The following is a 72,089-nucleotide window of genomic DNA, read 5'->3' on the forward strand; positions in this document are numbered from 1 at the left end:
TGTACTAACACTCTAGCCTTAGACAGAAAACTCAGGATACAGGCACCCACCCTTCCAGATTGCACGTGTTCACTTTAATAAGACCCAAACTTTGACGATATTTTGAAAACTTTGAAGGTTCAAAACCATATAACAAATCATCTAAGAGGAGACGATTAGTTTTCAAGTCAGGTTTGTAATCCGTGTTCTTGTTGTGGTTGTCATCTAAAGATAGGCAACGCTATTGTTTTAAGACTAAACACAAGATAACTTGTGTTAGGGTCCTAGGAAGGTCATAGTCTAGGTCAAAGCATTACTAATAACCTAATTCCCTATAACCATGAGCTCTGATACCAACTTTTCTGTCACACCCCGACCGCTTTAAAACAACAAAACGCGGCGGAAACGTCGGGGAATGTCGTAACAGAATCATTGTTTCACAACACATGGATTGAAGTTTCGTTTTATTGAATTAAGTTTATTACATTGTATTGAAATCAAAAGCAAAACATGAACAAATTGACTATCATTTTTATTGAGTCACTAAGTCCTCGTCCATTCCTATGTGAGTATGCATCATAATCATCATCAAACATCATCAAATTATGGTACCTGAAACATATGTGAAAATACGTCAGCATAAAAATGTTGGCGAGTACATAGGTTTTGTGAGTGTGTCAGATTCATGACTCGAGTTCATACTGCAATACCTCGTCCAACTACGAGAGTTGTCGAGTGAGTACCTTGAAAACAAAAGAGTTTGATGTTGCAGTATGTTTCTATCAACTTTTACAAGTTGGTATATGTGTAAACCAAAACTTTGTAGCCATGAATGTTAACCGAAAATATTTGTTTTTGTAAACCAAGTAGTAAATCGTCATTTGAAAGTAATCATTGTATGGTTTATATCTTTAAGTAAACCTTGTAGTGTAACTTTGTTTTGAAAACATTTGCCCAAGTGATCTAGATAACGCAACGACATGTAATGTGTTAAAAGCACTTATATATAGGAAATACCAGCAGCGTATCCACCATGCTTTTATCACATTACACATGTCCCGTTACCTAATCACATACCATAACCCAATCATTCAATAGATCAGATAGTTCCAATGGTTCAAAAGTTCAAAATAGTTCACACACTTCAGATAGTTCCAGTGGTTCAAATAGTTCAAATAGTTCAGATAGTTCCAGTGGTTCAAATAGTTCAGATAGTTCCAGTGGTTCAAATAGTTCAAATAGTTCAAATATTTCCAGTGGTTCAAATAGTTCCAATAGTTCCAGTGGTTCAAAATAGTTCAAATAGTTCACATAGTTTAATATAAACCATAACATTTGTTTTGAAAACTTGAAAATCGTTTAGCACATATGAATCACCCCAAAACATTCGAAAACGGTAAAAGTGGGGAACTATGTACTCACTTGATAATGCTGAGAAGTCTTGTAATATCAATTAAACAATGCTAGAAGGATCACGGAACCAATCGGCACCTAATATAGGTAACTACGCTAATAAACCGGACCAAAATTGGAGGACGGAATAAATGAGGTTTCGTAAACCAAATGAGTATAAGAACTCATGTAATATGGTTTAACAAAGCCTACATTCTAAAACGGAACCTATCCTAAGTGCTTACAACCCGTTACTGTTGGGTTTTTCACATGTTTATCAAAGCTATTTTATCGGTATAAAATAAAAATGCAGCGGAAAATATTATTTAAAACATGTTTACTTTCATGATATAAAACCCATTTTATATGTAAAACCCAATCCCGGATCCATATACGAATATGCATGCTATCAAAAATTAAAACACAACCATAAGTTGTTTAGAATAATACCTTCCAAGGAGTAAAGGATATGAAGAAGATGATGCTTCTTAAACGGTGACCTTCAAGTGTAGAAGACCTCAAGCTTGTATACCCCAAGCCTTCCAACAAACACTTTAAGTTTAGCTAGGATTTCTACACTTATGAACTCACTAAAATTCCATCTATATCAACCACCATGGCCGAAAATATGAGGGGAGGTTATGGAGTTCTTGCACTTGATTTATCAACTTGAAAAACCCCTCTTGATCAACCATACATGACCCGATTTTTAGAGAGTAAATCTAACTCTTACACTTGAAAATGATCTCCTAAAATTTGCACTATGTTCGCCAAAAATTGTGAGAGGTTTTTACAAGTTCTTGTCAAGTTTATCTAACACTTTTGTCATACAAAAGTATATTTAAAATATGAGAGAGAGAGCGAGAGAGAGAGAGAGAGAGAGAGAGAGAACTAGCCACCCCTTTTGGCCAATCAATGAACATCTAGCCATGAAAATGCATGTGATTTTATTGTACCAACATGAATCTTTGGGAAGACCCATGTGGGGGGCGGCCCACGTATTTTTTATTAAAAAAATTCAAATTTTTTCTTAAAATTAATTCAAGTCTTATTTATTTTATAACTTTTATAAAATATAACATCATATGTTATTAGACTTACACTACTTTTATTATGTTATTTAACCCATTAAATAACAAAATAAAATATTCTCTCAAAATAAATTATCCATATAATTTATTGGTTTCTCAAGTGCAATTATTTAGAAACCAATTCTAAATATTATAAGTGTTAATATTTATTTGTTTGATCATATAATAAATAAATATTATAAGTGTTTGTCTAGCTTGTATTTGGGTATGACTCGACTTGGATCATAACGTACTAGCCACATCAACTTAATATGTATCTTGGGCATACAGAGTCCAACAATCTCCCACTTGCATAAGATACATAGAAGATTGATGAAAGTAGTAAATAACGCCTAACTACGGTTTACTAACCCTAATACGTATGACTATATGTCCCATTCAATCAAATTATCCCCTTCAAGTCCCTTACTTGAAAATGATTTAGGTGAATCTATCATTTATCCTTTCGTTACAGATGTTATGTCAAATCCAGAGACACTGAGTGATCACTCCCTGTTGATTAACTTTAGTAGCCCTCAGACATCTTACTCTCAATGAATAAGAGGAACAAATCCCATCTTGACTACATACGTCTCTCACAATCACCTTGTACCACACCTGAGCTTAGCCTTATGTACTGCCATATTACTGACAAGGAAGAAATAAGTCAAGGCATAATATTTGGTGAATATCAAGACCCAATATGTATCTCAGGTTAGAGGATACTATGATATTCGCCTTTACTCAAATTTACTTATGATCAATCACAAACGATTCCATGCAGTAATATTCGAGAGCGAGTCAGTCCAATATTTGTATCCCACAAATATCTATGAACATTAGCAGCAACACTTTGCTCTATATTCATACCTAGTGAATATCCACCAATCCAAGTTCATAATAGTCTTACATTCATATTTGTTCCCACAAGTATTATCGAGTACGGACATTTAGAATAAGTAACTTATTCATGGATTTAAACATGCTAAAATGGAACATAACTCAAAATACCATAAAGAGTTATAATAACAGTTGTTCCAATATCCAAATACAAAATAGATCAAATCCAATCACTAGAATATCGAAGTCCTAAGGCACAAGTATGACCCTTCATGCTTTGCTCGTTCAAGGAGCTTCGTGAGTGGATCCGCAATATTTTGATCAGTGTTAACTTTGTGAATACATATCTTTCCGTTTTTCAACTTCATCCCTTATGTAGTTGAAACTCCGCTCAATGTGCCTAGTCTTTTGATGTACACGAGGTTCCTTGATTTGAGCAATCGCACCATCATTATCACAAAGATCTCTAGGGGTCTTGAATGGTAGGGACTACCCCTAGATCGACAATAATTCAAGTAGCAGATCCATATGAATTATCTCAATCAATGAAGCGATGATGTATTCTGATTCTGTAGAGGATAATGCTACCCTGATTTTGATCGAGAACTATCTTGATCAATTTGGAAACTCGTATCCATGTAACCCTTTAGAACGAATTCTGAAACTCGCATCCCTGTAACCCTTTACAACGAGTTCTTCTTCATCAGATCCATATATTAGAAATATATCCTTAGTCCTTCTAAGGTATTTCAATATATATATATATATATATATATATATATATATTTTAATAGTCACCCAATGACCGTTACTCGCTGGTATCTTCTCGTCATGCTTAAAGCGCATAACTTGTCTGATCTAGTGCATATCATTACATGCATAATGAATCCTATAGCTGACGCATATGGGATTCCTTTCATTCTTTCCCGCTCATCCTTTGAGCTTGGACATTGAAACATTTTCAATATTGTCCCCTTTTTGAACATGTACCAAACCTTTCATAAAGTTCTATATCTTGAACCTTTTCAAGATTTTGTCAATGTATACACTTTGGTATATACCTATCAAGCGCCTTGATCTATCCCTATAGATCTTTATTCCCAAAATATAGGCGGCTCCTCCAAGATCCTTAATGGAAAAACAACTTCCAAGCCAGGTTTTTACACCTTCCATGGTTGGAATGTCCTTTCCAAATAGTAGAATGTCATCGACATACAATACTAAGAAAGTAATAATGCTCCCACTAGCTTTCTTATACACACAAGCTTCATCGACATTCTTGATGAATCCATATTCCCTAATCTCTTCATCAAGACAGTGATTCTGACCTCTAGATACTTATTTCAATCCATAGATTGATATATTTAACTTGCATACTTTGTTAGGATGTTTTGGATCGACAAAACCTTCAGGCTAAACCATATAGACATCTTCCTCAAGATATCCATTTAGGAAAGCCGTTTTGACATCCATTTGCCAAATCTCATAATCATATTATGCAGGTATGGTAAATAATAACCTAATTGACTTTAGCATCGCCACAGGCGAGAAGGTCTCATTATAATCAACCCCTTGAGTTTGATTGAAACCTTTTGCTATAAGTCTCGCTTTACAAGTATCCAAGTTACCATGCGTATCGGTTTTCTTCCTGAAATCCCACTTACTTCCAACTACTTTGGAGTTAAGAGATGACACAACCAATTTCCATACTTGGTTGTCATACATGGATTGCATCTCTACATTCATGGCTTCAAGCCACTTGTCATAATCGGATTTTGACATTGCATCATGGTATGTGGTTGATTCACCTGAATCTACCATGTAGCATCCATCCATGAAAAATCAATATCTTTCAGGTGGACTACTAATTCTACCAGATCTGTGAACGTTTTGTGTGTATTGATCAACCACTCGATCATTTTCAACAACCTCTTGTTGAGTGCTAGTATTAACCAAACGTGTATCGGCTTGTGGTTCTCGGTCCTTATCAAGTTCCATTGTTCTACTAACTCCTTTCACAAGGAACTTAGCTTCCAAGAACTCATCCTTTAAAGCAACAAATACCTTTTGCTCTGTTGGATCGTAGAAATATCCTATACCATCTTTAGGATATTCTACAAAGATACACTTAGTGGATCGTGTTTCCATTTTATTTGGGGTGTATTGCTTCACATAAGCTTCACAACCCATACCTTTAAACATGATAATGATGGAGCCCTTCCATGTCATATTTCAAAAGGTGTCTTATCCACTTTCTTGGTTTGGGCCACATTGAATGTACGGCCCGCGGAGAGCAAAACGTAACCCCAAAATGATAGAGATAATGTGCTCCTAGCCATCATAGATCGAACCATATCCAAATAGAGTTCGATTCCTCCTCTATCGAAACAAAGAACTTTGATTGAGTTGATTTTGTACTTCACCTTTCGAAGGCTTTGAACATTTCAAAAAACTTCAACTTTGTGTCTCAGCAAGTACACATAACCATAACTACTATAGTTGTCAGTAAAAGTAATGAAGTATCTTTCACCATTCCTAGTCATTGGCTTAAAAGGATCACATATATCCAAACGTATGATACCTAATAAATATTTTACCCTTTCCCACTAAAGGGTTTCTTAGTCATTTTGCTTTGTAAACAAGATTCGCATGTATCAAATGAACCAATTTCATTTGTTTCCAAAAGACCATTCTTTTGAAGTGTTTGGATGCGATTCCTGTTTATATGACCAAGGAGATAATGCCAAAGATAGGTCTCACTCAAATCTATTTTGAGTTTCTTGGTGATTGCTTGGTACATTTAACTATCCAATGATGTATTATCATGAACCAATTCATAAATACCATTTGAAAGCATAACTTTAAAGTAAAACATGTCATTCATCGAAATATAAATGTCATTGTTTACAAACTTTAAATCAAAACCATATTGTCTTAAAAGGGAAACTTAAATAACGTTCCTAGTCAAACTAGGAGCATTCAAAACATTTTAAAACAATTTCCAAACCATTTGGAAGTTTCAAAACTTAGTCTCCTTTCTTGTAATGCTTATTTCTTTTGAACCTTTTGCAACAAATTGCAAACATGAGTTCCACATCCGGTATCTAATGCCCATGTGTTTGCAGAAATAACATTAAAGTCAATATGTATCATAAAGATTGTACCTGAGGTTTTGTTGGTGCATTCATCTTTCTGACTAATTTTACAAGTGGTAAAGAGGTTTCTGTAGATGTCTCATTCCTACAGTAAAACCTACAAGTGGTATTTTTGATCTACAAGTGGTATCAGAGCTCAGGAGGAAGAGTTCTATACAATTCAGCTGCATTTTCTGTTTCTACATCTTTCTTTTTCGAAAATTACAAGTTTTCACGGTTGAAATTGGCTGAAACTATCACAATATGTGCGTAATGGTGTTTTAACAAATCCTTGAGAATTTCAGTTCAAAAATCGAAGTAAAAGTGGGAAAAATGGCATGAAATATAGGTTCCGTTTGAACGTAACAGATGCTTTCCGTTTGAAATAGCTTCATATCGTTTGAAAAAAGGGTTCCTATCGTTTGAAATATAGTGACCGTTTGAACCAATCGTTTGAATCAGGATGTCATCGTTTGAAAGCACCCTCTGTTTGATCTTATCGTTTGAAATCAGATCCTGTCGTTTGAAAGTAGACATTGCCGTTTGAATTTAGCATCTGTCGTTTGAACCATATCATTACGTTTGAAAGTGTCCTGTCGTTTGAAAAGATCACCATCATTTGAAACTGTCCCGTTTGAAAGTCCACCATTTGAACCAACTACTGTTTGAATATTGTAAACTGTTAAAAAATGCATTTAATCAATTTGAATAGCTTAGTGGATATTGCGGCCCAATAGTTTTTCAACAACAATTGATATATGACGGTCAGTAATATGATTTGATATTGTCGGCCATTGTGAAGTGTTAGATCTAATCAAAGGATTCATGACATAGGTCAAATTATCATGGAATATTAAAAGTTGCATGTGTGTTTACTGAAAAAGGGCTTTGTCGGTCAAATTATATGTGATGAAATAGTAGATTTATTAGCCCAAGAATTGTGGTATTTGGTCAAATTGTCGGCTAGTGTTGTTAAAAAAGGAGGTCCAATCACAGTTCAGTTGTCAAGCCCATTTCACCGGCCCATGTGATCACTGTTTGTCAAAACATTTCATCAATTTGACTTGTGTTGTCAGTTCACAAGAAGTGGTTCAATCTGTTTGAATTCAAACTCATTCGAAGTCGTGTGGTTTAGCCAGGTCATTGGAAAAGCTTGTTTGAATTTGATCCTGGTCATAGCTGTCCGCATAGTGTGTCGATTTTCAGTCCGCACCGAATATTCAATAGTTCGAGTACCAGTTTTATTCTGTTAATTGATAAATCTTTAAACTGATTGTTTGTTTGTTTGTCAGGTATTCTTAGAAGGTGATAAAGTTGTGAAAATCCGGAAAAATGGACGAGGAATTCTACAACGCATTCGCTACTCCAGTGACACCGATGAGTATTACACAGAACACGATGTTGGAAAACGAAACAGGGACGATGCAAAAGCCTCCCAAACTAATGAACATCGAAGAATTTAAAGGTTGGGAAGGTCGGTTTGAGAATTGGGTGCAAGCTAACTATCTTGATGCTTAGGAATGCTTCGAGACAAAGTATGTTCGACCTTTGAATGATGATGAAGAGCCTGTTCCGATAAAAGATCTTACTGCTGATGCTAGGAAGAAGTATAAAGATAAGAAAATGATGCTAAGTCTTCTTCAACAAGCAGTGAAAGAAGATATTATGGTGCTTTTACAACACAATGGAACGTCATATTCGATTTGGAAAGCATTACGTTTAAAGTTTCGAGGAAGTGAAGAGATGGTTAAAAGCAAGAAATCGCTTCTAAAGAAAGAATTTGATTTGTTTCGAGGATTAAAGAATGAAAGTACACGAGAGTTTATTGAACGTTATTGTAATCTGCTTGCTAACATGAAAAGGTTGAGTATTGAGAAGAGCACTGATGAGTTGATAGAGAAACTTGCTGATGCGTTGCCCTATGAGACTTGGGGCACATACCTTATGATGCTCAGAAACAAGAAGGGTTTTAGCAATCGGACGCTCAGTAAGTTCATTGAAAAGATGGAAGCTCAAGAAATGGAACAACGGAAAGTTATCAGAATGAAAGATTTTGATGGTGAACAGGAAATTGGGTTGTATTATAATGCAGGAGTTAATGAAAAGAAATCTTCAAATCTATCTCTTAAAGTTGAGACTGCCTACATTGCCAAGAATTCATCTAGAAGTCCATCATCAGGGTCAAACAGCAAAACCAGCTTTACTTCATTTTCATCATATGATCCAAACATTTCTGCAACTAAAAACGGGAGAAAGTTACAATGCAACATTGTGTTAAATCTTGAAAATGATCAAGATTATTCTGAGGAAGTTGCCAAAAATCAAATGTCTTTATTAGGAATGGTTTTGGAATCTTATACTTGTTTTATTGCAGGTCGTATTAGAAATCCAATGTTAACAAAAGAAGACTACGACCAGATAGATGCTGAAGAGATGGAGCTGATGGACATAAAATGGTGTCTGGCTAGCGTGTTACGGAGAGCTGAGAAATTCAAACAAATCACGGGGAGAGATGATCTTCGTGATGCAAATGTTTCTACTTTAGGTTTTGACAAATCTAAAGTCACTTGTTTTCGGTGCAGGGAAAAAGGACACTTCAAGAGGGAGTGCACTAACCGTGAAGAAAGTGGAGCTCAAAATCCATTCAACAACAACAATGATTACTATCGTAAAGCCATCTATCACCAAGTTGGTCAACAATCATCTCAACAACATAAACATCAAGCTCAAACTGCACATGGAAGAGATGTGATTGAAGATTCTGAAAAAAGAGCTTGTGTGGGTAATAGTGATAGATTGTATGGAAAAATAAGGGATGGTAGTGCTTTGATAATTGATCAAGATGATGAGAGATTACCAGAGGGTTTTAGCTGGGCAAATTTTACCTGGGATGATTATATTCCTGATCAAACTACAGCTTACACTGCTTTTACGGCAAAAGTTGTAGATGATAGTGATGATGATACGGAATATTGGGCAAGAAAATATAAAGAAGATATGAAACTGCTTGCTGAAAGTGATAGTGAAGATGAAAAAGCCAAGAAAAAGAAGAAAAAGATCAAGACACCAGTGAGCAGTGATGATGAAGAGGTTCTGGTGGTGAGAAGACAAAAGGTGAAAGAAGTGCCTAAATTCAAGGTTGAGGAAGAAGTTGATGCGAAAAAGATTCCAGTGAAGTGTGAGAATTGTGAAGTTGTGAAGAAGCAAAATAGCACGTTGATTTACAACTTGAACAGTCTGAAGGAGTCTTATGATGTGCTGAACAAAACGATGAATCAGTACAATCAAACGAGTGAAGAACAAGCAACAGCAATGAAGACACTTCAGGGAGCCTTCATGACAAAGCAGAAAGTTGTAAACAATTACATTGAAAAATGTGCTGCTTTGGAACAAAAGCTTGAGCTGCAAAAGAATTGAAACTGAAAGAGTTAATCGTTTGTTAAAAAGTTACTCATGTACCTCCTATGTTATTGACAAGATTTTTCCGACGGTTGAAAGCATGAAGGTATGGGAAGACGATGAGGTAACTGAAGAGAAAGCAGCTGGAGTAGGTGTTGATGAAAAGATTGCTGATAAGAAGAAGAATGACAAGAAAAAAGACACTGAAAAGACGCCATCTGGTAAGAAGCAAGGTGTCAGTTATAACAAATGTCCACCCCCGCTGGGAAATGGATATTTGCCAAGATACCCAAACGATGAAAGAGTCAAAAAGGCAACAAATTTACAGTGGGAGTCAGAGTCGTCAGTCAATCTACCAGATAGTATTGATGTTGTGTTTACATAATCTGACACTGATCAACAGTCTCAATTAATGAAGAAAGTCGTGGATCATGTGTTAGAAAACAATGAGATAGAGGAGTCAAAGTCGGAGTCCGCGTCAGAGTCAAAGTCTGAGTCAAGCACTCCGGGTCAAACAGAAAAACAGGGAAAAATAGTCTATGACAAAGAATTCATGTTATCAAAATCTAATTTGGATGATGGGTTGTTTAAAGTTGCCTACACTTTGAATGATTCTGACAAATTATATTCTGATGAGGAATTTCCAATAAGAGGTGTCAAAACTGAATTGATAAACAAGGTTTTCAAACTCACAGAAATTAATATTTCTGAAATAAAAGGCTTATGTCTTAATGAAAAACCTAAAAAATACACCTCAAGAGTACAACAAAAATTAAACAAGAAAAAGGGTTACGGTTCTGGTTCTGGTTTCCAAAAGAAATCAAACCATAACGGTAATTTCAAAAAGAAAGGTTTAGGCTTTATTCCTACAGAAAAAACAGAAAAATGAAAAATATGTTCGTGATTTTAAATCCAAAATGTCATTTGTTTCAGGCACATCAACTGATGAAGAAGAAAAGACAAGTTTCTGGAGGGAATCACATAGTGAGTTCCTTGCAAAGAAGCAAGATGAACAGAAGAGAGATACAAGAACCTGTTTCCGATGCAACACTGTTGGACATATTGCAAAAGATTGTTCTAATGCAATACAATCAAAACAGGGAGTATTTTGTAAACTCAGAGAGAAAGTGCTTGCGTTCGAATCACCAATTGATAGAACAAAATTGTTTCAAGATTCTATATTTGAAATTGGTGAGAGTTCGAACAAGTTTTACAAGAAGAGAGCTAAATCTGATAACCAGAAATGGGTTGCTAAGAAAGTTGGTAAAAGCTCTAGCGATGAGTCTGATAGGTCGAAATCAGAGGAGCTAACTTCTGGCGATGAAATTGATTCCACAAAGTCAGTTGAGCCACAAGTTGTTTCAAAATGTGAAGCTGTTTTAAAAGATGAAAAACCAGTTCCGATTGTGAATGATGAGGAGTTTCCATCACTTCGGGCTAAAAATTATAAAAAGAAAATTGGTAAAACTGAAATTTCTAATCAATTTTATAATGATAAACAGGAATTTGATGCTGAGAAGGCCTTTAACCCCAAGGTAAAACATATCTTTGGAAAGATGATTGATCGAAAAGTCAAAGGGGTTAAAGAATTTTATGAGAAGAAAACAAAGAAAGAAAAGGTTGAACCATCCCTGGTTTGTGACTGGGATGGTACATATTATGAACAGTAAGTCTCAGGACTTGCCAGAGCTCCCAGGTTGGTAAGCGTGGAGCATGAATCGGCATCTTTCTTGAATTTTATTCGGTAACGTCAATCATACAAACGGTAAAGAGGTTTGTTTATGTTTGTTGGTTATAATTACAAGTGATTAGATGATTTGACTGCAAATGGTAAATCAAGGACATTAAGTTGTACTTGTATTTTCCTACTTCTAGTTGGAAGACAAGATGATGAACCACATCCCCGAACATTTGTTTGATAAATCTACAAGTGATAAAATCAATCAAACTTATTTTCCGGAAAAACCATTTTGATTAAAACAAAATTAAGTGTTTTGAAATCTAAATGGGAAAATAGTTTGTTGATAGGGGGAGTTCTGATTGTTTATGCCAAGCGAATGGCGAATTGAGGTGATTCGATATCGGTTGTCATGTTTCTGTATAGTTTGTTTTCATATTTTCGTTAATGTGTTTGCATTTTAGGGGGAGTAGAAAATTTCATAAAATCCAAAAACATTAGAAAATTTGAAAAAGCCAAAAACATGATAAAATCAAAAATGAGTTTTGTTGTATAAAAGAGGAAATGATAGTACATCAGCGGACTATCACAACATGCTAAAGAATTGGAAAGTTTAAAAGTGATAAACAATCTTACTGCCGATGTGTCAGTAGGTTTTTGCACATTTAGTAAATTGAAACGAGATTTAAACCTAATTCAAACTTGCTTGATTCGTGGGTAACTATTCTTGAATATATGGGTAACCCCCGAAATCTTGTTTGAAAGGTCCCGTATTCTGAGATACTAGGTCTTTATACTCAGTGATATCTGGGGTATTATCCCGGGACTTCTGCTAAATGGAAGTACTGACCTAGTCCCCGGATAATGCTTTTCGCAAAATGCTTGAAACATAGCATCGCCCTTAGCAAGCTGATGAAACAATAAAATTGATACTCGCTGCTGTTGTAATCAAAAGATCCTCTAAAGGGGACCCACCTAAAGTCGAAGCCGTCATCTCTCTGCGTATACGGAAGTATCGACCTGAGCTCTCATGGCCCTCGCACATAACCCCTTTACAGATATCATCTGTGGTATACTCACCTGTAAGACTGAATATTGGGATCTGGATACAGGAGTATATTCGAGTGGAGTGATACACAATTAAGTTTAAGTTTCTAAAACACTAATATCGTATCTCGAATCGATTGAAATTTGTGTGAAAATTTAAGGTGGACCAATATACTGACAATCTAGGTAAATTGTTTAGAACTGAATATGTTTAAAGCTTAATGGTGTTAGTGATTTGTCACAAAACTGATTTGATCCTCTTACACAAACTCACAAAAATATTGTTTGTAAATATTTTGTTTTCTCTGCATTTCATTTTTATACATTCAAAAATCCAAAAAGATTTTTAGTGTGTTTTAACATAAATTTTGAAAAATTCAAAAAGATTTTCGACAACTGGTGTTGGAGAGCTAATTTTCAAAATTCCGAGTGCTAAACATGATGAACAAATGGTTTGGGAGAGTGTGATGTTTTGAAAAATTAAAATATATCTTCAAGTGGTTTATCAAAGATTAACATTGTAAAATCATTCTTTGCTTGTATTATTCCTGCAAGAGGTTTATTAGCTGGTGAGATTGTTTTTACAAGTTATCATCAGAAAATTTATTTTTGGGTAGAGAATATGCAGGTTATCTGAAGATAGAGTGCCAGGTTCCGATACCTGAAGATTGTGTGATTTCAACAAGCCAGGCTACGATCCCAGCATATCGAAAGGGGGAGTCTGAAGACATCCGAGTAAAGATTGTTCGTGAAAAGTTTGTTGATGATGACGAAAAGAGAAGAGAAAGATTTGAGGATTCTTATAACGTCAAATACTTCAAAGAGTTCAAGAGGACTGATAAAGATTGAAGATGCAAAGACTCGACACTGAAGACTCCCTCAACATCTGAGGGGGAGTCTGTTGGTGCATTCATCTGTTGTCTACGTCTTTTATCGAGTCTCGGGTTACTATATTTGAACATGAAAGTTTGAAAGGGTTTAGTTTGAAGGGGTTTAGTTTGAAAGGGTTTAGTTTGAAGGGGGTTTAGTTTGAAATGTGTCCTGGCCGTTTGAAATAGTTTCAAACTAAAGGGTCCTGGCCGTTTGAAACAGTTTCAAACTAAAGGGTCATTTCAAACTAAAGGGCCCCTCCTATAAATAGGTTTCAAACTTTCACCATTTGTAACTTTCCGGCTAGAGCAACGAAGTGCTGCCGAAGTGTTGTCAGGTTGTAAAACGTTCTCAAATCAATAATACAACAGTTTATAGTGTGAATCTAGCTGAATTGAGCTCTACACGTCTGTTTCCGCCGTTCGTTTAGAGACAAACTCTTCTGATCGACTCGTTCGAGTCTAAAATCGATCCTACAGGTTTGTCCAGCATCCCTCTTGTTTTCAACTCTTTGAGATAGGATGGACAATTCCTTTTCAAATGCCCTATCTCACCACACTCAAAGCATGGATCGTTCATGGCAACCTTTGCCTTCTTTTCTTTTGGTTTGGGTGGTTCCGCATTAGTCTTTCTTTTCTTTTTCCCTTTGAATTTCCCGTTACCATTTGTAACATTTGCTTTGGTTTCGGGGTTGTGCCCTTTTATCCATATTAAGCCTTTTGAGGCGATCAATGTGGCTTTTCATCTTAAAGGCATAAGATGATATCAATTGGGTTTCCTCCATTTGACATGCATAAAGCGCCCGAAGCGTTCTACCCTTGCATATTGTAGGAACATTTCCTTCAATTAGGTAATCATGTCGTATGCCCATGATGTTCAAAATCCTTTTGAATCTAGGGAATCATAATTCCTAACATGAGGCAAGAGGCTTGCATAGTATCCTCGATATACTTAATCCAATCGTTATAGGCATCCTTATCTTCCATAAGAGGTTCATCGGGATTAGGATGGTTTTCAGTGATAGGTTACGGACGGTTTGGGTAATATTGTTAGCGGCCATCTACAAAATTTAACAAGGTTCAATTTTAGTATTTTCAATATTATTATATTTTAATCATTAATACCCTTTTATGTCTCATAGACAATTAATAACTAAAATCTAGAATCCAATGTTACAGTTAAATATTGGTTAGGTGACCTTTATCCCTCTATTTAAATTAACAAGGTAGTAAATGTTTGACAATTGCAACCCTTTGCAACTTCTAGCCATATGGGATCGGTTAAACATCTTTATGTATAGTTGGCATGTTTAATCCCATCAACACCTTTTGTTCGCCATGCTTCGGTGACCCTAAGTTCATGGTTTCCAAATCAAGTCGTCCAACTTACACACACATGTGAATTTATACACATAAGTGGTTAGGTGACCTTTATCCCACAAACATGGTAAACCCACCTCGAATATACAAGTTCCCTCAAATGTGGTTAGGTGACCTTTATCCCACAATAAGAGTTCCCAAGTGATTCGAGTGTTGTATAAAAGGATAGTGTTTGACTTGTTTTATAAAAGGGATTTTGAGTTTTCAAAATTCTAGTTTAGAAAACTTTATGTACCATACATTTGCATGCATTCAAATCCTTGGTACTTTTGTGAAAACAAATTTTCAAGGTTCTTTTAATAAAACCCATTTTATTATAAAAATCATTAATTTTTAATAACCTTTTATTAACAAAATTTAGGATTTTTAAGAACCCATTTTAAGCTTGTTGTTGATTATTAGTTTGTTAAGCATGCATATCAACATATCATCCAAACAACATAAATAAACAACCACACAAGCACAACACACATATCAATAGGTGCATAACCATAGCCAACTATTTTGACCACACTTGTTAGCCGAAACAAGTGTGTCAAAAGGTCCTTCCTAAAGGGTGAATATGGACACAAATAATGTGTCGTTGAACGCCCACTTGATCCCACATCCAAATGCTTCAAGTCTTCTTCTTGTGTTGTGATTTCTTCACATTCTTTGGTTTTCCAAATGTCTTTTATATTCAGCTCCAAAATCCTTTGAACTTCAAAAATGTGTTTTGGTTATCGGGCTAAAATCCCGTTAAGAACTATGAAGTCCTTTATGCCCGAAATTAGCCAAGACCAAAACCGCATTTTTGTATGCATCTTCTTTTACAAAAAAAATATCCTAATACATTTTTTCTAGTAAAATGAAATGCACCTAATCTATTTATTTTACATATCAAATGAAAATAAATAAATTACACAACTTTACAAATGGAAGAACAAAAATAATTAATTATTACAACCTTTGAAATAATTAAATATAAATCATAACACTATCATTCAACATATTCACACAAGGTCATGGCTAGGTTATGAACACCAAAATATATATCCATATATATATATCTATGCTAGTTTAATAAGCATATAGGAAGGGCAAGAATGGTCATTTGTCCATTTACAACACTTGGAAGCATATTGTACAATGCTGCAAAGCACAAATTAATTTCAACAAATTTCAAACATCCTGAAATCTCACTTGGGCGGGATTTAGATGAGCGGGCCTTTAAAATTCAAAATCAAAATACTTCAGATCTAAATTCTCTTTTGCAAACCCTAGATTCCCAGACTTTCTTTTTCCCCCTTTCATACACACACACCTTACAGAGTGAAAGAGAGATGACAGAGAGAGAGAGAGAGATACGGGAGCCATTCAATGGTTCTGACGGCCGACGATCTCTACAATTGCCGTTCATCACCAAGTTTTGGTTCAAAGTCACCCTTCTAACCTAAATCACAACCCCTGACCCTCATTTTCATCAAGCGCCGCTCTTCACCAAACCCTAACGTTCTTCACCAGAGCCACCGCCTCCCCCACCCCGCCGCACAATTCTCTCTGTTATCATCACGACCACCGCCTCTCTAACCACCAAACACGAAGACAGCGGTGATTCACACGACTAGGTTCTGATTGGAGTTTCAAGGGTAAGTTTTTTGAGTTTTCTTTAGCCCTGTATTGAGGATTATCAGCTATAGTTTGATGTTTGTTGTGATATTTGCTTAGACAACATATATTGAACCGATTTGGAGTTGCTAGGGTTTCGGTATGAAAAATCAAGAATCTCTTCTTAAATCAAATCTATAGAAGCAAGAAGCTTGATGATTTTGGTCGAGGTAAGCCATGAAGCTTGATCTTGTAAAAACAAGGGTTGTGGGATTTAATGTGCTTTTATGTTTTTTGTGGTCTATTGGGTTCTGGGTAGGTTTTGTTTGATGTTGTTATCTTTGTTTTTTTTTTAATATTTATGAATCTTTAATCTGCTGATGAACATATGGTTCATAGTTCTTTAGTTATTTTTTATCTTTTTTGAAAGGTAGTTAATGTCTCTGATTTTTGTTTATAAGTTGTTTCTTTATTTTCTTGGTTAATATTAACAATAGTTATGACTTTCACAATTGAGTAATTAACGATGTTTCTTGAATGGTAAGCTGATACTTTTTTTAGTCGTGTGCAATGAATCTCAAAATCACCTCTTGCTTGGTTTTATGTTTGTTGGAAAAGGTGAACATTGCAACCATGGAGAGGTTACGGTTTTTGGTGTCAAGAAAGCTCGACATACCGGATTATCGGTGTGTAAAGAACTATTAAGTATGGTATAGTTGACAATCTTATAATTTTTATTATTCTTAAATCTTAATGAATTTACCCATGTAGGTATCTTTAAAGTCAAAGACGAGGGCTCTGGTATTGAAGAAATTAGTTCCCCTGTGACGATTATTGTGGATAAATAATCAGTGCGACAGATATTCGATGATGACTTGACGGTGGGGCGCGGCTGCTACCAAAACGAAAATTTTAAAAGTTGTATATCTCAACAAGTTAACTGTTAGTTTCATCATATTTATTTTTAAAATTATAATTTTATTTTACAGTTTGGGAATTGAGATAATTTGCATGAAATAGTTAGCTAGATAGAAGCAAAAGTTTGTCTGTACCCAAATCAATTTTACAAGTAGTTACGGTAAAAACAGGTTAACATAACTTGTTTTTGATTTTATGTTGAATAATTTTTATTTGATTGTTTGTGCAGGGAGCCAAGGGGATTTGAAGTGGTAGAGAACTTAGAAGAGGGAGATACGATGATGATGAGGGTCGAAGTTGGTCTCCTAACAGGTACACCTACACACACTTATATATACACATTCATATTTGAGTGTATCTATGCATGTATCCTTCATTGATACTCTTAAGGATATAGTAATGTTTGGTTCCATTGTTTTCTCAAGGTTTTTTTGATTTAATTGAGTTGACTTAAATGAGTTCTAATTTTAAAGCTTTGTGAAGATAAAACTGTCTCATTAAAGAGAGATTTTCTTAGTAACTGCTTGATTTATTTCCTTTTACAAATTTTAGACCTGAGAGCTATCTATACTTTTTTTTAAACTATAGTATTAAGAATATAGTTTGGACAAACTTTGACCCGTTTCCTTTTAAGTTAATATCTTTATCAAATCCATAATTAGAACTTTTGACCCATTTAGTTTTAAACTAAATTTATTATCTGTCCTATTAGGATGAATGAATGATAAATAACCCAAAACGACCACTTCAAAACTAAACTGGTTGAAATGTATTCATGTGTTTGTTTTAATTATTTTTTTATGTTCTAGGCAGAGAGACTGTAGCAAAAATCAAGGCAGGGACAGGGACTGTTATAGCATATGAAGTAGCAGAGAACGTCGAAGAGGGAGATACGATGTTGATGAGGGTCGAAGTCGGGACAGGGACCTGCTAACCCGCAAACCCGACCCGTTTAGCACCCCTATTTTAAAGTGTGTATATTTTAGTCTTCCGCAAATCAAAATTTTTAAAGGGCGTATCTTAGTCTTCTTATCTTCCGTATATAACCAAACCTGATAACTTAAACTTTTAACACAATAATAATTGTTTTGATATTCAAGTTACATACACACACCATAACTCAACATTACCGAACATTTGAGTATTCATCCTACCACCAGCGGAACCACCCGATCATATCTATCTTCGTTAGGCGATAATATCTACACACTAACTCCAGAGAAAACCAATAAATCTTGGGAAAACTCTCCATGGTGAGAATCGAACCAAGAACCTAATGGTCCCTTAGTCTTATTCCAACCCTAAGATGCCACTAGCCTATTATTTAAATAAAATCTTAATGCATATCAATATTTATCTAAAAAATCATCTAATACAAAGAGTCAGTTTTGGAGATGCTACAAACGTGTAATTAATAAATTCATGATTATCTATGATTAACCTTTTGTAATCATAATGTCTAATCTAGACCATGTATACTTAAAACTGAATTTTTATTTTTAATTGACTATGTGTAATATTTTCTAATTCGTCTGTGTTGGGATTTTTATTTTTAAATTCCGATGTTTATAGTGATGTATTCTTATTTTTCTGTGTTACAAGGACAAATTTTGTAACTTAATTATTTGTAAGCAAGCAAACAGAATTTTATTCAGGTTAAAAGACACATGCTTATTTTTTTGAATATTATTGAAGAATGAGTACACTAAGGGGCACCGATTTCATTATTGTCATTCTTATGACTATTCATTTAATATATTTGTTTACTCTTTTGTGTTGTTTGACTTTTGAGGTCAATCCTACAAAATCTTTTTTTTCCATCATCCATTTAAATAAACAACATTAAGACCTTTATATATCTGTAAAGCAAATCTAACGGGTTGAGATTTAACTGTTTGATGTGTATACAGATACGACATGTGATTATAATTTTTAGCAGCAATATTCGGGATAGAAAGGAATTTGAACTCTCTTTTCTTGAAACATGTGATGTATGCATGAGAACGCGGGCAAAGGTAGGATCCAAGATGAGAGTATGCTCCACATGTGGTGGCATAGGTCAAATTATAAGAATATAGGAAAGGTCGTTTGGTATGTTCTCCAATGTTAAGAGGTTACTGTTTATTGTTGTGAGCATGCGGATTATGTTCTCCATGTTTGTTATTTTTTAAAAGCATGTAAGGCTCATGGTATACGCCACACACGGATGCTACGAATAAGAAACTTAACAAACGTATAACACAATGTATCACGAGAAAATTGATAAACTCACAGTAAACGAATACCGCGCTGTAAATTGCCGTCCCGCCGCATCACGCGGGTATACGTCTAGTATATATATATATATATACATATGTATATATATATATATACATATATATATATATACACACACTAGTCGTTTACCCGCGCGATGCGGCGGGAAACATATCACTTGGGTTGGTAAGTTTAGGGCTATGTATGGGGCGGTTCGGTTTTGAGCCATAATCAAAACCAAATTCGCGATGCAATGGAAAACACAACACTTGTTAGTAATTTTAAGAGTGTGCATGAGAAGGTTCAGTTTAGTTGGGTCATAACTAAAATCTAAATTTTTGGTTAAGGTACTCTCATAATCCAATATGTTACACTACAAAATAAATTTTTTTAAATTTCGGTAAAATTAACACTATAAAGAGAAAAGGGGATGCCCCTTTCCCCAATGAAGTTTTGCCATGATATTGTATAGCTCTTCTATATAGGAAACAAACAAAATCTTGTACAAACGCATCTATGATTTTATGATATAAAATAATTTCTATACAAACACATGTGAGTAATTTTATTACTTCTCATGTATGCCAAAATTTCGGTACCCGTATTACGGGAATTTTAGTACTAATTGGTACCGAGCTCATCCATACCGTCTTCAACCCACTTATCACAGTTCCATGAATCATTTTCTCTATGTATATGATTTTCTTCTATATCCAACTTATATTATTAGATTTAAAGTTTTGTATTTTTAATTAATTTATTATTAAAATTGTTATGTACATCTGCATATCAACCTAAACCATTCCCCACTCATCCAGTTATCACTAAAACCAAAAACAATTGTTCACCAAGGTACTAAATGTATAAGGGTGTAAGGGGCACTCCTCTAAGTGGGGAGTGACCTCTCTTACCCACAGCCAATCAGCACATGTCACGTCAACTCCCCACTTAACTCCCCCCACACCCTCAATTTGATGACGGCACTCCTCTCTTGGGGGACTTGTTTTTTTTTTTTATTTTTTTAAATATATTTATTATTAAAATTAAATCTTATGATGTAGGGTAGATTTGAAAACTTGTGCGGTGAATCCATACCACAGACATGTCCCCGCTTAGCCTCCCCGAGGGGTCGGCGGCGGTGTTCCCGAGCGGGGAACTCACTCACCGCACGCCACCCCGAGGGCGCCATGTTCACCCTTGTCATTGGCAGAGTGGACATATTACATCATTGTACTCGTTTTTTGTTAGATTTTCGATGGTGTCATTTTCCGTTGATTCTAATTAAATATATTTAATTTAATTTAATTTAAAACAATACTAATTGGGAAGACAATACAAAGATTGTAACGTTCCTTGTTTTCAAATGTGTGGTTTAGTTGGGTTACAAATGACTAACGTATAAAATTCTTCTGATTTTGAATATGCGGCTACTTACATAGATGATCTTGTAGAAGTTTTTAGTTGATGGTTCAAAAATGAAGTATAATAGGAAGGACCTGTAGTAGCAAGAGTAGACAGTAACCATCATAAAATTATGTGTCAACTAAGGTGGTTTAACTCTGTAGTAATGCGCCCAGGTTTTAGCGGGATATATATTGTGGGTCGGTTTTAGTGGAACCGCAAAACACTTTCTTGTGAAATCTTATGTAAATAATTAGTGTATTATATATGTGATTATAGAACACTCAATAAAAACAACTTGGGAAGGTTGAACGCATTATAAACAGACTTTGGCCGTTTTCCAACCCATATGACATAGACCCGTTTTAGCTATATTTCAGTTATTTGACCCGTTTGACCTGAAACCGAATCCAAATCAAACCGTATTCAGTAGTAATTGGGGTAAAAATGATGCCTCTTAGCTTAAAAGCTAAGTATATCAGTGTATGCAAGTGGTTATGCATATAAGTCCATTCAGACAACTGTAGATGAACAACTTAAATAGCAATTTGGTTCAATACACGAATGGGTCATTTCAGGTTATATTTTATCTCTAATGGGTCACCACTTACAACTAAAAAAAGAAATAGATTAAAAGGGAAACGGGTCAAAAGGATTAAAGACTCGTGTTTAAAGCTGGACAACTAAAAAATCGGACTTAAACACGCGTTTCAACCAATGAATAAAATACTTACCTAAATATTTAGCGGCACTCATTTAACCAATTATAAACTTGTAAAGACTTAGGAAATCCTATTTCGGAGATCTGAGGAAACAATTGGTAGTAAACATAATAAATTAATATACACATAAACAAATAGGTTGAAATTGCCACATGAGACACGCCCAAATATGGTCAACCAAACCAATGCTACCTTTGCAGCCGCAAAGAAAGTGGAGTAAAAGGAACTAAGAATACCATACTGAACAAAAAGATCTTGACCTTTAATTATAGTATTGAGTTTTAATTGGTTGAAGTTAAAAAAAACAAAATTCGCCAAATCTCAATTTCAACGTCTCAACCCAAACAACAAATCGAGTATGTTCAAAAACTCTTTCATGAATTAAAAGTCAAAACTCAACTGATACAAATCTAGTAGGTTTTAAGCACCAAAGAATTTAACACAGATACAAACAAAACAATTCAGTTTTTGAACCAAACAAAGTCTGAACCAAAATCCACCCTACAAAATGCAAGTTACGTATCCCCCAAAATTATAAAATTAGGAAAAAATTAAAATGGAAGCCCCAAGATTTCAAATAAAGTAAAATCTAAACATCTAAACAGAAGTTATATATATCATTGGGAAAAGGTAGAACGTCATACTCTGGTCACCTAAATACTTGCCGGAATCCTATTGCATCACGGCCGTCGATTTCCATATCCACCTCTGTTGCCTTCAGATCCACCATAACTTATGTGTCCCTTGTCATCAAATAACCTGAAAATCGCAATAGGATATTGAAATAAAAACCCTTGCCTTCAGATCCACCATAACTAATGTTCCACACATTTTGTGTCTCTTGTTTTTTTGACTGAACAGACCACCCAAAATCTGCTATCTTCAATCGACCCAGCCATCAGATCTCAAATTTTAAAATTACAGAAGAGACAAGTTTCATCTTTTCATTAATTTGATTTATAACACGACAGAAGAGACAAGTTTCATGTTGCGTAACTCACAGAAAGTTTAAGAGTTTCAAACGATTTTCTTTTTTAATATAGATTGCTCAGAATTATTTAAAAATAAAGCAAATGAAAATACACCATATTCAACAAGTGATTGTTATCTTAACTTACCTCGTAATCAAGCAACAAGTTCTCCGGCTTGATATCCCGATGGATAACATGCCTCTCATGACAGTATGCTAATGCATGATTAAGGCTGGCAATGTACTATGTCGGCAAGTTCAACTTTCACTCCACATCTTAGTCTAACCTGTCATATGTAGATAAAAGTCCAGATTGGCTGTTCAGAAATAAAATAAATATGATATGAGTTATGATAAACATAAAGGTCTTTTGACAATAATATGGTTTTTAACAATTGTGCGGATCGGGTAAAGTTGAGCCAGAGTAGAACACATTTAGTCCAAAACTTAATGATCCTACCCCACCATATTAATTTTTGTTTCTTAAAATTTATCTACCTTTTTTAGAAGAGCGATACGCCGATACCCTGCCAATTATTTCTGCACGCTCTTTGTTCTAACAAAACAAACACGTTCAAGATACACATACAAAGCGTTAAACCATTTTACGTACTGTAGGTGATTTAGTGAAATCCAGGTAAAAATGATGCACACACCTTGTAGATGCCTGATCTATGGAGCCAAACAATTTGGTCAAGGAACAAGAAAGTCGACAATAAAGCATTTTTCAACTGAAACAAAGCATTGTTGATCAGAAAATGTCAATGAAAAACTAAAATTGACTTACTAATCGAAGAAACGATTACCTTCCCCAGTAAAACAAGTGGAAGCGGAGTTCCTGGAGCAGTTGGACTGATAAGAGCATGCAAATCATTGACAAACTGCATAAAATTTGATAATTTTTACTAAAATCAGATTCATTCTATGCATAGAATCTGATGATTTTGACAAAAAAACGATACCTTAAAAAGACGGAAAACTTTCGTAGCCAAGCTAGTTGACTTGTCAACATTTTGGGCAGTTCCTGGCTTGCCATTACTTACAAAATTTGAACCGTATTGTATTGCCCTGCATATCTTGTCCCGGGCTTCAGCTTTGTTCAAATACAAAACACGTAGAGCAAGTTCCGTTCTCGCAACATCTAGCGTACTCATTTCTTATACCTTCAGAAGTTCCCCATAGAATTTCTTCTCTGCAACAAGTTAGGATTTCAGCAAATACAAAGGACTTCTTAAGGTCATTGAAATTTCCTTAAAACATCTTTAAAGCATGATATACAAGTCTTTTAAGCACCAGAAAACTTCACTTTCCACCTATACCCTTGCTAAAAAAAAAAGACACCGGATTAGATTAGGGTTTCAGGGTCTTTTCAAAACATTTCATATCCCGCCGCTTCACTGCTCTTATCTCTCTCTGGCGATTCAGGAACACCACTTCTCAAACCCTAATCCTAATTGCACCACTCATTTCCGTCACTTTATTCATTTCTCTTTATCTCTCTCTCTTGATTTCCTCTGGTTCCATCATATCTTCTTCAATATTCATTTCATTTAAGGTGGATTACTGTTAATATTTACACATATGATGGTGTGGTGGTGTTTTTGATGTCGAATGTTATTTTAAGGCAGGTCCTTTAGGGTTTGGGTTTGCTACGAAGTCGACTCAGAAGTTTAGAAAGATGGAGCCAAATGGGCTTATGGTTAGTCGCCAAGAAAAACCGGAGAATATTTGAGGAATCAGGACGAGATTTCATCTCGGGTAAGTAATCCGATATTTTTTTATTCACTCGTTAGAAACATTATTCAAGAGTCCAATCTGATTCGCAATACCCAGATCGGTGGATGGTTCAAAGAATCTAGGGTTTTGATGTCAGGACCACAAGGTGAAAAACGAAGATCAAAGTTGATTTGAGTCCCTTAACGATTTCAGATCTCTATTGACCCTCACCCTAGGTACTTCGCGTTTCAGTTGATTTATATTTGATTATTATTGTGAATGTGAATATGTTGTGAATTTCAGTTGATTTATTTATGTTTTTTTCGAAGAATCAAATCCATTTTTACTCGACCTCCATCAGGTAATGATGATTTGGAGGGTAAAAGTGAAGATGACTTCTCTGACCGTACTTAAAGCAAGTTGAAGTTTGCACCAGATAAGGTAGGTTATGTTTGAGATGCGGTTTTTGACCATTATTTAAACAGTTTAGTGTGGTTTGATGCCAATATTTGATTTATAATTACAGGTGATGCAAGTGTTGTTTAGATGGTTGGCTGGAAATCCTTCCCACAAATGGGATATAATGGCTCAGTATGGTTAATAGCAAGTCCTGCTGACCCTTGGTCTGAAGATTATGGATACTCAAAAGAGAGTATGCAGAAAATTGGTTCTCGTGATTGTTCCAGTGTAAATTACTGATTGGGTACACATATAACATCTGGTTGTTTGTTTGTTGTCTTGTTTATGCAAAAACTACAGAACCAAGTGAGTTCGGGTGAAGAGGCTTTGGCAAAGATCCCACAGTTGAAACTAGCTTTCTGCCAGACAGGTATAGTGTCTCTCTGCCCCTTTTACAAGTTGCTTCCCTCAAACGCACATATTACACTACATGTGAACACAGACCTTGTAAATAAAAGAGGCATTTTTTTATGTTTAAGCTGATTAATTTTCACCATGGTGGTGTGAAGCATACTCTTTCAATGAGAGAGAGGCAGAGGAGCAAAGTTGAGCATGAAAGGTTGCGGAAACAATGGCTACGTGAGCAAGAGTGCTAGGAGAGCATGAAAAGTTATATTTTGTAGGTATATGTTATGTTATGTTTAAGTTATCATTATTTTTTATATCTGCCACAAATAATCATGTATTCTCACCAACGACATACCATTTTTTACTGATTTGACTTTAAAGGTTCGAAAGGGAGATACTATTTGCGAGTTCCTACATGCTGTTTTGCAGCAACTTGCATCTGAATTTTGACTTTATGTTGTCCTCGTTTTACATTCGCACACTGGTAGAGTTGTTGAGAGGCACTGGTATGAGAAGAACAAGCACATATTTCCTGCTTCAAGATGGGAGGTCACATTCTGCCTATCACCTTTTCCCCATTTCTGTATTTTGTGCTGTAAATTTGTAATGTTCGGCGTATTAACAAGCACTTAATTTGCCAGGTAGATAATGGTTGCACCAGGCACTTAATTCCAACCTTGTATGATGATGATTGGGATGTTCTTATAGCATTTTCTTGGCTTGGTAAGTCTCTCAATTGCGAAAGAAGGTTTATTTAGTCTTTCAAAGTATGTGGCATACCCATATAGCATGATCTATAGACGGGCTAGCTAATCTTTTTTATAATGGTATGACAATAAGCATGGTGCTGACTTGTTTTGTTCACTCAAGATCATGCTGGTCATAAATTTGGTATTCAGTTCAAATGATTGATAAACTGCAATAGTATAATGAACAGTTAGAGGTATGTCTTATTGTCTACAAATATTACGTCTGCAAAGTTACATAAATTATAGACAATTGGAGCAAAAACTAAAGGAAAGTCCCAGAGGTTTAGTTTCTGGGCTTAAGGATATTTTATATCAATTTTACTTTTTAGAGTAAATTATGATTTTGGCCCCTAACACTAACCCTATCCATTAAATGTTAGGGGCCAAAAGGGTTAGCAAAAAAGACGTCAGGGGCCAAAAAGGTTAGAAAAAAGACGTTGGAGGCTCTGATGCTAAAAAAATTCTTTTTTGGGCTAAAAGGGTAAAACTGATATAACCACAGGGGCGAAAATCGTAATTTACTCTATTTTTTAAATGTTTATGAATTTATTTTCTACTATTTACAATTTTTGTTTAGGAACTTGGAATTTTTGTTTAGGGCATGAAAGTTCACGCTTAATGCAAAATACTAAGTACTTTCCTCTAATGTTCGCACTACTGTTTTTTAAAAAAGGGTAAAATATGTATAATGGTAATTAAAAAATACCTCATTAGGTACTTTATGAAAAAAATACTTCCTTGCGTAATGATACCACACTAATGTTAATTAACATAAAAAACTTTAAGAAAATAAACAAAAACATTATAAACTTTTGTATAATATTAAACAAATATGCATATTGGGTTTTGAGATCACCTCTAGCATATTTGATGTTAAAACTTATTTCGAGAAGCTTACATACTTGTACAAAATATTATTTACATAGTTGCCTTCGCCGCATCGCGCACATGTTAGTGTTTTCTTTTTTTAAATGTTATTTACATAGTTACTCTCCTGGGTCGAAAACGTCAAGCTTCGCCACTACTGATAGCCTCATTGTAACTAATGATATGATTCATCATTCAAAACCGTTGATTTACCCACATCTTTAAAACCCCTCATAACATAACTAGAATCATGCAATTTTCTTTGTTTTCTCCTGAAGCCGGTAACCGGCTGTCACACAACAACCACCAAACGCCATCACAAAACCACCAATCGCCGCACACCGCTGATTCTCCGCCGCTAAAGAAGGCCGCAACCGACCCTCACGTTCTGCTACACTGCCACCATCGTCGTCGCACGCCACATCGGAAACCACATCCCCGTACATAGCCTTAAACTCACCAACCTAAGTGATATGTTTCCCGCCGCATCGCGCGGGTAAACGACTAGTATATATATATAATTCAAGAAGCAAAAATGGTTTCCTTTTTACAACCTACTTTTCGGTCAAGAATGAAAAAACCGAAAAAGTGGGTTTTTTTGTCCAAACAAACAAATCATCCAAATGAGATAATTTTTCAAGATACTTTTATGCATGTATGAAAATAATCTTGTAAAACTAAAGGATAACCATATATAAAATTTCGGCCAAAGGGTTTTAACCAAACCCGAAACCCGAAAATTTCATATCCTATGAAGCATGCACTCCTATAAGCAGCTCTAGATGCCATTGTTGGGTTTTTCACATGTTTATCAAAGCTATTTTATCCGTATAAAATAAAAACGCAGCGGAAAATATTATTTAAAACATGTTTACTTTCAAGATATAAAACCCATTTTATATGTAAAACCCAATCCCGGATCCATATACGAATTTGCATGCTATCAAAAATTAAAACACAACCATAGGGTGTTTAGAATACTACCTTCCAAGGAGTAAAGGATATGAAGAAGATGATGCTTCTTGAACGGTTACCTTCAAGTGTAGAAGACCTCAAGCTTGTATACCCCAAGCCTTTCAACAAACACTTTAAGTTTAGCTAGGATTTCTACACTTATGAACTCACTAAAATTCCATCTATATCAACCACCATGGCCGAAAATATGAGGGGAGGTTATGGAGTTCTTGTAGGACCGGTTTTTACTCCGTTCGATTGCGTAACGAACGTTTCACGTGCGGAATCCGTGAACGTACGTGACCGAACACACACTAGCGTACTAGTAACGTAAATCTATTACAAGATGTGACAATTCTGGTACAAGATTCACATTTACAACACTTTCTCTCTCTAGACTTTCTCTCTCTAGAAGTCTTCCAAGTCTCTCTTCTCCTAACTCTCCCAAAAATCTAACTAACTCATGACATAAACTCCTATTTATAGGTCAAGGCATTTTAATGAGATTTCTCATTAATTACAAGTTTGCCACCTTGCCTTTTAACTAGTTATGATATTTATAAAGACTTGATTTCTTCGATATCTCGCTACGGCTCGGATTGACGAAGGCGATAGACAGTAAATGCATCAACAATCTCCCCCTTGGATATTGCCTTAGTCAATCCGTGGTAAAACTCGTAGTGACTTGTCTTTCTCTCTCTCTCTTGAATCTTCTTGCTTGAACAGAATCCCGGTGGATCTGTCTTCAGCTTCCGTTGCTTTCTTTTTTCAGACTCTTCAGGCTCCCCCTTTCGTCAAGCTTCCGTGCTTTTGGGATCGACGCCTGGCTTTCCGCATCAACAAATCAAAAACCTGCACATCTCAACCTCTCTATTACAAACCAACAATGTTGTGATTCAACTTAATGAATCAACTAAACATTTGAGACTCATTTACATTTAAAATTTATCAAAATTGAAACATTCCAAAATCTGATTCAAATTAATGAATCATCTTAAACATTTCAAACCATTTAACCAAACCATCTGTTCATCATGTTTAGCCTTTGAGATTTTGAATGTCAGCTTTTCAACATCAGTTGTCGAAAATCTTTTTGGATTTTTGAAAATAAGAAACATAAATGCAATAACAGAAATTAAATGCAGAAATGAAATATGTACAAACATATTTTTGTGAGTTTGTGTAAGAGGATCATATCAGTATTTGAGACACATCACAAGCACCGTTAAGCTTTTAATCGTTTTAAGTTCTGAACAATTCACGTTGATTGACGATATTGTTGTCCACTTAAGCTCAATCTAAAAACTTTTGAAATGCTTACCGATACGTTAAGGTATATTAATTATGCACTAAATTCTTATGGACCCCACGATCTCAGCATATCCCCTCATCATGCAATACACTAACTCAAGTAATGCCTTTAAACTTTCATCAACTGTAATATATGCCAAAACAAAGCAGAATGTTTAAACATTAACAATCAGGTTGATACTTCCGTATATGCAGAGAAAGTCCAATGTTTAAACAAAATAAGAAAATAAAACAAGTTGAAGTTGTTTAGGCTTTAACCACCAGGTCGATACTTCCGTATACACAGAGGAGGTCCAAAGCTTAAACGAAACACCAAAGAAAATAAAGTAGAACATTTAGGCAACAACATCCAGGTTGACACTCCCGTATACGCAGAGGATGTCCGATGCTTAAACAAAATAAAGAAATCAAACAAGTTTAAATCTTTGCAAAATGAAATGCACAATCACAACGACTTTTCAACAAAGTAGTGAAAGTTCACAAACTTAACCAGTTTTTATGCTTTTTGGCATTCAACGATTACTGAGTAGGCACAAATTCAAGAAGGGTAAAACTAAGTACTATGCTTTCAACCATGTTTCCCACTAGAACTAGGCTTTTTTATTTAAGTTTGTATCGTTATCGCAAATCTACTAGTCTAGCTGAGCCTATCGTCACATCTTTAGTGAGGCCGTTTATCACATTTGACATTACATTTCTTTAGCATGCTGTGATAGTCCACTGATTTACAATCATTTCCTCTTTTTCACAACAAAACTCATTTTTAAATTTCAATGTTTTTGACATTTTCAAATTTTCTGATTTTTTAAAATTTTTCTCCCCCAAAAATCAAAATATATTTCAATTTTGATTTTCTGAGAAAATTTGAAACAAACTGTATAAACTTGACAACTTGACGAGAATCACTTCAATTCTCCATCCACTTGGCGTAAACAATCAGAACTCCCCCTCACAACAAACTATTTTCCCATTATGATTTCAAAACACTTAAGTTTGTTTTAATCAAAATGGTTTTTCCGGAAAATTAGTTTTGTGTGTCATTTCATAAACTCGGGGTTTCATCACCTTGTTTTTCAAATTATCACTTGTAGGAAAGATGAATCAAGTACAACTTAATGTCCTTAATTTATCTTTTGAAAGACGAAAAATCACCAGAGTGAAATTTCTCAAGAAATGTGCCGATTCAAGTTCCACGCTTACCAACCTGGGAACTCCGGCAAGTCAGGTTTTTCTATTTGAAAAGTTTCACCCAAGTCTGACTGTCCTTGGGTGATTTTGAATTCTTGTTCAACAATGGTGGAAAGTTTGTATCATCCATTGTTAAACCTGAATTCTCAGTTTTTACCTCAACGACTGGCTCTTCTGGCTTTAACAAACCAGAATCATTGCCTGAATGTGGCTTCTCTGACTTTATTGAGTCAGATTCATCGCCGACATGTGGTTCCTTTGTTTCCGAAGAAACAGATTCATCACCACGAAATGTTACCTTCTTCTTTATCTCTTCTTTTGTCCTCAGATTTGCATCTGACGAATTCGGTTTACTTGACTTTGTAGTTGAGTGAAGTGATTCATCAGTACTCTTATTCGATCTGTCCGGTGAACCCGAGGACAAAATCTTCTCCAGATATTCTCTGGCCTTCTTCCTCTTCTTTCGCAGTTTGTCTTTTTGCCCCTGAGAAAGCTTCACTGTCTTTTCTTGAACTTTAGGTTGTTGGACCTTCTGTTCTTTGACTTTTTGGTCTGAAACTCTCAATTCCTTGGGCTTGACAGTGACTGGTTTCTTTGCCAATTTCTGAGAATTACCCCTCAATCTTTCATTTGATCTTCTTGGGCAATCCCTGGAAATGTGTCCTTTGATTTGACAGTTAAAGCATCTTCTCGTCTCAAATCTCTGTCTCTGGCAGTTAACAGCAATGTGTCCTTGATAGCCGCATCTGTAATACACTCTGTTATCGTACCAATCACCATTTTCATACCAAACGCTCAGATCAAAGCACTGTTTGGCTTGGTGATACTCTTTCCTCTTCTTGATTGTTGGATTTGTCTTTTGAGCACTGTGGTCAAACCTGCACCACTTATTAACAACAATTTTTGAATTTTCGTTTTTCAATTTTTGTACTTTTTGATTGCGATTGGATGATTGATCTGATGAGCTTTTATTTTTGTTTTGAACATTTTTCGATGTTTTAACAATTTGTTTTTGTTCAACAATCTTCTTAACAGGTTTTTGCTTTGAGCATTCGCCTATTTCAGTAGATCGCAAAACAGTATTTTTGAATTTTTCTTCTAATTCTAAAAACAATTTTTGTTTTTTCAATTTTTCCATTTACATCATCAGATTTCTCATCACAATCTTCAACTTTGACATTGTCAAAGTTTGTGACACTGTCACTTATTGGAACTGCATTGATCGGTTTTGGGCATGAAATATTCACATACGCTGAAGAAGTCACAAAACCTTTCAATTTATTTTCAAGCTCGTTAATTTTCTTTCGAGCTTGATCGCCTTCTTTTTCAAGTTGAATAATCTTCTGAAGATGAGAATTTATCATTTTTTGCTTTTCGATGTTATTTTTACTAAACACATCTCTCCCATCTTCAAGAATTTTTATTTGACTTTGAAAATATTTTTTCATTTTTGATTTTTCATTTTCAAAAACTTTTTCTTTTTCCTTCAAAATTTTGTTTTCCAATGTCAAACTGTCCAAATCACTTAACAGTTTGACATTGTCTGATTCAAATTTGTCACATTTTGAGCACTTCTCGGTCATCTTTGCATCCTCAGCTTTCTTCTCAACTTTGATAGCTGAAATGTTTTTAATGTTGGTGCACTTGTGTCTGTACTTTGTCTGTATTTTGTAATGTTATAAACGATGTCTTTTGTTAGTCTTGTTTACGTCTTGTGTTTGATTTGTATATGTGTTGGAATGTATGTTTGACCAAGTCAACCATCCTCCTGGTTTGACTTGGCCAAACAGTCAACACTTAGTGTGTAAGATTGTTATGCTTCGAAGGATGTCATCGAAGGATGGTTTGTATCCTTTGATGACCTCGAAAGACAAACCTTCGATGGATTCATATGGACCTCGAAGGATACATCATCCTTCGAGGTATGTCTGGATCTTTCGGAATCTTTCGGTAGATATTCTGGTCGATAGATGATCCTTCGACCAGAACTCCTTATCCTTCGAGCATATTATCTGTTTATGGTATATATATACCATGTTATGGGTTCAGTTCACAGAAGTCTTTCAAGTGTTGTTCATAGTGCATGTGAGTGAACCAAGGTCTTGTAGAGAGCATTTCAGTTTGTTCAAGGACTGTAACCGTGTCCACTGAAATACAAGAGAAAACTTTGATATATTGCGTGTCTACTCTTTCTCTTTGTAACTTGTGCTTTCATCTAAACTATCGGTTTGCACTCTAGCTTGGATTCCGCACTTGCTAGAGTGTTAAACATAACAAGGATTAGGTTTAACCTCAACCTCCGAGGGACCTACAAGTGGTATCAGAGCCGTGGCTCTTTTCCTTGTTAAAAACCGGGTTTGGACAAGACTTTGGAAGTGTTTGGACAAAACTCACTTGGTTTAGCACCCGTTTTTAGTGTGTTTCTTGCATTTTTAGCCTTAAAAACGTGTTCTAAACTAACCGGGTGTGTTAAGGAAAGGTTTGGGTAACTTAAAAATCTTGTTCTAAAAGTTTGGTTATTTCCGGCCAAGATTCCGGCTAAACTCCGGTACTGGTTCCGGATAAGAAGCCTTCCTTTTTGGGCAATATTTCAAAAGGTCAAATCTGAGTTGGTGAAAAGTTGGGTCTGAACATACCTTCTGCCGAAAGTTGTGCACCAACCCATCACCTTTCTCACCAACCTGTCAACTTTGTGTCAGTGTGTCAGATATCATCGAAAGATATCCTTCGAAGTCAAAAGATTATCTTTCGATCAAGGAGGTTCGACAGATACCCATCCTTCGAACATCTTTCGAAGTCAGTGAGTAATCTTTCGAGCCAAGGAATCTTTTCGAAAGATACATCGTTCGAGCTACTGTTACATTTCGAAAGATAAGGATCCTTCGTGTAGAAGAATCTTTCGAAGTTATTGTTCGAAACTCAACAGTGATCTTTCGAACACTGTCTTTCCTTCGAACAAGTGTCTATCTTTCGAACAAGTGTTTATCCTTCGATCCTTATTTGTTTAAGATTAACAGTTGTGTTTTTCAGTTGTGTTTTTCAGGTCTTTCGATTCTTGATCTTTCGGCTGTTTGTTTCTCTTCAACACTTTAACATAGTTTGTGAAAATTAATTTTTGAAATTTTTAAATCAATTTTCACTTAATATATTAATTTTTATAAAATGGGAACAAACGGTCAGTGGGATCCATCAGCTTGGACTACAACAACTTTGACTCCACAATCATCAGCTACGCAATCATTAGCCACGCAATCTGCGCCAGAGTTCAACAAAACTGCATGGATGCAGGCTAGTGCCCCACCTCAAGCTGCAATGATAACTGCAAATCAATGGGCATTGGTCACAAATCAAAGCAGCAGCATTCAAGCCATGATGCAGAACGACAGTGAAACTGGTACAAGCACAAAGCCGCCAAAACTAAATCACATCAATGATTGGGGATGGTGGAAAGAAAGGCTGAGAACTTATGTTCAGGGGCAAGGTCAAGATCTATGGATGTGTTTCTTCACTCCATTTGAATATGAGTTGGAAGTTGCAGGATCGAATCCAGAAACTTACAGCACAATGTCTGATGATGATAAGAAGAAATTTGAGTTGGAAAAGAAAGCATTCAAGATTCTCACGCAAGCTCTTCACAGAGACATATACCACCAGTTCGTTTACTGTACAACTACTAAAAGCTTGTGGGATCTGCTCACGTTACGGTGTGAAGGAAACGCTCAATCGAGGAAGATCAAGCAAGAGCTGCTGAAGAAAGAGTTTGAAGGTTTCACGTGTATGGAGAACGAGGGTTTGGCAGAATTATCTACAAGATTCCATCATCTGTTCAGTGAAATGTTTGCCTTCAGAGTCACTGCCACTCCACAAGAAATGGTGAAGAGATTTGCTGATGGCTTACCAGCAAAATGGAGTGGTTATCTTGAGATTCTCAAAGAAAACGGTGTTCTGGACACAATCACCGTTTATGAGCTAATTCAGAAATTGGAGAACAAAGATGTAGAAGAAAAGCTAAAGGCAAAAAGAACAATAACTCCTCAGAATCCAGAGATGTATTTTGGGATTGCAGGTGGCATTAGTGGAGAAAAGCCAGCCTCTCAGCATGCTAAGCTTCAAACAACTTTCATCTCTAACACCGGACCTTCCACAACGAATCAGTTTGATCCTTCAGCATACACGATGATGTATTCAAGACCAGATTCTTCTTCTCAACAACAACAACAACAGACAGCTCAACAATTCACACCACCGCCTTTCTTAGACCCAAGCAGAGCTCAGCAGCAACAACCGCAACAGCAAGGGTTTTATGGAAACTCTTCAAACTTTCAAGCCACTTCCAATCCGAACACAGTCAGATTAGACACTTCCAACTTTTCCAAAGTCACTGTTGAAATAGCCAAGGAGCATATGGAGATGTTGAATACCTTGGTTAGTGCTTATTGTGGATTAGTTGCAGGTCAGATTGGGAATATCAATCTAACCAATGAAGATCATCAGCAAGTGGATAAAGAAGAGTTTGAGACGATGGATATCAAATGGGCTCTTGCTAGTGCTATTCGAAGAGCAAAAGAGTTCATGGAAAGGACGGGGAGAACCAACTTGGAAAGCAACAACAACACCAAGTATGGTTTTGATAAGAATGCTGTCACCTGCTTCAACTGTGGTGAAAAGGGTCATTTCAAGCGGGAATGTCAGAAGCCATCTAAGCAAGGCAATCAGAATCCTTTCAGGAATCAAAGACAGCCTCAACAACAACAGAACAACAATTCTGACAGACAAATAGTTCCCGTGGGAGGAAATACATCTGGATCCACAAACACTAATCCCCACAGAGGGTTAGTGGTTCAAGCTGATGAGATTTGCAACTGGAATCTTCAGCTTGGAGAAGGAGGAAATGGTGGTGGAACAGCGTGTTATGCTAAAGTGGTTGAAAAGGTAGTTGAACCCGTGTCTGCTGGTGAATCTTCAGAAGATGAAGATAGCTCGGGTTATAGTGGGAGCATGGATGGGAAATCACTTGATGCTGGTGATTTATCAAGTGATGCTTTAGATTTGGAGGTTGATGAGCTCTTGGCTGACGCTGAAGCATTATGCAAGAGGAGATCTATTCTTTGCCAGAAATCTGCTGGAACTTCCGAGAAGCTTTCTCAATTTTTCTCTGAAGACGGATCTTTTTCTTTTCATACAGCCTTTATGGCTCATGTAGAAGGTCAAACATCTCAGGTATGTGATTCTAACTCTGACTCTATTTCTGCGTCTGTTGAATGTGCTAAATGTTTAGAATATGCAGAAAAGGAAAGTCTGTTTGAAATCACACACAAACACAATCAAGAATTGATTGCTGATCTTTCTAAAGCAACTGAAGCTAATTTGTTTTTAACCAGAAATGAAAAGGAGTTTAAAGCAACAATTGCGTCATTAAAACATGATGTTTCTGAACTACAAAAGGCTGTTTTGAGAAAACAACATGCAAACAATAATCTAATTGACACAATTGAAAAACAAATGGTAGAGTTAGCTACAGCTCGATGCGAATGTGAAACAATCAAGCAGAAATTGGAAAGCTATTCCAATTCCCGCTATGTTTTGGATCACATTATTGATGTTCAAAGGAAAAAGGGGAATGCAAAATGTATTGGTTACAAATCATGCCCTCCCCCGATGAATCACAATTACTCCAAGTTGCCTGATGATGAGGATATGCCCCGTTTTGAACCTACTGTGCCACTCGGTCTAGATGACTTTGTAGCAGGCCTCGGGTTCACAACTGGCACATCATCCTCGGGTCAATCAGAATCTGAGAATGTGACAGATTCATCATGTGTTAAGGAACAGAGTCCTCCCATTATTAAGGATGCTGATTCTTCGGATGATGAATCTGAAGAAATTGTGAAACAACAGTCTAACTCGGTTACAACAGATATTCCTATCGAGAATCACATTCTGTGTGATCCACCAGTAAAACCGAGTAAGACTGAAATGTCAAAAGCAATGGAATCCCCTGTAGTTAGCTCTGAAGGGAATAACTTGTTGTATACGCTCAAAGGAGATAGCAAAATTTATTCTAACAAAGATTTTCCAATTAAAAATGTAAATCAAGATTTAATTGAGCAAATTTTTGAAGGATGCACTGATAAGTTTTTGGGGAACAAAAGTGGCAAAGTGACAGTTACTCAATGTGATCCAATTCCGTGTGAACAAATTAGAAAACAATACGGAAACCAAAAACTACCAGTTGAGCGAAAACAACAAGTCAATTCAGGAAAGGGTAAAGGTCAGGTACAGGGAAAGAAAGCTCAGAACAAGAATGTTCATGCACCAAAAGTTCAGCAGCCTAAGACTGAACAACCAAAGGTTCAACAACCTAAAGTTGAGCAGTCTAAGGCTACTAAACCTAAGGCTGCACAACCTAAAATTCAACAATCTAAGGTTGAGCAACCTAAGGTTCAACAGCAAAAGGTGCAAAACAAAAGAGCTCCTGTTAAGAAAAGAGAACCGAAAGTGAACTTTGTTGGATCCAAGGGTATAGATAAACTTGAAACATTTCAGGATAAATCTAACATTGATTTTATAAAACAAGTTAGAATTTTAAAACGAAATGATCAGAATAATTACACCCAACACACAAACGGATGTGATTTAGGTCCAAGTACATCTAGATCACAAAGTTCATTGTCTGGTTCTCCGTCTGGTCATCAACATGTTTCTCCGAGGTTTGTAGAGCGGAGAATGTGTTTTGAATGTGGCACAGTTGGGCACATTGTAAGATACTACCCATACCTGCAAAAGTTGAAAGGAAAAACGAGTGCTCCCCAAGAAACCAATTACCAAAAACAACCGGTTTCCCCGAAACAAGACCCACGTATCTTGAAAGAAAGGGAAAAGAAGTTAAAACAAAAGAACCAAAAGGTAATTGAGAAGGCCTTAAAATCAGAGGTCAAAGAAGAAAAACCTGTACAAGCTAAATCCACAACTGTAAAACCAGTAAATGCAAAAACAATTAATTCAAATACTGGTAAGGGACAACAAGCTTGGAAACAAAAACAGGTAATTCAATCAGGGGGAGCACCACAAGTTCTTTTTCCTAATCATCAAGTGATTGAGATCACTTTCCTTGATGATCAAGGACGACCCAAGTCCACAAAGGCTTGGGTCCCCCTCTCAAACTGATAATTTAGTTGCATGTGCAGGCGGCTCCAGGATGAACTATTAATAGTCTTTGGATTGTTGATAGTGGGGCTTCCAGGCACATGACGGGCGACTATCGTCTTCTTTTCGATGTGCGAAGTATAAGAGGAGGATATGTTGCGTTTGCTGGAGACAAAGGAGGGTATATCACCGGCGAGGGAATGATCTCAAATGGAATTGTGAGTTTCGACAAAATCAATTATGTGCAACAGTTGGATCACAATCTCCTGAGTGTTTCTCAGATCTGCGACAAGAAGTTCACCGTGCATTTTGATGATGCCGGTTGTTATGTGCTGAAGCCAGGATTCAAGATTCCCGCTGAATGGATTCTCTTATCAGCACCAAGAGTTAATGATTTGTATGTCCTTTATATGAGCCAAGCAATAACTCGGTCAAAACAAGTTACTTGCTTTATTTCAAAAGCCACTGAAAAGGAGACGATCTCTTGGCACAGACGGATGGGTCATATTCACCTCAGAAAAATGAATCACCTTGTCAAAAACAACTTGGTGAGAGGTGTCAATGTGAAGAATTTTCAACTTCAAGATGTCTGTGTGCCGTGTCAGAAAGGGAAGCAGATCAAGAAATCACATCCATTGAAAAAGGTTAACACTGTCAACATGCCACTCGAACGTCTGCATATGGACCTTTTCGGCCCAGTCAAACACAAGAGTGTGCACGGGGAGGTTTTCTGCTTGGTAGTTACTGATGACTACTCAAGGTTTTCATGGGTTGACTTCATGGTTCACAAGAGTGAGACTCCAGAAATTCTAAAGAATTTGATCACCTTGTTGGAAAATCTTTATAATCTAAAGGTGAGGCGAATTCGAAGCGACAATGGAACCGAGTTCAAAAACAGGGTTATGGATGAATTTTGCACTGCAAAAGGAATCCTTCATGAATACAGCTCTCGGTACACGCCACAACAAAATGGAGTCGCTGAAAGAAAGAACAGAACCTTAATTGAGACTGCAAGAACCATGTTGGTTGAGTCTCAGCTTCCAGTTCGATTCTGGACTGAAGCTGTTGCCTCGGCCTGCTACACGTTAAACAGGGTTCTCACAGTGAAAAGACATGGCAAAACGTGCTTCGAACTCCTACACAAGAAGACTCCTGACTTGGAATATCTAGAACCTTTTGGAGCACCATGTACCATGATTGAGCCTGACGGGAAGTTTGGTGCCAAAGCTATCGAAGGTTACTTCCTTGGGTATGCTACTCCTAATCTGCGAGTATGGAACCTGACTACCAAAAGGATTGAAGAGTGGGGTGAAGTAAGAGTTCAAAGATATTCTAATCCTCCGAAGCCTTCTGGAGATCCATGGATGTTCGATTATGATGGTCTTTTCGACTCATTTAATCTACCGACATTTGATGATGACAATGCAATTGCTCAAATGTTGTCTGAAAGCGAGAATGCGACTGGCTCTCAGTTAGCTCGTCCAATCATTGTTGACTCACAAGCATCTTCTTCTGTCAACAATCACGTTTCAAATGAGGTGTTTAATGATGCTGTCGATTACAATTTGTCATCGGAAGATGAGGAGTATGTTGATGCAAATGATGGTGAAGCACTGCGTTCGGTTCATGGTACTTCAGAAGCAACGGATCCAGTGTCTGCGCCAATTATCCAAGAAGAAAATGCATCATCTTCTACAACTCAACAGCTTCAGAATGATATCGGGAATTTAAATATCAATAACTTGAGGTCAAATGTTGAAGTTCCTCCAGTTTCTGAAACCCGAATTCATAACATTCATCCTCAGCAAAATATTATAGGTGATGTTCTCAGTGGTGTAAGGACAAGGAATCAAATCAGAAATAACGAAAATGCTGGCTTGTATGCTGAGATACGAGAATCGGGACAACAAAATGAATGGTCTTTCGCCTGCTATGTTAGCCAAGAAGAGCCTAGATCTTGAAGGAGGCATTGAAAGATGATTCCTGGGTGGAAGCCATGCAAGAAGAACTTCAGCAGTTCGAGAAGTTGGGCGTATGGAAATTGGTTGATAGGCCCGACAACTACAAAAAGATCGGAACTCGCTGGGTGTTTAAGTGCAAAAAGGACGACCGTGGGATTGTTGTCCGAAACAAAGCAAGGTTAGTTGTTCAAGGCTTCAGTCAGATCGAAGGTATTGACTACAATGAAGTGTATGCTCCTGTTGCTCGTCTGGAGGCTATTAGAATCTTTCTAGCCTACGCATCCTTTAAGAAATTCAAGGTGTACCAGATGGATGTTAAAAGTGCTTTTCTACACGGAGTAGTCGAAGAGGAAGTATATGTCGAGCAACCACCGGGGTTTGAAGATCCATTACATCCTGACAAGGTTTTACTTCTTAACGAGGCGTTATATGGTCTTCATCAAGCACCTCTGGCTTGGTATGAAACGTTGTCTACCTACCTGCTGAGCAATGGTTTTAGACGGGGTTTGATCGACTGTACCCTCTTCATCAAAGAAAAAGGTGAAGATCTTCTGTTGGTACAAGTGTATGTCGATGACATTATCTTTGGTTCTACCGATGATAAGTTATGCAAGGAATTTGAAAAGGTGATGCAAGATCGATTCGAGATGAGTGCGATGGGTGAAATGACGTTCTTCTTGGGTTTGCAAGTTAATCAGTCCGAATCTGGAATTTTTATTCATCAAACCAAGTACGTCGGGGACATCTTGAGCCGGTTCCAGATGTCCGATTCGAAGCCAATTTCTACTCCTCTTCCGCAGAATCACGGGATTACTCCGGATGAAGAAGGGGATGCTGTGGATTCTTCACTTTATCGTGCTATGATTGGATCCTTAATGTATCTCACCGCATCAAGACCCGACATTATGTATCCAACTTGTCTTCTCGCTAGGTACCAAGCGAATCCGAAGGTCTCTCACTATGCTGCTGTCAAAAGGATTTTTCGTTATCTGAAGGGTTGCCCTGACACCGGGTTATGGTACCCTAAGGATGATAACTTCGATCTCAAGGCTTACAGTGATTCTGATTTCGGCGGTTGCAAGAAAGATGGAAAATCAACTACAGCAGGATGTCAGTTCTTAGGCAATCGCCTAGTCACTTGGCAATGCAAGAAGCAGACATGTGTGGCAACATCTACATGTGAAGCGGAATACATTGCTGCGTCTAGTTGCTGCTCCCAGGTTCTATGGATCCAACAACAGATGCGGGACTACGGTTTTGAATTCCTAACTACTCCTATTTTTGTTGATAATGAAGCTGCTTTACAGATCACTAGAAATCCTGTACAGCACTCAAAAACGAAGCACATCGATATTAAATATCACTTCATACGTGATTGCTTTGAAAAGAGACTTATCGATGTGGTTCACATTCATACCGATCACCAACGTGCCGACCTTTTTACCAAAGCATTTGATAAATCAAGATTTGATTATTTACTTTTGGTAAACGGCATAAAGGTGAAGCAAGAGTAACCGACATCAGGAAATCATCTTTGTAAATATTTTTCTAAAAACCAAAAATCCGAAAATATTTTTACTTTACTTTATTTTTGAATTTTAGGGGGAGTTTGTTGGTGCACTTGTGTCTGTACTTTGTCTGTATTTTGTAATGTTATAAACGATGTCTTTTGTTAGTCTTGTTTACGTCTTGTGTTTGATTTGTATATGTGTTGGAATGTATGTTTGACCAAGTCAACCATCCTCCTGGTTTGACTTGGCCAAACAGTCAACACTTAGTGTGTAAGATTGTTATGCTTCGAAGGATGTCATCGAAGGATGGTTTGTATCCTTCGATGACCTCGAAAGACAAACCTTCGATGGATTCATATGGACCTCGAAGGATACATCATCCTTCGAGGTATGTCTGGATCTTTCGAAATCTTTCGGTAGATATTCTGGTCGATAGATGATCCTTCGACCAGAACTCCTTATCCTTCGAGCATATTATCTGTTTATGGTATATATATACCATGTTATGGGTTCAGTTCACAGAAGTCTTTCAAGTGTTGTTCATAGTGCATGTGAGTGAACCAAGGTCTTGTAGAGAGCATTTCAGTTTGGTCAAGGGCTGTAACCGTGTCCACTGAAATACAAGAGAAAACTTTGATATATTGCGTGTCTACTCTTTCTCTTTGTAACTTGTGCTTTCATCTAAACTATCGGTTTGCACTTTAGCTTGGATTCCGCACTTGCTAGAGTGTTAAACATAACAAGGATTAGGTTTAACCTCAACCTCCGAGGGACCTACAAGTGGTATCAGAGCCGTGGCTCTTTTCCTTGTTAAAAACCGGGTTTGTACAAGACTTTGGAAGTGTTTGGACAAAACTCACTTGGTTTAGCATCCGTTTTTAGTGTGTTTCTTGCATTTTTAGCCTTAAAAACGTGTTCTAAACTAACCGGGTGTGTTAAGGGAAGGTTTGGGTAACTTAAAAATCTTGTTCTAAAAGTTTGGTTATTTCCGGCCAAGATTCCGGCTAAACTCCGGTACTGGTTCTGGATAAGAAGCCTTCCTTTTTGGGCAATATTTCAAAAGGTCAAATCTGAGTTGGTGAAAAGTTGGGTCTGAACATACCTTCTGCCAAAAGTTGTGCACCAACCCATCACCTTTCTCACCAACCTGTCAACTTTGTGTCAGTGTGTCAGATATCATCGAAAGATATCCTTCGAAGTCGAAAGATTATCTTTCGATCAAGGAGGTTCGACAGATACCCATCCTTCGAACATCTTTCGAAGTCAGTGAGTAATCTTTCGAGCCAAGGAATCTTTTCGAAAGATACATCGTTCGAGCTACTGTTACATTTCGAAAGATAAGGATCCTTCGTGTAGAAGAATCTTTCGAAGTTATTGTTCGAAACTCAACAGTGATCTTTCGAACACTGTCTTTCCTTCGAACAAGTGTCTATCTTTCGAACAAGTGTTTATCCTTCAATCCTTATTTGTTTAAGATTAACAGTTGTGTTTTTCAGTTGTGTTTTTCAGGTCTTTCGATTCTTGATCTTTCGGCTGTTTGTTTCTCTTCAACACTTTAACATAGTTTGTGAAAATTAATTTTTCAAATTTTAAATCAATTTTCACTTAATATATTAATTTTTATAAAATGGGAACAAACGGTCAGTCGGATCCATCCGCTTGGACTACAACAACTTTGACTCCACAATCATCAGCTACGCAATCATCAGCCACGCAATCTGCGCCAGAGTTCAACAAAACTGCATGGATGCAGGCTATTGCCCCACCTCAAGCTGCAATGATAACTGCAAATCAATGGGCATTGGTCACAAATCAAAGCAGCAGCATTCAAGCCATGATGCAGAACGACAGTGAAACTGGTACAAGCACAAAGCCGCCAAAACTAAATCACATCAATGATTGGGGATGGTGGAAAGAAAGGCTGAGAACTTATGTTCAGGGGCAAGGTCAAGATCTATGGATGTGTTTCTTCACTCCATTTGAAAATGAGTTGGAAGTTGCAGGATCAAATCCAGAAACTTACAGCACAATGTCTGATGATGATAAGAAGAAATTTGAGTTGGAAAAGAAAGCATTCATGATTCTCACGCAAGCTCTTCACAGAGACATATATCACCAGTTCATTTACTGTACAACTACTAAAAGCTTGTGGGATATGCTCACGTTACGGTGTGAAGGAAACGCTCAATCGAGGAAGATCAAGCAAGAGCTGCTAAAGAAAGAGTTTGAAGGTTTCACGTGTATGGAGAACGAGGGTTTGGCAGAATTATCTACAAGATTCCATCATCTGTTCAGTGAAATGTTTGCCTTCAGAGTCACTGCCACTCCACAAGAAATGGTGAAGAGATTTGTTGATGGCTTACCAGCAAAATGTAGTGGTTATCTTGAGATTCTCAAAGAAAATGGTGTTCTGGACACAATCACCGTTTATGAGCTAATTCAGAAATTGGAGAACAAAGATGTAGAAGAAAAGCTAAAGGCAAAAAGAACAATAACTCCTCAGAATCCAGAGATGTATTTTGGGATTGCAGGTGGCATTAGTGGAGAAAAGCCAGCCTCTCAGCATGCTAAGCTTCAAACAGCTTTCATCTCTAACACCGGACCTTCCACAACGAATCAGTTTGATCCTTCAGCATACACGATGATGTATTCAAGACCAGATTCTTCTTCTCAACAACAACAACAACAGACAGCTCAACAATTCACACCACCGCCTTTCTTAGACCCAAGCAGAGCTCAGCAGCAACAACCGCAACAGCAAGGGTTTTATGGAAACTCTTCAAACTTTCAAGCCACTTCCAATCCGAACACAGTCAGATTAGACACTTCCAACTTTTCCAAAGTCACTGTTGAAATAGCCAAGGAGCATATGGAGATGTTGAATACCTTGGTTAGTGCTTATTGTGGATTAGTTGCAGGTCAGATTGGGAATATCAATCTAACCAATGAAGATCATCAGCAAGTGGATAAAGAAGAGTTTGAGATGATGGATATCAAATGGGCTCTTGCTAGTGCTATTCGAAGAGCAAAAGAGTTCATGGAAAGGACGGGGAGAACCAACTTGGAAAGCAACAACAACACCAAGTATGGTTTTGATAAGAATGCTGTCACCTGCTTCAACTGTGGTGAAAAGGGTCATTTCAAGCGGGAATGTCAGAAGCCATCTAAGCAAGGCAATCAGAATCCTTTCAGGAATCAAAGACAGCCTCAACAACAACAGAACAACAATTCTGACAGACAAATAGTTCCCGTGGGAGGAAATACATCTGGATCCACAAACACTAATCCCCACAGAGGGTTAGTGGTTCAAGCTGATGAGATTTGCAACTGGAATCTTCAGCTTGGAGAAGGAGGAAATGGTGGTGGAACAGCGTGTTACGCTAAAGTGGTTGAAAAGGTAGTTGAACCCGTGTCTGCTGGTGAATCTTCGGAAGATGAAGATAGCTCGGGTTATAGTGGGAGCATGGATGGGGAATCACTTGATGCTGGTGATTTATCAAGTGATGCTTTAGATTTGGAGGTTAATGAGCTCTAGGATGACGCTGAAGCATTATGCAAGAGGAGATCTATTCTTTGCCAGAAATCTGCTGGAACTTCCGAGAAGCTTTCTCAATTTTTCTCTGAAGACGGATCTTTTTCTTTTCATACAGCCTTTATGGCTCACGTAGAAGGTCAAACCTCTCAGGTATGTGATTCTAACTCTGACTCTATTTCTGCGTCTGTTGAATGTGCTAAATGTTTAGAATATGCAGAAAAGGAAAGTCTGTTTGAAATCACACACAAACACAATCAAGAATTGATTGTTGATCTTTCTAAAGCAACTGAAGCTAATTTGTTTTTAACCAGAAATGAAAAGGAGTTTAAAGCAACAATTGCGTCATTAAAACATGATGTTTCTGAACTACAAAAGGCTGTTTTGAGAAAACAACATGCAAACAATAATCTAATTGACACAATTGAAAAACAAATGGTAGAGTTAGCTACAGCTCGATGCGAATGTGAAACAATCAAGCAGAAATTGGAAAGCTATTCCAATTCCCGCTATGTTTTGGATCACATTATTGATGTTCAAAGGAAAAAGGGGGATGCAAAATGTATTGGTTACAAATCATGTCCTCCCCCGATGAATCACAATTACTCCAAGTTGCCTGATGATGAGGATATGCCCCGTTTTGAACCTACTGTGCCACTCGGTCTAGATGACTTTGCAGCAGGCCTCGGGTTCACAACTGGTACATCATCCTCAGGTCAATCAGAATCTGAGAATGTGACAGATTCATCATGTGTTAAGGAACAGAGTCCTCCCATTATTGAGGATGCTGATTCTTCGGATGATGAATCTGAAGAAATTGTGAAACAACAGTCTAACTCGGCTACAACAGATATTCCTATCGAGAATCACATTCTGTGTGATCCACTAGTGAAACCGAGTAAGACTGAAATGTCAAAAGCAATGGAATCCCCTGTAGTTAGCTCTGAAGGGAATAACTTGTTGTATACGCTCAAAGGAGATAGCAAAATTTATTCTAACAAAGATTTTCCAATTAAAAATGTAAATCAAGATTTAATTGAGCAAATTTTTGAAGGATGCACTGATAAGTTTTTGGGGAACAAAAGTGGCAAAGTGACAGTTACTCAATGTGATCCAATTCCGTGTGAACAAATTAGAAAACAATACGGAAACCAAAAACTACCAGTTGAGCGAAAACAACAAGTCAATTCAGGAAAGGGTAAAGGTCAGGTACAGGGAAAGAAAGCTCAGAACAAGAATGTTCATGCACCAAAAGTTCAGCAGCCTAAGACTGAACAACCAAAGGTTCAACAACCTAAAGTTGAGCAGTCTAAGGCTACTCAACCTAAGGCTGCACAACCTAAAATTCAACAATCTAAGGTTGAGCAACCTAAGGTTCAACAGCAAAAGGTGCAAAACAAAAGAGCTCCTGTTAAGAAAAGAGAACCGAAAGTGAACTTTGTTGGATCCAAGGGTACAGATAAACTTGAAACATTTCAGGATAAATCTAACATTGATTTTATAAAACAAGTTAGAATTTTAAAACGAAATGATCAGAATAATTACACCCAACACACAAACGGATGTGATTTAGGTCCAAGTACATCTAGATCACAAAGTTCATTGTCTGGTTCTCCGTCTGGTCATCAACATGTTTCTCCGAGGTTTGTAGAGCGGAGAATGTGTTTTGAATGTGGCACAGTTGGGCACATTGTAAGATACTGCCCATACCTGCAAAAGTTGAAAGGAAAAACGAGTGCTCCCCAAGAAACCAATTACCAAAAACAACCGGTTTCCCCGAAACAAGACCCACGTGTCTTGAAAGAAAGGGAAAAGAAGTTAAAAGAAAAGAACCAAAAGGTAATTGAGAAGGCCTTAAAATCAGAGGTCAAAGAAGAAAAACCTGTACAAGCTAAATCCACAACTGTAAAACCAGTAAATGCAAAAACAATTAATTCAAATACTGGTAAGGGACAACAAGCTTGGAAACAAAAACAGGTAATTCAATCAGGGGGAGCACCACAAGTTCTTTTTCCTAATCATCAAGTGATTGAGATCACTTTCCTTGATGATGAAGGACGACCCAAGTCCACAAAGGCTTGGGTCCCCCTCTCAAACTGATAATTTAGTTGCATGTGCAGGCGGCTCCAGGAGGAAGTATTAATAGTCTTTGGATTGTTGATAGTGGGGCTTCCAGGCACATGATGGGCGACTATCGTCTTCTTTTCGATGTGCGAAGTATAAGAGGAGGATATGTTGCGTTTGCTGGAGACAAAGGAGGGTATATCACCGGCGAGGGAATGATCTCAAATGGAATTGTGAGTTTCGACAAAATCTATTATGTGCAACAGTTGGATCACAATCTCCTGAGTGTTTCTCAGATCTGCGACAAGAAGTTCACCGTGCATTTTGATGATGCCGGTTGTTATGTGCTGAAGCCAGGGTTCAAGATTCCCGCTGAATGGATTCTCTTATCAGCACCAAGAGTTAATGATTTGTATGTCCTTGATATGAGCCAAGCAATAACTCAGTCAAAACAAGTTACTTGCTTTATTTCAAAAGCCACTGAAAAGGAGACGATCTCTTGGCACAGACGGATGGGTCATATTCACCTCAGAAAAATGAATCACCTTGTCAAAAACAACTTGGTGAGAGGTGTCAATGTGAAGAATTTTCAACTTCAAGATGTCTGTGTGCCGTGTCAGAAAGGGAAGCAGATCAAGAAATCACATCCATTGAAAAAGGTTAACACTGTCAACATGCCACTCGAACGTCTGCATATGGACCTTTTCGGCCCAGTCAAACACAAGAGTGTGCACGGGGAGGTTTTCTGCTTGGTAGTTACTGATGACTACTCAAGGTTTTCATGGGTTGACTTCATGGTTCACAAGAGTGAGACTCCAGAAATTCTAAAGAATTTGATCACCTTGTTGGAAAATCTTTATAATCTAAAGGTGAGGCGAATTCGAAGCGACAATGGAACCGAGTTCAAAAACAGGGTTATGGATGAATTTTGCACTGCAAAAGGAATCCTTCATGAATACAGCTCTCGGTACACGCCACAACAAAATGGAGTCGCTGAAAGAAAGAACAGAACCTTAATTGAGACTGCAAGAACCATGTTGGTTGAGTCTCAGCTTCCAGTTCGATTCTGGACTGAAGCTGTTGCCTCGGCCTGCTACACGTTAAACAGGGTTCTCACAGTGAAAAGACATGGCAAAACGTGCTTCGAACTCCTACACAAGAAGACTCCTGACTTGGAATATCTAAAACCTTTTGGAGCACCATGTACCATGATTGAGCCTGACGGGAAGTTTGGTGCCAAAGCTATCGAAGGTTACTTCCTTGGGTATGCTACTCCTAATCTGCGAGTATGGAACCTGACTACCAAAAGGATTGAAGAGTGGGGTGAAGTAAGAGTTCAAAGATATTCTAATCCTCCGAAGCCTTCTGGAGATCCATGGATGTTCGATTATGATGGTCTTTTCGACTCATTTAATCTGCCGACATTTGATGATGACAATGCAATTGCTCAAATGTTGTCTGAAAGCGAGAATGCGACTGGCTCTCAGTTAGCTCGTCCAATCATTGTTGACTCACAAGCATCTTCTTCTGTCAACAATCTCGTTTCAAATGAGGTGTTTAATGATGCTGTCGATTACAATTTGTCATCGGAAGATGAGGAGTATGTTGATGCAAATGATGGTGAAGCACTGCGTCCGGTTCAAGGTACTTCAGAAGCAACGGATCCAGTGTCTGCGCCAATTATCCAAGAAGAAAATGCATCATCTTCTACAACTCAACCGCTTCAGAATGATATCGGGAATTTAAATATCAATAACTTGAGGTCAAATGTTGAAGTTCCTCCAGTTTCTGAAACCCGAATTCATAACATTCATCCTCAGAATAATATTATAGGTGATGTTCTCAGTGGTGTAAGGACAAGGAATCAAATCAGAAATAACGAAAATGCTGGCTTGTATGCTGAGATACGAGAATCGGGACAACAAAATGATTGGTCTTTCGCCTGCTATGTTAGCCAAGAAGAGCCTAGATCTTGGAAGGAGGCATTGAAAGATGATTCCTGGGTGGAAGCCATGCAAGAAGAACTTCAGCAGTTCGAGAAGTTGGGCGTATGGAAATTGGTTGATAGGCCCGATAACTACAAAAAGATCGGAACTCGCTGGGTGTTTAAGTGCAAAAAGGACGACCGTGGGATTGTTGTCCGAAACAAAGCAAGGTTAGTTGTTCAAGGCTTCAGTCAGATCGAAGGTATTGACTACAATGAAGTGTATGCTCCTGTTGCTCGTCTGGAGGCTATTAGAATCTTTCTAGCCTACGCATCCTTTAAGAAATTCAAGGTGTACCAGATGGATGTTAAAAGTGCTTTTCTACACGGAGTAGTCGAAGAGGAAGTATATGTCGAGCAACCACCGGGGTTTGAAGATCCATTACATCCTGACAAGGTTTTACTTCTTAACGAGGCGTTATATGGTCTTCATCAAGCACCTCTGGCTTGGTATGAAACGTTGTCTACCTACCTGCTGAGCAATGGTTTTAGACGGGGTTTGATCGACTGTACCCTCTTCATCAAAGAAAAAGGTGAAGATCTTCTGTTGGTACAAGTGTATGTCGATGACATTATCTTTGGTTCTACCGATGATAAGTTATGCAAGGAATTTGAAAAGTTGATGCAAGATCGATTCGAGATGAGTGCGATGGGTGAAATGACGTTCTTCTTGGGTTTGCAAGTTAATCAGTCCGAATCTGGAATTTTTATTCATCAAACCAAGTACGTCGGGGACATCTTGAGCCGGTTCCAGATGTCCGATTCGAAGCCAATTTCTACTCCTCTTCCGTAGAATCACGGGATTACTCCGGATGAAGAAGGGGATGCTGTGGATTCTTCACTTTATCGTGTTATGATTGGATCCTTAATGTATCTCACCGCATCAAGACCCGACATTATGTATCCAACTTGTCTTCTCGCTAGGTACCAAGCGAATCCGAAGGTCTCTCACTATGCTGCTGTCAAAAGGATTTTTCGTTATCTGAAGGGTTGCCCTGACACCGGGTTATGGTACCCTAAGGATGATAACTTCGATCTCAAGGCTTACAGTGATTCTGATTTCGTCGGTTGCAAGAAAGATGGAAAATCAACTACAGCAGGATGTCAGTTCTTAGGCAATCGCCTAGTCACTTGGCAATGCAAGAAGCAGACATGTGTGGCAACATCTACATGTGAAGCGGAATACATTGCTGCGTCTAGTTGCTGCTCCCAGGTTCTATGGATCCAACAACAGATGCGGGACTACGGTTTTGAATTCCTAACTACTCCTATTTATGTTGATAATGAAGCTGCTTTACAGATCACTAGAAATCCTGTACAGCACTCAAAAACGAAGCACATCGATATTAAATATCACTTCATACGTGATTGCTTTGAAAAGAGACTTATCGATGTGGTTCACATTCATACCGATCACCAACGTGCCGACCTTTTTACCAAAGCATTTGATAAATCAAGATTTGATTATTTACTTTTGGTAAACGGCATAAAGGTGAAGCAAGAGTAATCGACATCAGGAAATCATTTTTGTAAATATTTTTCTAAAAACCAAAAATCCAAAAATATTTTTACTTTACTTTATTTTTGAATTTTAGGGGGAGAAAGTTTCAAGAAAAATACAAAAACATTGAAAAACCACAAAAATACAAAAATATGTCTTTAATTTATTTACTTTCTACATTTAAGGGGGAGAAAATTCAGAAAAACACAAAAACAATAGAAAAACAAAAATGAGTTTCTTGGTAATATAAGAGAAAGTGATATTACATCAGAGGTCGGTTGAAACATGTTTCTAGAAATCAAAAGAAAAAGAAAATGATAAGTAGCTCTACTAATGATGTACCGGTAGACTCACGATCATTTTAAAGTATGCAGGAGATATAAACATAACGAACTGAAAACCGCGTGGGAACCGCTCATTGGCATATGGTCTTGGTACCGAAATTTCGTTTGATGGATTGCCGAGGTTCTGAGATATTCGGGGTTTATGCTGTTTATCATCTGGGCATCATGGTTGTTTCTATAAAAGACAAAGTCTAAGTTCTTCCATGATACCATACATACGTGTACATATTCATACTGCATTCGACCTCAATAAGTGATAAACAATCACATGTCCATACAAAATAAGTGATAAAATATCACATTTTTCCGGGAGTCAAGTTCGTCTCTCTGCTGTACGGAAGTACTGACCTGTTCACGGACTTGCTCCTGTGCCCTCATGCATCGAAAATCAAGTTCCTCATCAATAAGTGATTCTATCACATATGGCTTGTTTTCAATTCAAATAAGTGATTGTTCACATTTTATATACGTTAAAAACGGATGATAATTGGTATACTCCCCAGTAAGATGAACTCTCGTGCATACCTTGATACGGGAATGTGTCGTGAGTGGATGAACACCGCTCGGTAAGTATAAATCATACCTTAAACGTATCTCATTGTATTATGATTACACTTGATCGCTGAGTTTAAGTGGACAACAATATCGGTAATTGTGGTAGAATACTTATCCACCCCTGTAAAAGAATTTTAAAAGGAAATGTGTTTTGATGAGAGACCGCAAGCTGATATGATTCTCTTCGCCAGAAACTTGCAAAAATATTGTTGTGTTTGTACATATTTATTTACTGCTTAGATTTATTGTCTTATTTTAAACAGTTTTGTCGTTTGGTGCATATCAGCACGACATTAGCGGTGATGTCGTTTGATAACATTCAAAGGATATTAAAATTGTTGCTTTTCATTTTATCAAACCTCAAAATCCAAAAAGATTTTCAATTTAATATTATTTTTGATTAACTGATGTTGGTGCTCGATCCGATACCTGACAAGCCGATATACTTCATAAAACTAACCTTTGCAGAACTTCATAACGGACAACTTTTCAAAATGGTCATTTCTGAAAAACCTCCAAAATTTGAAGGGTTTGAATTGAAAAATCCCAAAAATCCAAAGTGTTGGTGGAAATCTGATCCTTCGAGGAAGCAATGGCCCTCGAAAGATCAGATGGTCAATGAAAGTCAACGAAAGTCAATCATCTCAGTCGAAAGATGAATTGGTCAACGAAGGATTTGACCAAATTGATTTTTCGAGCTGATCAAACCTTATCGAAAGATGGATAAGGTTGAAAGATATCTTTCGAAGGATAACAACAAATATCTGGTATCTTTCGATCCAGATCCTTCAAATATCTGGATCTTTCGAGCCAAATATGGATCCTTCGACCCAAAGGTGATCTTTCGAGACACCTTTCTATCTTTCGAATGGTCTTGAGTCTTTCGAGACGGTTGGACTTTCGAGGTTATAGTATAAAAAGGTCATCTTCTTCATTTGATCACAACAGTTTCAAAATTCATCACTCAAAAACCTCTCATTATCCCAAAACTCTGTCGAAATTTTATTAACAAGTTACAGTATCAGGATTTGTATACACATTCGGTAGGATAATCATTATCATCTTAACGTTCAATTATTCAAACATAAACATGATCTTGTGTTCTTATTTTTCAAATTTTATTACTAGAATAGGATAAAATGTGAAATCTGAATATGTTGTTAATGAATCAGTGATAGTTTTCGATGATCATGTGGTGTTCTTTTATCTGTTTGTGTGTATTCAAAATGTTGGTTTGAATCTTGATGATAGGGGTGTTTGGATTGGGTTAAACAGGGGAATGGTTAGGGTTTATGGTATAAATTGATTCATGTGCGTGTGTTCGGTGTCCGAATGGGTCTAATTGTTGATGGTTTGAAATTGTGGTTAATGTTGTTTTTGTTTTGGTATAAAACGCAATTGAATCCAACTTAAAACTATCACCGGATTTTAACTTAAATTACCCACCGGAAAAGACGCCGATGAACAGTGCTGCCGGAGGTCAACACGAAGGATGTTGACTCTCACCTCGATAGATGTGATGCACAACATCTTTCGATCTGAGACTCGAAAGATGTTAGATTCCTCGAAGGATCATCCTTCGATTGATCAAACCTTCGAGTGATCAAGACATCTTTCAAACTCTTGATTCTTCGAAAGATGATCTTTCGATAAGGTTGTCATCCTTCAAGAAAAGTTACATCTTTCGAACAGACTGACATCCTTCGAACAATCTGCCATCCTTCGTGCCATGTTCAATCCTTCGATGGATAATTTGGATCCTTCGAGAGTTCAACACTTAGTAATTTTTCAGGAAATTGAAATTTTTCTAAGTGTGGAATTCCTTGTTGACTGTTTGACTTTTTCTTATTACGTGTCTATGTTTGATGAACAGAAATGGCACCGAAAGTGAGAAAGGAACGGGCAAAGCCAACAAAGAAGGAGAAATCTGAGGTTGAATCTATGTCTGAATCTAGACATAACATGGCTGCTTATTTACAATCGGAAGGCAAGATCAGTCCGGAATTTACTGGAATTATGGAGTACCTTCATCGTGCTCGTATCAATTATGCTATCACAACACAGCACATTGCCTATCAGTCGCACATGAAGGAATTTTGGAGTTCAGCTGTGGTTGAAACTGTGGAGAATAAGGAAGTGATTAATGGATCAGTTGCTGGAAGACCCGTGGTTATTACAGAGAACACGATCAGAGCATGTCTGCAGCTTGGAGATCAACCAGAAGATCCTATTTCTATTGATTACAATGTCAGCGGGGCTTACTGATGAGGCTTCGGTACAGCGACAACGTTCTTGCTAATCAGATCAACAAGAAGTATATGCCGCTTCGGTACAAGTTCTTGTTGCATATCCTTATTCATTGCCTGAGCAACAAGCGTTCTGGATATGATCTGTCACCGATTGATTTAACTGGATTGTTTACGGCCTTGATTCTGAACAAGCCGTTCAACATATCTCGCTATATCTTCGACAATCTGAAGGAAAACGCTCGAAGGCCACTCCCGTCAGCAACACAGCGAACATCTACCAAATTCTGGTTATATCCAAGATTTCTGCAGATGATGATCGACGATCAGATTCCTGATCTTCCAAAGGCTGAAGCAGATGTTCTACCTGTTAATCCAATGAATGAGCGTACTCTGCTGATATTCAAGTCCATGTCCGCCTATAAGGAATCGGATCCAATTAGGAAACTTATTGGTCATCTCGATGTTCCTAACTACGAGGCACCGAAGAACAACAGATGGCGTCGAGACGTGAGTGATTCTGATAATGAAGAGCCAAAGTTAATCGCTTTGGCTGACACGCAGCTCGGGGCTAAACATGGAATCAAAGCAACAAGGAAGTCTGCTGGCAGTTCTAGTGCTACAGCACATGTCGAGGTTGATGTGAATGTTGCTGCCGAAGAGGTTCAGGGATTGTTTGTAGATCCTGATGCTCGTATTGGTGCAGGTGGTGATGGTGGTACTGTGGTTGTTGAAACAGGTGGTAGTGCAGGTGGAGCTGGTGGTGCTACTAGTCAGTCTGGTACTGTTGCGACAGACAAAGGCAAAGGAAAGGTAGATGAGTCGAGGAGACAAGCGAATGATAGTAGTTCGTCTTCTGAAGAGGAAGGAGGTTCTGGTGATGATGGTTCATCTTCTGAGGACGATAATCCTCCTCCTCCAGGAATGAAAAAGGTCTATGATAGTCGCGGGAATCCTCGTTTTGAGCGAATAGAGAAGACGGTTAGAACTGGAGAATCTGACAAGGATGAGGATTATATCCTTACTTCTCCGGGTTTTGTTAAAAAGAGGAAAGCAAAAAGACAGGGTGTTCGTTCATCAAAGAAAACTGCTGGTGATTCCTCTATTCCAGTTTCTATTCAGCCTTCATCTGCTCCTGAGCAACAGCTTCCTCCTGTTAGTGATCAACTGACTGCATCAGAGACGCTGGAGCTTATGTCTTCTCCTCAGAGGTCTTCTGGGACACGCACTGTGACTGTTGATCAATAGCCGCCTACAACTCCCGCCTCAGGTACACATGCCCGACCTACTCTTGTTATTACTGGTCCTACAGGTGCTTCTGGTCTGGCTGGTCAGTCTGGCTCCTCAGGACCTGAGCCTTCGCGACCGACTCTGGCAGAGACTTTGTCTGGTTTATCTGAATCTGAAAAGATTCAATTCCTGATTGAACAAATGAGTGAATTGGGTTCCATAGTTGGTCGGCATACAAGAACAATTGAAGAGTATCGTGTGCAGCGAAAACAGGATGTGGTGGCACACAACACGCCGTGTTCAATTGTTAATGCTCAGAATATTAAGATTAAGGAACAGGCCGAGGAAATTGAAAGGTTAAAGGAAGCGAACAGGGCTCGAGACAGGGAGGTTGAAATAATGAAAAGGCATAGTACTGTGTTGGAGAATGAGGCTAAAGCACTAAGGCAGAAGCATGAAGAGCTGTCAGAGCGCTATAAAAATCGCGATGATCGATTAATAGAAAGCTTCAAGCCTGTGTTCGCAAACTTCAAGAAGACTAATCAGAAAGTGGGTACACTGTGTAGTGAAAGGTGCAATGCCTTAGGCATTGTTCCCTCAAGACGTGAGGATGACAAGGATGATGATGCAGCAAATCCGGATCAACCAGCTGCCTCAGGTTCCGGTGCAACTGCATCAGGTGCTGTAGGTGGGTCTGGTACATCTCAAGATGCTCCTACTGCTCCTTCCACAGCTACTACTGGCCCATCTTGTAACATTTGTGCCTGTAATCATTGTGAACAGTTCAATTATCAATAAAACAATGTTATTTATCCCAATGTTTGTTTGGTTGTGTTTTACATTTTTCATGTTTTGACTTTTGTTCGATTTTAAACTCTACATCGCTTTCTGGAGAGTTATACGCTAACTGGTGCTTAAACGTGCTCAGTTTAATGCGACAAATACTCCGGACATCAACATATACTCAACATACCTTAAATAACCTTTACATAACTTAGAAATAAGTTTTGAAGGCTTTGGTATGGCAAAAACAAGTTAATTCGCTTATAGGGACTAAACTTGACAAACTGCGAAAGTATGCCAATTTGAACTGTAACGAACATTCCGGAACATGCCCATAAGTTAAACATACCATAAATATCCTTTACATAGCTTAGAAATAGGCTTTGAGGGGTTTGGTATGCTAAAACAAACTTTTGGATCATTCAGGGGCTAAAAGTGTCAAAAAGTGCACAAGTTTGCACTTTCGCGCATAACTTACGTTCTGAATACATCCGGACATCCAAAAATTTATGTAAGCATCCTAGTATTATGCCTTAGTGTTTGGCATGAGAAAAATCCATTCGTCGCGCAATTTGGATCGTCTTTCGCGCTTATGCGCATTCCGTCGTAATTAACCGAACATCGCGACCGTACGGCCAAACGAACCGACAGCCGACACATTATTGAGCACATTTTCAGTTCTCTATACTTTAACATCATTTTAGAGCTTTGAAATGAGGTTAACGGGGCTTAAACGTGCCAAAAACGCATCAAATACCAAGTTTTGGTGCTGCAGGGACCAAAACTGCAATTCTGCCAAACTAGGGGCTTACGGACCGTAAGCCATAAGCCATACGGTCCGTAAGGAGTCCCCAGAACAGCAGAACCCACATTTAATGCTGATTGGCTCTTCAAATGGCGAAAGGTCCAAATGCCTTTTCACCCAATCAAAGGCCAAGGGCCATATTCAGTGAATCTAGCAATTTAACACATGTACGCACAAGATCGTGGCACGATATTCGATAAAACGATCCTAACGGTTCCACTTTTCCTATAAATACCCCCCCCATTTTGCTCAAAACCCACACAATCTGATCTTAAGGCTCTAAGTTGGAACCATTGTTTCATACCTGAGACATTTTGGTCTAGATTAGCATTCGGGGACCCTCCTTAAGTATTCTTTCGTTCTTTTATTCGCTTTTCGAGTCCGAAATTCGACGTTTTGTTGACTTTCTGCATTGACCAGCTTTTGGTCGATGCGAAGTTCATTAGAACTTCATAACGTGAGCGTGATCACGATGGTTATGGTCTGTAGTGAATATACCTACTGATCACCACGTTATCTAGGCTCAGTGACGAGTCGTAGTTTCGGCCAAAATGTGCATTCTTGCATATTTTGTAACCAAACTACTCGTGGGCATCAAAGCCATTTGTTTTGATGTCAAACCTGTTTTCAAACTTAGGTAAGCATGTTATAACATGCTTAGCTCGTCACATTTAGTTTAGTGCGTATATAGGGTCGTAAGGTAAGCTATCTAAACAATCGCTTATACTTTCGAACCCGACCCATTTGGTCGATCATTAGGATCCGACCAAACACATTAGGTGACCATAGCTATAACCTTCCGAGGTTATACCTTGTGGTCATGATGTTTGGCGTTCCAGACGCGTTCTAAGCGAACAACGCGTAAGGTAGCATAAGCTACCTAAACGGGTCGTGATGGGTCGCAAGCACTTAGGTTAGGTTTCATTTTAGTATGTAGGCTTTGTTAAACCATATTACACGAGTCTCTATACTCGTTTGGTTTACGAACCCGCATACTATCCGATCCTTCCGATTTGGTCCGGTATATTGACATAGCTACCTATTAGGTGCCGTTTGATATTCCGTGATCTTTAGCATTATCTGGTTTTTATACAAGAACTCCAAAGCAATCTCAGGTGAGTACATTGAACCCCTCTTTTACTGTTTTCCAAACTGTTTTGGGGTGAAACACAGGTGCCTATCTGTTACTTTCATGCTTTCCATGTTTTTACATCATATGCCTGCTATGTTGTTAGTACATTATAGTACATGATTTCATTACATTTCATGCTATGTATGCACATTGTGTGCGTACTTAGTACATTGATTTACATGAACATTTCTGTTGCATATGTTTACTCAGCATATGGACACATTGATTTACATGAACATTTCTGTTGCATATGTTTACTCAGCATATGGACACATTGATTTACATGAACATTTCTGCTTCGTATGTTTACTTAGCATACTTAGTACAATTGTTTACATCACATGCCTTCATTTTGTTATGACATTTGGTTTGTTTAAACATGGGACAATACATTCATTAACATTAGCTACGCCGTTCGTTAGTAGGTAGTGGTACCATAGGAATTGACAACTCCCATTCCTGAGGTCCTGGGTTTGATAGGACTAGAAGGAGTGACCGAATTCGATATACATAACTTAGATGAACCTTTAATTTGTTTAAGGTTTTATCGCCGCAGTCTCAAGGCTTGGATGTATGCATATTTTACAATACCACATAAATGTTAGTATCAGAAGAGCATGCATTGTTCCGCAAAACCTAACGTTGATTTAAACCATGTTTTACTTCAACACCTTGTTTTGTGCATTTTACATATGGTTTAAGTTGATACATTTCGCTTACCATACAAGATATATTTTGGGTACACATTACATAATTTACATTGAACATAAACACGTTGACATTGATATACACATTTGGTGGTTTACACTGAACAAAAACAGTTGACATGGTTTACACAATAACACTTGACATTTGGTTTATACATTAACATGTTTACATTGATGGTTTGGTTTGAGTAAGTGATTAAGTAACGAAGCGTGTGTAATATGATACAAGCATGGTGGATACGCCGCTGGTACTTCCTATATATAAGTGTTTGTATGGTATTACACATCGCAACGTTATTTGAATCATTTCATTTTGAGACATAGAACACTTTATACAAATAACACGCTTCTCACAAGACATTGATTTGCAAACAACTTATCTTATTCAACTCATTTTACTTGGTTACTCGTTTAACCTTGCACTTATCCATACATATCATCTGATATTATCGTTTTTCAAATAATTCACAAGACAAAGCAAAATACGAGGTTCATGACTAACATTTTCTCAAACATAAGTCATGAATCCCATTTTCACAAAAACTATGTATCTTACAGGCATTTTTATGCTGATGTACCTACTTTCACATGTGTTTTCAGGAGTTGTTCCATAAGATGTTGATCACGATACTAGGGCGGACCTGTGCCTTAGAGCCTAAAAATGAAGATAGGCTAGTTTAAATATGATATGAACTTTGTATTTCTTGTTTTGGAACAATGTAGCACTCTTGTTTATAAATAAAATACAACTTATATGCCATGGTTATGAAACAATTAATTCTGTCCACAACACTCCCCGACGTTTTCCGCCGCGGTTGCATGTTACACGCGGTCGGGGTGTGACACATCTGAGCAGACAGAAACACTGGGAACTTCTACAGGGCTTGAGCATGTTAGTCTGGAAGCAGAAATGTTTGCAGATCTCCCTGAATCCTCAGGTGCTCTTCAGTATCATCCAGTTACGGGTGAACTGTTAGAAGAGGGAGAACATGTTACTGAAATGTCTGATGAACAGATACTGGCTCTGACAGAATTAGATGATGTTGCTGTGAGTATGATTGATGCTACTCCGTTGGAACAGGACCAAACCGATTTCTCTACCATTGATGAAATCTTCATCGGTTCGGATCCTGTACGTCCTGTATATGTTGGGAAAGACAATGCGGAGGTTAATGCTCTTGATGATGATTTGTGGCAGAAAAGACTGCAGAGTTTCCCAATCTCTCTTCAGATTCTCCGACAGCTCAAGAAAACCGTGAGAAAACAGTGAATGAATGGCGAGCGGATTTCCTAGCTAGGAATCCTCCTCCGCTCGCTCCGTTAGATCAGGTTAATTACATGAGTCTAAAGAAGAATAAAGCTCGGGGTCGCATTATTAGTTGGATGTTTGTTAAGGAACTTCACTGCATGGTCGTGAAACGAGAAAATGGTCTTCAGTATTTCAGAACTCTTCTCAGTATTCTCTCACTTCCGTACTATGATGTTGCAGTGTTAGCTCAACTAGACGTTATCAATCGAGACGAAGAAAAGATGGTGGATCTGTTTGCTAAGAAAATCAGGTTGGAAAGGAGAAGGGGTTGGAAGGATCCTCTATACAAGCCACAGTTTCCCAGATACGAGCAGATCAGATTTACACTTGATCCAGAAACAAACACTGCTCGCTATCGTTTGGTGTATGATCCTCCAAAAGTGATGAAGAAGATACCTTTGCTGAAGATGAAGACTGACTTTCTAGGAAATTTTCGTTGCTGGGTCTATGACGCGGATACTGGTGAAGCCGTGATCCTATTCAGAGATAGTCAGGAGAACTTTAGAATAATAGATCCGATGTGGATTACTAACATGTCCAGATCGGATATTATTGTTCTGAAGGATCATGAGATAAACTACTTGGTTCGGGATCGGGATCAAGCAATGAAGTTTCAGAAGATGGCCTTGTACTGCTTCAATTTGCTGGTCAACGCAGGAAGTGCATGGTCATCGCATCATTTGACAGTGGAAAGAACGTCCGAGACTTAAAGACACGAAGTCCGAGACAAAGCTACAGCCAAGGGGGAGTTTGTTGGTGCACTTGTGTCTGTACTTTGTCTGTATTTTGTAATGTTATAAACGATGTCTTTTGTTAGTCTTGTTTACGTCTTGTGTTTGATTTGTATATGTGTTGGAATGTATGTTTGACCAAGTCAACCATCCTCCTGGCCAAACAGTCAACACTTAGTGTGTAAGATTGTTATGCTTCGAAGGATGTCATCGAAGGATGGTTTGTATCCTTCGATGACCTCGAAAGACAAACCTTCGATGGATTCATATGGAGCTCGAAGGATACATCATCCTTCGAGGTATGTCTGGATCTTTCGGAATCTTTCGGTAGATATTCTGGTCGATAGATGATCCTTCGACCAGAACTCCTTATCCTTCGAGCATATTATCTGTTTATGGTATATATATACCATGTTATGGGTTCAGTTCACAGAAGTCTTTCAAGTGTTGTTCATAGTGCATGTGAGTGAACCAAGGTCTTGTAGAGAGCATTTCAGTTTGGTCAAGGGCTGTAACCGTGTCCACTGAAATACAAGAGAAAACTTTGATATATTGCGTGTCTACTCTTTCTCTTTGTAACTTGTGCTTTCATCTAAACTATCGGTTTGCACTCTAGCTTGGATTCCGCACTTGCTAGAGTGTTAAACATAACAAGGATTAGGTTTAACCTCAACCTCCGAGGGACCTACATTTAACCTGCTCTTCTTCCTGAACAATTTCCTTAGATTTGAATTTTGCTTCATCAGTTGCTTCATTCTTTAGGAGTTCAAGCTCTCGCTCTTTAATCTTCTCGATGAACAAGCTCAAATTCACGTCTAAATATATCTTCTTCAAATCTGACAAATATGTTCTCCACCCATCACCCGGTAAAACATTTTCCAGCGTGTCAACCCATTCCTCATTAGACTTGGTTATTTTCAATCTCACCATCTCCCAATACAACTTGACATACCATTGGATCAACTCTTCAGTGGATTCTCCCTTGATACCTGTAAAATTTTCAAACTTGTTCAGTGTAATATAGATTTCAGAATCCATCTTTGGTATCAAAAGATTCACAATGACGAATTTTCAACCAAAGATTAGGCGACAGTAGATCGAATGAGGATTCACTCAGGCAAATGTCCAGTGCTTCACTAATCACCTCGAATCACCTGTAAACAAAAAATCAAACACACTATCAATTTTAAACGAACTGAATGCGTAAAATTGAGTGTGTGAAATCAATCTTAGACTCGTTGTCGAAGATTTGTGGACACGTTTCAATGTTGATGACGTGAGATCGCTGAATGAATGAACACTCCACTTAGCCAACAATATAACTATGATGAAACTTGGGCTTGGGCTAAATAGCACACAAAAATGATATCACCAACTTGGGCTTGGCCAATATCTCTTCAAATCACGTGATGGACTGCAGACTTATGATTATTATACCTGGGCTTTAACAGTGATTGGGCCGATGATATATGACAATTATAAAGACTTGATTTCTTCGTTATCTCGCTATAGCTCGGATTGACGAAGGCGATAGACAATAAATGCATCAACAGTTCTTACACTTGATTTATCAACTTGAAAAACCATACATGACCCGATTTTTAGAGAGTAAATTCAAGTCTTACACTTGAAAATGATCTCCTAAAATTTGCACTATGTTGGCCGAAAATTGTGAGAGGTTTTTACAAGTTCTTGTCAACTTCATCTAACACTTTTGTCATACAAAAGTATATTTAAAATATGAGAGAGAGAGAGAGAGAGAGAGAGAGAGAGAGAGAGCTAGCCACCCCTTTTGGCCAATCAATGAACATCTAGCCATGCAAATGCATGTGATTTTATTGGACCAACATGAATCTTTGGGAAGACCCATGTGGGGGGCGGCCCACATGTTTTTTATTAAAAAAAATTCAAAATTTTTCTTAAAATTAAATATAACATCATATGTTATAAGACTTACACTACTTTTATTATGTTATTTAACCCATTAAATAACAAAATAAAATATTCTCTCAAAATAAATTATTCATATAATTTATTGGTTTCTCAAGTGCAATTATTTAGAAAACCAATTTCTAAATATTATAAGTGTTAATATTTATTTGTTTGATCATATCATAAATAAATATTATAAGTGTTTGTCTAGCTTGTATTTTGGTATGACTCGACTTGGATCATAACGTACTAGCCACATCAATTTAATATGTGTCTTGGGTATACAGAGTCTAACAGTTACGACCCGTTAAGGTAGTCTATGCTACGTTAACGGGTCGTTCGCGGAAAACGCGTATGGACCGCATAACTAGTCCTATGACAGGTATTATATGCCTTAACATGTCTAATAACATTGCCTAATCAGTTTAGATGCCAAAATTTAGGTTACATATGCTTAAAATGAAATTATGCGTAAAAAGGGCATTTTGGTCATTTTCCTAAGGCATATAAACTACCTATCATACAACTAACTAAACGAAGTGACCCTAAGGTATAACCCCGGAAGGTCATTCCCTACACAACTATGGTCACAAAATGTGTTTGGTCGGATCCTAATGATCGACCAAACGGGTCGGGTTCGAAAGTCTAAGCGGTTGTTTAGACCGCTTATCTTACGACCCTATATAAGCACTAGACTAAAAGTGACAAGTTAAACATGTTAAAACATTTTTAACTAAGTTAGAAAACAATTTTAATATCAGAACTAAGTGTTTTGATACCCAAAAATAGCTTGGTTGCAAAATACACATAAATACGTATTTTGACCGAAACTTTGACTCGTCACTACGCCTAATCAACGTGGTAATTAGTAGGTATAGTCACAAGAGACTATAACCATCGTGATTATGCTCACGTAGCAAAGTTCAAACGAACTTTGTGTTGACCATAAACTGGTCAAAGAAGAAAGTCAAACACTGTTTGACTTTCATGCTTGAAAGGCATAAAAAGCATGAAAGAAGCTTACAAGAGGTCCAAAGCTTGATCAAGAACAAAGAAAACTAGAAGATTAAAGCCTTCAACCAAAGGGATAGCTTCATAGATCAGTTTTGAAAGGAAATGAGCAGAATAGAAATGAATTTGGGTGGGTATTTATAGATTTTCCAAAACCGTTAGGATCGTTTCTCGGGTTTTGAGCTTCGATCTGGACCATACAAGTGTGGTACACTGTTTTGTATACCATGGGAGCTTAAAAACTAGCAAATGGTAAAAGAAAATCGTGTACAAAAACCAAGGAAAAGCTGTTGTTTGCAAAAAAACTGGTTTTGCAGTTCTGGGGGTCTCTCGCGCCCCGCGTAGGCTGAGGCCTACTTGTTCGCGCCCCGCGAGCGTAGGTTAGATCAGCAACAGTTTTCAAAATTACATGTTTAGTCCCTACATGCATATAAAGCCATTTTTTACTCGTTTAAGCCCTGTTAAGCCATTTTCAAGGCTCTACAATGATGCCAAAGCATAGGGAAGATGAAATATGCTTGAAAACATCTCGGATGTCGGTTCGTTTGGTCGTACGGTCAAGTTATTCGGCTAATTACGACAAATACGAACGGACGCGAAAAACGATCCAAATTGAGCGACGAATGGAGTTTAGGCATTCCAATCACTAAAATAAAATGTTTTAATGATTACAAAAATTTTTGGATGTCCGGATATGTTCAGAACTTAAGATATGTGCGAAAATGCAAACTTATGCACTTTTTGACGCTTTTAGTCCCTATTTATCAAATAAGTTTATTTTAGCATACCGAACCCCACAAAGCCTATTTCTAAGCTATGTAAAGGATATTTAGGGTATGTTTAGCTTATGATCAAGTTCCAGAATGTTCGTTACTATCAGAAACGGCATACTTTCGTAGTTTGTTGAAAATAGTTCCTTCAATCGAATAAACTTGTTTTTGCCATGCCAAACCCTTTAAAACTTATTTCTAATTTATGTGAAGGTTATTTAAGGTAGGTAATCATATGTTGATGTTCCGAAGTGTTTTTCGCTTTAAACTGATTACGTTTACGCATCAGTTTGCGTATAACTTTGTAGAACGCGATACAGAGTTTGAAATCAAACAAGAATTAATATGTGCAAATGATACAAATATTTATACAAATCCCAAGTATGAAACACAATATTTCATTGGTTTTGTATTCGTATGAAGGTCAAAGAGGCACAAATGTCACATAAACAAACATTGCAAGTCCATTATTCTAGAGATACGGATAAAATCACAAAAGTCTTAGAGAAACCTTCAACCTAGGATGATCACTGCAAGTTTAGCCACACATCACTTGGCGAATCATCATTCCAACAAGTTTAACGTTCATACGAATAAAAAATATAAACCAATCGTTTAGAAATGTTCACAAGCATTAGTACAAGCCAAAATTCGCCTAAAAATTGCTGCCAAACGTCTCCAATGATGAGATAGGTGAAAAGACACTTGAAAACGGATTTTTATGGGGCTGTTACACTTTCAGCGTCAGGGGCTACGGTAGCAAGAAAGTTGTTACGTCGTCTCTATACTGCCTTACGGTGGGGGGAAAATGATTTCAGGGGCTACCGTAACTTAAGGTAGCCACCGTAAGGTACGGTAGCGTCTTGGCCTTTTCTCTTTGTTCTTCGTTCAACTCCTTAGGAAATTCGCTTTAATCCTTTTCCATCCAAAGCTGCATTTCCACTCCTTATTAGCCCCGGACACACCTGAAACACGAGCAACTGTAGTTATCTAATTCAAGACAATTACATGATCAAATGGGGGATTAAATTATATTTTAAAACACCTAAGGGTTGTCCCGTGGACCACCCGTCAATAATCTCTAAAATTTATATAAAAATTCTCTTTGCTCCGTTTAACAAAATTCTAGTGGAGCATCTCATAATCTCTAAGGTTCATCTACAGTAAAAATCCCAGATATTAAATCCAAATATTGACCGATTTATGACTCCTGGCATGAGGCCTATTTTCTGCACAAAAACTCAGCTTATACCTTTGTTTTCGTTTTTAACTTTTGACTAACCAAAAATCGTCGGAAAAAACAATTTAGTGGGGTTTCAAGAACCACTCAGTTTCATTATATTTTGGCCAAGATACAACCTTTACAAGTTGACATAAAAATATGGACAGAAGCTGTAATCTTTCATCTCTTATTAAAAAAGGGTTTAGGATCATTCTTTAACCTTGTTTCTTTGTTCTAGCATGTTTAACCTCATATAAATTAGATTCATCACATGTTCCTATTATGATCATGTTTGTCATGCAAACCCTAAACTACATTCATGCATATATTTGTTTCAGTTTTAAGAAATCATAATCATACAAATCACCTTATCATTAATACAACTCATCTACCCCAACCGAGTATACTCATGCAAACCTATATTCATACTTTACACAAACTAACCACACTACATATAGCAATACTATTATCAAGAGTTTAGGTTTACAATGGGATGAAGATCACTATAGAGAGCCGAGAGCTGAGAGCATGAGAGACCGAGTGTGCGTGATTGTGTGATCGCCGTAGGAGGGAAACTGATATGCACAAAATACAACATATAAATCATACCAAATTAGGTATAAAAACAACCCTTTTTAGTACTAATGTTGGAAAAAGTGTGTCTCTTTGTTTACTTTTGATTTCCAGGATTAAAAGAGCTTAAAAAGACAAAAGGGAAAAATTAACGGCGAAAACCAACATAAATACGAAGAAAAGAAGTTGGCGCATTATACCGACCCTCCAAGTTTCACCCCAAAGATAAAATAAAAAGACCAGAACCCAAGCACGGGCCGTGCCAGCCGGGCATGGGCCATGCCCCCATTCAAGATTCCCAGAAAATAAAGACAAACAGACAAGGGACACGAGGGCGTGTCCCCTAAGCACGAGTCATGGTCGACTCTCAGATTCGTAAATCTGGGTTCGTAGAACAAGTACAGAAGACACGAGGCCGTGTAGTTGATACACAGGGCCGTGTGAAGCTACTGTTGTCAGCTATAAAAGGAGGTGCTTGGTTCATTTGCTAACCATCCCTTGGTAAACCACTTCTCTCACACTTGCCACTACTCCACTTTGACATTTGTACCTTTATGACCATCATACAAACATGAATCCAATGAAATCTTGTGTTTCATTCTCGGGATTTGTATAATTACATGTGACATTTACACATTTCAATCCTTGTACGATTTCGAACTCTCGAGAAGCTTTTCTGGAAGTTTTACGTAAACTATTACGCAAACGTAGTCAGTTTAATGAAACGTACACTCCGGAATAGTGACATAAGCTAAACATACCCTAAATATCCTTTACATAACTTAGAAATAAGTTTTGAAGGGTTCGGTATAGCAAAAACAAGTTTATGCGATCAAAGGGATTACTTACGACAAACTACGAAAGTCTGCCGATTCTCGTAGCAACGTACACTCTGGAATAAGGACATAAGTTAAACATACCCTAAATACCCTTAACATAAATTAGAAATAAGTTTCAGAGGGTTCGATATGCCAAAATCAAATTTCTTCGATCACAAGGACTAAAAGCGTCAAAACTGCGAAAGTATGCAAATTCGCGCAAATTCTGCGTTCAGACATATACGCACATCCATAAATTTTTGTCATCATTAAAATATTGTTTTTTAGTGATGAGAATGCAAAAATGTCCTTCGTTGCAAAATTTGGATCGTTTTCACGTCTGTTCGAACGTTCGTCGTAATTAACCGCAAAACGCGACTGTACTACCGAACGAACTGACAACCACAATATTTCCAAGCATATTTCAAGTCCCCTATTCTTTAACATCCTTGTAAAGCCTTAAAATTGGGATAACGGGGGTTAAATACGTCGAAAAACAACTTTGGAGGCTGTAGGGACCTATTTGGCCAAAATGTGAAAGTCTGTCTGAACTGGCTAGCCTGGGGCGACCCATTTGGCCTTTTGGGTCACGGGGTGTGAGAGATGGAGCTGGCAGAAACTTCTAAAACAGCCTTTGAGCTATTGCAACTTGTTTTCAAACATTGTTTTTGCAATCTTGTGGGTAATTTAAGTATCCTCCAAGGCTTTAAATGTGGTCCAAACACTTGTAAGGCATTGATTCTTCCTTGGGCAACACGTAAACACTTGGCATGATCTTGTTAATTCAAGAATACTATAAATACCCAACACCATTTCACTTCCAACTTGCTTATTCATTCTTTTCTTCATCACCAGCTCTACTTGGAGGCCACCACTTTCTTGGAGGCTTCCTAATTGAGTTTTCTTCATTCTAGAACACAAGTGAGTGTTCTAACTAGTCTTGTTTACTTATTTTTAGCTTTTTTCATGCTAAAAGCAAACGGTGTTTGACTTTCGGGTTTGGCCATGAATTGGTCAAGTAAAAGTTCAATTGTACTTTGCAACGTGATCGTAATCACGATGGTTATAATCCCTGACGATTATACCTTCTGATTACCACGTTGACTAGTCGAAGTGACGAGTCAATGTTCCGGTCAAAATGCACGATTATGTGCATTTTACGACGGAACTATTTTCGGGTATCAAAACACTTTGTTTTGATACAAAATCAGTTTTTCAACTAAGTTAAACATGTTTTAACATGTTTAACTCGTCACTTCTAGTTTAGTACTTATTTAGGGACGTAAGTCAAGCGGTCTTGACAACTGCTTAGACTTTCGAATCCGACCCGTTTGGTCAATCATTAGGATCCAGCCAGACACATATTTGTGACCATAGTTGTATAGGGAAAAACCTCCTGAGGTTATCCCTTATGGTCACTTCATTTGGTTAGTTGTATGATAGGTTGTTTAGATGCCCTTAGAAAATGACCAAAATGCCCTTTTCATGCATAAATATGATTTAAGCATATGTGACCAAACGTTTAACACCTAAACTGATATTATAAAATTTTCAAACATGTTTGGGCTTTTAAGACTTATCATAGGACTAGTTTAACCATCCGAACACGTAGTTACGCAAACGACACGTTATGTAGGATGGTTTTCAGACACGAACGAGTCGTTAAGAGGAGTTTTAATCTATTTCAAAGGCGGAAACAGAGAAATAGACTTGGAAACAGCTTGAAAATCACTTTGAACTACTGTCTGATTGATATAACATTGATTACAATCACTAGACAAACTGGCAGCACCTCGGTATCCAAATCATAAACTGTTACAACTGATCTGGCTTGAACTGCTATATATAGAGTTCTGATTTCGCTTGAAAGTGGCTGTGATCATTTCAAGCGAAATCACTAATGTTGATTTCAAGCGAAATTAGCATGATAATCTTCAAGCGGAATTAGAATATATTTGATTTCGCTTGAAATGACCTGGTGTCATTTCAAGCGGAATCACCTCTAATTCACCCTTTCTTGTTTTTCGTGCCCTGATCTAACTAGTTCTATACAAGACTCGATACAAGACGAAGTCGACAGACGCATGCACCAACAGACTCCCCCTCGAATGTTGACGAGTCTTAAAGTGTCAAGTCTTCGCATCTTCAGTCTTTATCAGCCTTCGGGCTTCTCTTCGAAGTATTTGACATTGTAAGTATCCTCAAATCTTCTCTCTTCTCTTTCTATCACTAACAGACTCTTAGCGAAAAAATAATCTTCAATCCCAGAATCGCAAACTGGCTCTATCTACTCTTGATCAGATCTCTTAATTCATTAAGATCATCAGCATCAGCATTCTCAGGATCAAAACCTGGCTCTTTGTCATTCGGACTCCCCCTCTCAGTAAGCAGAGATCGCAGTCTATCTTCCACATGTTCAAGATCGTGCCCTGGCTCTCATCATGCTCTGGATCAAAACCTGGCTTTCAATCTTTTATCCCAAGATCATCTAGCTCTTATCCTGCACAAATCTCTACCCAAACATAAATTTTCTGATGACCACTTATGGATAAGATATTCAAACAATTATTTTGCAATATTAATCCTTGATGAACCATTTGCAGAAATTATTATCTTCCTTTTTAAAACATACTTTCCTAAACCATTTGTTCATCATGTTTAGCACTTGGAATTTTGAAAATCTGCTTTTCAACATCAGTTGTCGAAAATCTTTTTGTATTTTTCAAAATATATGCCAAAACACACTGAAAATCTTTTTGGATTTTTTATAAAAAAGAAATAAATGCAGAAAAGAAATATTTACAGACAATCTTTTTATGAGTTTGTGTAAAAGGATCATATCCGTTACTGAGACAAATCATCAACACCGCTAAGCTTTAGACATTTTATGTTCTAAATGATTCACTTAGATTATCAGTTAAATCTTTACACAAAGTTCAACTGTTTCGAGATACGATGTTAATGTTTTAAGTACTTAAACTTATTCGTGTGTCCCACCACTTGAATATACTCCCATATCCAGATCCCAATATTCAGTCTTACAGGTGAGTATACCACAGATGATATCTGTAAGGGGTTAGATGCGAAACCGTGAGAGCTCAGGTCAGAACTTCCGTTCAGTAGAGAGATGACGGCTCGACTTTAGGTTTGTCCCCTTTAGAGGATCTTTTCTTCAACAGCATATGATTCAGCATTTTTCAATGTTTTATCATTTTTTTGCTGAGGGCGGCGCTTTTATTTCAAGCAATTTGCAAAGTATTATATGCGGACTAGGCCATTGCTTCCGCAAAATCAGAAGTCCCGGGATAATACCCCAGATATCACTGAGTATAAAGACCTACTATCTCAGAAAGAGGGACCTTTCAAACAAGATTTCAGGGGTTACCTATATATCCAATAAATGTTCCCCACAATATAAGCAAGTTTGAAATTTAGGTTTATATCTCAACACAGTTTACTAAATGAGAAAAAACCTACTAACACATCATCAGTGAAATCATTTATCACATTTTAAATAATCCAAATCTTTAGCGTGTTGTGATAGTCCACTGATGTACTATCATTTCCTCTTTTCACAACCAAACTCATTTTTAATTTTATCATGTTTTTGGATTTTTCAAATTTTCTAATGTTTTTGGATTTTCTGAAATTTCTTACTCCCCCTAAAATGCAAAAACATTTAAAGAAATTTGAAAACTATACAGAAAGATGACAAACTAATGTATCAAGCTTCAAATCTCCATCCACTTGGCATAAACAATCAGAACTCCCCCCTACAACAAACTATTTTCTCAATTTGATTTCAAAACACTTAAGTTTGTTTCAATTAAAATGATTTTTCCGGAAAATAAGTTTTGTTGATTTTAAACCATTTGTAGGTTAGGGGATAATCATCACATTGTTCATCTTTAACCACTTGTAGTAAATCAAGTACAACTTAATGTCCGTGAATTACCAATTGTAAGAGCAATCCTCTGTACCTCTTGTAGGAATAAATCATCTACACAAATTCATTTTACCAATAAAGATGCCGATTCCTGCTTCACACTTACCAACCTAGAAGCTCTGGCATAGTCCATCACTTGTAAAAAATTTATCAATTTTGAAATTCATTCACAAAAACCAACTTTAACTAGAATGATGTCGATTCCTGCTCCACGATTACAAACTTGGGAGCTCTAGCATAGTCCGATTTTTAAGGGAAAAGAATTTCCACCCAAGTCTGACCAACCTTAGGTGATTTTAACTCTGATTCAGTTGGTTTATAAGTTGCCTTCTTTGTAGCATAAAATTCTTTAACCCCTTGAACTTTACCCTCAATCATTTTCCCAAAAATTTTCTTAACCTTCCCATTGAATGCTTTCTCAACATCAAATTCTTTCTTCACAGAATAGAATTGATTTGAGATCTCAACCTTACCAACTTTCTGCTTAAACTTTTTATCCTTCAATGATGGAAAATTATCATCATTCATTGAAGGCACTGAGTTCTCTTCTTTGACCTCAACTTGTGGCTCCACTGATTTTGTGGAATCAGATTCATCGCCGACTTTCTCAGAAAATTTCTTAACAACCAACATTTGGTTGTCTTTGGCTTTCTTTTTGTAAAAAATTTTCTTTGAACACCCACCAACTTCATAAGTTGAATTTTCAAAAATTTTGAATTTCTCAGATGGTGGTTCAACATCAACAACTTTTTCTTTAAGTTTTCAGAGACTCCCTGCTTTGTTTTAGTAGTTTGAGAACAGTTCCATGCAATGTGACCAACTTCATTGCCCTTGTAACAGGTTCTAGTCTCCTTTTGATGAAAAACTCCAGTTCCTTTCCTTTCTTTCTCAGCAAGAAACTCCTGGTTTGATTGTCTCCAGAAAGGTTTCTTCTGTTCTTCTTCAGCACTTCCACCTGAAACGAATTTTGTATTTGTTTTAGAAATTTTATCATTTTTATAATTTCTGCTGGAGTAAAACCAAGAGCTTTCTTTTTGTAGTTACCATTATGGTTTGATTTCTTTTGAAAACCAGAACCAGAATTGTAACCTTTTTTCTTGTTTAACCGTTGTTGAACTCTTGAAGTGTATATTTTAGGTTTTTTAGTAAGATTTAAATCTTTTATTTCAGAAGTATTAATTTCTATCATTTTAAAAACCTTTTTGATCATTTCAAATCTAACACTTCTTATTGGAAACTCTTTGTCAGAATATAATTTGTCAGAATCATTCAAAGTATATGCTACTTCTAATGTTTCATCATTCAAATTTGATTTTGATAACAAAAACTCTTTACTGTAAGTTTGTTTAACCGATGTCTTTGGACTGTTGACTGACGAACTTAAACCTCCAGACTCAGACTTTGACTCAGACTCCTCATCTGTATCCAACACCTGATCGACCACCTTTTTTATTAACTCAGACTCATGATCAGTGTTAGACGATGTTAAAACGACGTCAATGTTTTCTGGTAATTCATTGGTTATATCAGACTTCAATTTTATATTGACTGCCTTTTGGAGTTGCTCCTCAATTGGTTTTCTGGGAGAATATCCTTCCCAGATTGGAGGCGGACACTTGTTATAGCTAACACTCGGTTTCTTACCAGTATCCTTCTTCTATTACTTCTCATCCTGAAATGCTTCGAAACCTGCAACAGTTGGATAAATTCGATCAATAAGATAATCAGAACTTGAATAACTCCGTAATAAGCGTCTGATTCTCTCATTCTCGATTTTCTCAGTCTCCAACTCTTGTTTCAACTTGGCACATTCCTCGATGTAATGATTTATAGTTTTTTGTTTCGTCATCATCGTTGCATTCATCATTGTCAAAGCATCTTCTCTCTCAGAATTTGTCTTTTGAAGACCAGTTACTGTTCTATTCAATACATCGTAAGATTCCTTCACGTAATTGAGATTGAACAGTAATTGTTCTTTCATCTTCTCAAACTCAGCCAACTTTGATAACTTCCACAATCTTTTCTATTTCACTGATCTTCTC

General features: G+C 37.4%; 1 protein-coding gene and 1 long non-coding RNA gene across 6 annotated transcripts; one reads left to right on the forward strand and one right to left on the reverse strand.

The window, feature by feature from the left end:
• Positions 1–22,142: 22,142 nt before the first annotated feature.
• LOC110897083 (peroxisomal membrane protein 11D-like) lies at positions 22,143–23,816 on the reverse strand. Its single transcript, XM_022143982.2, has 6 exons — positions 23,605–23,816; positions 23,449–23,523; positions 23,299–23,373; positions 23,141–23,198; positions 22,791–22,929; positions 22,143–22,431 (listed from the first exon to the last, which is right to left on the reverse strand). The coding sequence occupies exons 1-5, from the start codon at positions 23,794–23,796 to the stop codon at positions 22,925–22,927; spliced, it is 405 nt and encodes a 134-aa protein (XP_021999674.1). The 5' UTR covers positions 23,797–23,816; the 3' UTR covers positions 22,143–22,431; positions 22,791–22,924.
• Positions 23,817–24,005: 189 nt separating this feature from the next.
• On the forward strand, positions 24,006–26,355 carry LOC110897084. 5 transcript variants are annotated; one of them, XR_002568426.2, is made up of 9 exons: positions 24,006–24,197; positions 24,271–24,400; positions 24,476–24,594; positions 24,720–24,799; positions 24,885–25,010; positions 25,118–25,187; positions 25,327–25,440; positions 25,547–25,714; positions 25,807–26,355. It is a non-coding gene; the product is annotated as an uncharacterized LOC110897084 (long non-coding RNA). The 5 variants fall into 5 exon arrangements; XR_002568427.2 differs by having other exon boundaries at positions 24,006–24,400; positions 24,688–24,799; XR_004874077.1 differs by having other exon boundaries at positions 24,006–24,400; positions 24,495–24,594.
• The last annotated feature ends 45,734 nt before the right edge of the window (positions 26,356–72,089 follow it).

This window comes from Helianthus annuus, chromosome 12 (genome assembly GCF_002127325.2).
Source record: "Helianthus annuus cultivar XRQ/B chromosome 12, HanXRQr2.0-SUNRISE, whole genome shotgun sequence".
Taxonomy (NCBI): Eukaryota; Viridiplantae; Streptophyta; class Magnoliopsida; order Asterales; family Asteraceae; genus Helianthus; species Helianthus annuus.

What these genes read in the sequence shown, in the direction of transcription:
- LOC110897083 (XM_022143982.2), bottom strand. Translation starts at nt 23,796, where the DNA reads ATGAGTACGCTAGATGTTGCGAGAACGGAACTTGCTCTACGTGTTTTG. An exon ending in AAGTTTTCCGTCTTTTTAAG is followed by an intron (nt 23,524 to 23,604) that starts GTATCGTTTTTT and finishes AATTTTATGCAG; the next exon opens with TTTGTCAATGATTTGCATGC. An exon ending in ATAGATCAGGCATCTACAAG is followed by an intron (nt 23,199 to 23,298) that starts GTGTGTGCATCA and finishes TTGTTTTGTTAG; the next exon opens with AACAAAGAGCGTGCAGAAAT.